Source organism: Hyalella azteca, unplaced genomic scaffold (genome assembly GCF_000764305.2).
Source record: "Hyalella azteca isolate HAZT.00-mixed unplaced genomic scaffold, Hazt_2.0.2 contig13234, whole genome shotgun sequence".
Classification (NCBI taxonomy): Eukaryota; Metazoa; Arthropoda; class Malacostraca; order Amphipoda; family Hyalellidae; genus Hyalella; species Hyalella azteca.
This window is the reverse complement of record NW_025943163.1, coordinates 1137753-1209210: the sequence shown is the minus strand read 5'-3', so window position 1 is coordinate 1209210 and position 71458 is coordinate 1137753. Positions and strand designations below refer to the sequence as shown.

Genomic DNA, 71458 nt, shown 5'->3' with positions numbered 1-71458 from the left:
GGTTAAAAGAGAATATTAACGACCTTACATAACTGTGTTTATAGTATACAGTCAAATAACTAAATATTTTTATTACAAGTAAGTTGAGCAGATATTGCTAAAACAAGTGAAATTATTTGTTGGACTGTAGTTCATGCTCGTGTATGCAGTTGAAAATACCGCAATAATAAGGCCAAATGTGATATGTTCTGGAACATAGGCTTAAGTCTGGCCGGAACAAAGGAGATTTACTTAACTTGAACAGAGTTCTTATACTAAATGAATTCTCTTCAGAGCCTTATGACGTCATGGTCGATTTAACACATATCCTCCTATGTGAGATCGAAGCTTTTTGAATTGGGCCCATGTAACTATGAAAGTTATGTTAGGTTTTACATTGACATTAAATTTGTAAACACTTCAGTTTTAGCTGAATCAGCTGAAACCCTGAGCTGATGAAACGAGGGAGAATTTTTCCGAATAGAATTGCGTTTTTTCGCCCTTGCGTGGCTCTTTCTGACACAGTTTGACAAGCAAAAGGTCGTGTCAGTGCTACGTGCAGAAAATGTGTTACTATTGAATATATGACATATTAACTTTTATGAGTGTAGCTTTAAGCCTTTGTTTACTGACAGGACCCCTCGCTTTCAGCTCAATAGTAACGAATAACATTGATGAAATTTAATGTATCCGTACACGAAGGGATTAAGCTGATGTGTTAGAATACTGTATGCCATGTATCCCCTAGAGAGCTGACCTTTAAGAACAACACCAAGGCCTGGTCTGATAGGGTTAGAATACGTTATGCCTAGTAGCCCCCAGTGCGCTGACCTTTAACCTCACCTTGTCCATGCTGACAGCATTGAGCCGCAGCACGCCTCACCTTGTCCATGCTGACAGCATTGAGCCGCATGATGGACCCGTGCGCCAGTCTCTCGAAGACGCCCCTCAGCGCGGCACGGCTGTACAGCGGCTGGGGTTTGAACACTTCCTCGATGAAGCGACGGTTCAACATGATGCTCAGGATATCATTACGCACTGAAAAAAAAACAGCCGTTATCTCACTCTCAACTGCAGTAAATTACAGAGATACGATGATTAATGTGACCGCATAGTTAATGGTTTAATTTTACCTGTACTGAATTAAGAACATTATATTGTGAAGGGCTCTAAAAGTCTTATTTCTCCCGAAAAAAAACTTCAGTTAAGAAAGCTGATTGAGTTAATTCGACTAAAGAGTTGTACCTTTGGCCGCGCGGTCGGGCGGCACCTCCTGGGCCCTGAGCCGCTGGTCGATGATGTATAACATCTCACCGCCCAGGTTCAGGAACTGCAAGGGAAGGCCGTGGTCCACCATTACCATCTGTCCTCCTACGCTTTCTATTTTCTGAAAATCGTCGAATTTTCTTAATTCCCATAGGCTTCCTCAATTTTTTAGTTCCTAATGTAACTCGACGCCACAAGTCTGAGAACTGTGGTACCAAAGCTCGCGTTATGAAATACAGTTGAATTTCGAAAAAATCAATAGTTTTCAACAACCGATATCGAAAAGAGCCAACCTTGTATGAGAGTTTAATGATTAAACTAATAATCACACACTACAATGTTGCAGTTAATAAAAACAAGCGTTTCCTTGGAGAATGCATAGAAATGGATCTAGCACTGCAGAGGGGATTTCAGCGAAGATTTCATACCCTCTCGTCGTCATGGCAACAGCGGGACAAACGTAGGAATAGCATTTGTGGAAAATTCATTGACAATAATAACGATAAAATAAATTTCATGTCTATTAATGTGTGATTTAGAAGTTAACGGATGGCACATATGAGCAGCTTGTAGCCTGTATAGATGTTGTTATGTAACTCGCGCTTACAACGTTTAAATTTTAAAATAAATATCGCACATTAATAAACTCTATAAAATCAAGAGAATTTGATGCCAAAACACATCTTCTTTAGCAGTGTAAATGATAGTGAAATGAAGTTTAATTTAATAACGTTGCGATTGCAGTATGGTATGAAAAATAATTGCTCCATCATATGCGCATCATATGCGCGTAATTTAATTGATAATATTAACTACTAAGTATGCTTAAAAAATCTTCCGGTGTAATAAATTGCTTGCTGATGCTCTTCTACCTCACTTTAAAAGTTTGAATATGTGGGTCAACAGTGAGAGTGAAGGTCAAAAATGACCATATTTAACTGTGACCGCAAATACTGGGTCACTGGCTAGAGCACATTTTTGTGAGCTGATGGGTTCGTTTCCGGTTGAATACGTTTAATGGATTAATGTGCTTAACAATTATAGTGAGCAGGGATCCACACCATCTACGATGTCGTTAGCCGCAAATGTTTTTGAATTAGATTTGGAAGAAAAGAAAGATTCAGATGACGAAATTCTTGACTATGAACAGGTAAGATACCTTCAACGGTTGAATTATAGAGTAGGAAACCTAGTACTAGTTTAGTCAGCTGTCAGAGTAGTAATAAAGTTCCTGCTGACGAGTGATAGCATATGTCGTGACATGAAAAACTTTTGTAACAGGTGTCTTTAATTAACTTTACCAAAACTTATACTATGGCTCCTAATTTTTCTATTTTGTGTTTCATGATTACAGAATAAGTTTAAATCACATAGTTGAGCTGCAAAATTTATGCTTGTTGAATTAGGTAGGTATAGTACTTTCTTTGAAATAGTCAAAAAATGACCATGATTAGATAGCAAGAATAAATATTTATTAAAAATATGCTATGTGCATTTTCAAAATTCTTGAAAAAAATTACAAATAGTAGTGAAATAGGCATACAGAAAGTTTAAAGCTTTTGCCTAATGCCATGGTCAGGAAGATGTGCCAGGTGCGCGGGAATTTATATTGTCATTTTAACGACCTGCGCGGTGCGCCGTCATAGTGACAAAGCAGAGAGTTTTTTAGACTCTCCCTCAAGTTCATTTTTGAATCCAATAAGCAGATCAGTAAAGTATCCTGGATACCAGCATTATGAAAACTGTGTCTAAATCAGAACTGTGTCGGACGGCTCCGCGGCCCGCGCCAAGTGCTGCGCGGCGCGGAATCGATGACTGTGATTTGCACGAACGTCTGCGCAAAAAAAAATATAATTAGATTGATTTACGTGAGAAATTTCCCCGTTTATATACATCTTCCTGAGTGTGGGCCTAATGAGCCTCAGAAATCAAATTAGGGAATTATTAGCTATATTTTGCATTGATTTTACATTTGTGTTACAGGACAGGAATGGCCCGGGACTGGATATTGATTCTTTGTCCAGGTGAATGATGAATATTCTTTGATATATATATAAATTTATTATTTAAATTGTAGAACAGCTGAAAGTTAGCTAGCTATTTTAGTCATAGCTAACTTTGTGTTTAGCAGGACCTAGTTAGCTTTAGTTGAAAAGATATGCCACATGTGAGGGAATGAATTTATTTCTTCTGATAATAGGATAAAACCTTGGGTTTAAATGCCATGTTGTTAATTTGTTATATCACCCTGTTAGTATTAAAACTTCTGAGTTCTGAAATTAATAGTACTTCAAGTTCAGATTTGTGCAAGCAATTAGTTTGTTAAAAATGTCCCATAATAATGGTTAATTTCTATAGTAGGATTTACCATATTTAACTAATGACAAGTAAAGATACTTTCTTCTTATTTTATTAGCCAGGCCAATGTGACAGTAGTTTCTCTAGATGACCAAGAAGTTAGACCTCAAGGATATGACAAATGCTCTACTCAAGACTTCCAGCTTCTCAATGTTTTGGGCAAAGGAGGTTATGGAAAAGTTTTTCAGGTATGCTACATGTGCACATACATTTCATAAATTTTTATTATGCAATCTCTTAATAAATTGAAGATCTGTGGTTAAAAATGTTAATTCTACCAATAATGTAGATCATGTCATGAATTTTGAAATTCATGTCTGTAGACATTTTTGTACCTAGCTTTAAAAATGTACCAGTATTCAATTTTCTTCAGTTTATGCTAATAATTTAATGTTATGTGTATAACATTTTATAAACATGTCAATGACTCTAATTTTAGTGCAAAATATAACTTAATTAGTTTCTTATACATTTTAATTTTTTGGGGATCTCAGGTTCGGAAGATCACAGGCAAAGATTATGGCAGTATTTATGCCATGAAGGTTGTCAAGAAGGCGGTGATTGTAAGGAACCAGAAGGACACGGACCACACCAAGGCAGAGCGGAACATTCTTGAAACTATTAAAGTGAGACTAATCAATAATCACTAATCCCTTTTGCTGACATGTATTCTTGAACATTTTTAGACTAAGTGATAAAAAATTGTTTGCTTCTTATATTTTTCCACTATCAAATATCAGTGGTGCAAAATTCTTGATAATGTAATACGTATTGTAACTTTGCACCTAATTCTGGCCAAGTTTAGCTTTTGTTCAAGTTCATTTCTAGGAATTAGCTGTAAGTGTATGTGCAAGAAATATTTATTCCCATTATATAAATCACAATTGACAAAGAAATGCTGGATCATTTGTACCTACACTAGGTGTTCAATAACCTCTAAAATTATGAAAAAATTAAAATGCATGAAAAATTTTAAAACCAACAATATTTTATGATGTATGTACTACTTTTTGAATATTTTATTTGTCCTCTTGTCCCATTATTTGCCTTTTAGTGACAAACGTATTTCCTATTGTTTTTTGTTCAGCATCCATTCCTGGTGGACCTTGTGTATGCCTTTCAAACCCAAGACAAACTCTACCTCATCTTAGAGTATCTCTCTGGTGGTGAGCTCTTCATGCATCTTGAGAGAGAAGGCATCTTCTTAGAGGACACTGCCAGGTGATGTAAAGTGCATGAAAAACACTAATAGTAATAGTCAGGTTCAAATCTTGTGTACTTTTAAAATTGTGTAATTTATTTTAATTTGAATTTTATTACAGTATTCTTTCTTAACAGGAGGTTTAAATTGTGCTGCTTTGTTTAGCATCTTTACTCAAACTATGATTGATGTTTTGTGTTGGCATACAAATCAATTTAATGTTGTTTGTGTGCAGCTTTTACTTGGCAGAGATCATTGTGGCTCTTGCTCACCTCCACAAAGGCCATGTACTCTACCGCGACCTCAAACCTGAAAACATTCTGCTTGATGCTGAAGGCCATGTCAAGCTTACTGATTTTGGATTGTGCAAGGAAAAGATTGGTTATGTGAGTTTTATTATATACTTTAAGTTATGGTGCTCATATTCTACTGGAGCCCTATGATTTTTATTAACTTTTCTGCAGGATACTCACACCTGGTTTTTATTCCATAGATTGATGTTGGACTCTTGTCTAAAACATTTTCTTCAAGAAATATTTCTAGCAAGGACCATGTTTGAAGGTTGGCTTTCAAGTTTAAATGATCTCCAATTTTTTACTTTCTATTCCATTTTTCAATTTAAAATGACATTTGAAAACAGTTCTCTTTTTGTCTTTAGTTTAGGACCATTTTGCTCAGTGAGTTTTTTTCAGTTCATATTTTATTTAAAATTTGTTCTATCACACAAACCAGAATAATCTTTTTAGTTGTGATAATCTGTTAATTGGCAAAGTATTCCCCAGGATGGCAGCAAGGCACACACGTTTTGCGGCACCATTGAGTACATGGCACCAGAAGTGATCTTGCGCCGGGGCCACGACCACGCGGCCGACTGGTGGAGTCTTGGTGCTCTCATGTACGACATGATGACCGGCTCGGTGGGTTCTGAGTTTGCTACATTTTTGGTGGGTTGTGAGCTTGGTACATTTTCGGTGGGTTATGAGTTAGGTACATTTTCGGTGGGTTGTGAGTTAGGTACATTTTCGGTGGGTTGTGAGTTAGGTACATTTTCGGTGGGTTGTGAGTTAGGTACATTTTCTGTGGGTTTTTTTCGGTGGGTTGTGAGTTAGGTACATTTTCTGAGGGTTGTGAGTTTGGTACATTTTCGGCGGGTTGTGAGTTAGGTACATTTTCTGTAGGTTGTGAGTTTGGTACATTTTCGGTGGGTTGTGAGTTTGGTGCTGCGTACATTTTCCCAATGTGGTGTTCATGCAGTACATTGCTCAGAGGAGGACATTTTATTTAAAAACATTTTTCGGATGCTGGTGTGGCCTTGCTTGATGACAGTCTTGGTACTGTATGACACACGAGTAATAAAGCTGTGACTTGCGATGTTAGTTTATAGGCCGCAGCATTGGGACTTATTAATGCAACCTAACCTACAAGTATTGTTTACAATGCTTACATAACCAAGGCTAGTCATTGTTCCTGTTAATCCGCCTTCAATTAGAGAAGAATGAGTTTGTGATATTTTTCTTTGCGTGGTAACGTTTATTATTTTTAAAGCTTTAACCTGAATTCTTCAAGATATTAAGCTGTTCATTATTATTCATGTCATGTAAGTTATAAATCATTTTCAATCCTAGATTTTGTGGCAGAATATGATTTCATTTGATAGTGTCTGCACATCCCTCATTTCTGTATGGAAAGTTGATAACGTTTTCTTGTACAGCCGCCTTACACTGGCGAGACCCGCAAGATAACATTTGAGCGCATCATGAAGGGAAAGCTGCACCTGCCACCTTACCTTTCCCCGGACGCCAGAGACCTCATCAAGAAGCTCCTCAAGGTACGAACAAAATACCACTTCTTACTTGAAGTGCCACCAAAATACTACTTTGTACTTGTAACACTACCAAGTGAAGCGCAACCATAATACCACTTAGAAAAACAACCTCATGAAGCGGGATTCTGGCGACCATCTGCTATTGTGCATCAACCGTGTTGAAGTCCCGTGCCTGTTATCTGAACATTGATAATATATCCAGATGCAAGGCTGGTGAAATGAAAGATTCATGATGCTAAGAATAGTTTAATAGTTTCACTAACATGTTCAATAGTGTTACCTATTCCACTTAAGTGAAGGTGAGTTTGTATACAGCGGAATGCCAGCGCCCGCCTTGGCTCTGGCCCCGATGACGCCAAGCCCATCATGGAGCATCCGTTCTTTAAGGACATCAACTGGGACGTGGTGCATCTCAGGAAGCTCGAGCCGCCCTTCAAGCCTCCCGTCGTCAGTTCCGGCTTGTTTTCCTTCTCTTTTTTAAATGAATAATCATATTTATTCACATTAATTTTAATTTTTTTTAAATCCAAAGTGTTTGTTCTGTTGATAGAAAATGAATGTGCTCATGAAATTTGAAAAGTGTCATATGTGTGTGCAATGGGAAAAATATTCGAGATGTAAGTGTAACCCGTTCTAGTCAAATAGCCTAGTTGAAACTATCATATAACGTGTAATTCTCGTTTTATTCTATGTCTATTTTTTATTTAAAAACATGTTGGTAGCGATTTATAAAATTTTCAGAAAGGTGTTGAGGATGTAAGCCAGTTTGACGTCAAGTTCACAAAACAAGTCCCAGTTGACTCACCGTGCGACACGATGCTCAGTGAATCGTACAACAAAATCTTTGAGGTAATTATAATTAATTACTTGTCCAACTTTCCTGCTGAAGGAAACATACATCATGCGTTTGTGAAAAGCTAGTCTTTCGGATCGAGGGAGGGTTATGCAAATCTTGGCATCCTAATTAATGACGCCTTCAAATAGTTCTAGTACATCATTAAAAAAATGCATTGTTAGCTCATCTGCTCATCGAGTGTCAAGATCAATATCATATCATATACGGTAATCAAATTTTCATTTTAAAAATTTTAAGCTTGATTTCAATTTTTCATAGGATGCACTAATTTACTTAGAATGTGCTTCATACGTGGTTTTCTTTAAGGGTTTCACATACGTGGCACCCTCGGTACTGGAGAGCATGTTCAAAGACAACAACTCCTTCGGGCCATCGCAGTCTCACAGGACGCGTAGCAAGATCTTCAGTCCCCCTGGCGGGCCATGCTTCTCGCCACCACTCTCACCAGACAAGACCTTCTCTGTGACGCCGTCAGCGTTCAACCCTGGTGCTGTACCCTTCATTCCTGGAGGCGCTACTCATCACGGTGTTCCGATTGTTAACAACTCCGTAGCCTTCAATCCTAATGCGGTGCCTTTCACGCCCGCGGTCGGCGGCTGCGCCGCTCCTAGTTCATGTAACGGAGGAGACTCCGAGACCATGGAGGTGTCAGAGCCTATTGCTGTGGTGGGTGGCTCTGGTCCTGTGCTTGTTCCCAGCCAAACACGACCATCAGATGTGCCTGCGCCTCGTGGCAATAACTGGCACTGGCCGCACTAATGCTGGCTTCTTTAGGATCGTCGTAGGAATTCTTGGTTTGGTGACTAGCTCGTATCCTCAGTAGAGGCTTCTCTTGTGATGACCTATTGCAGTGGCTCAAAGTGCTGTTCTTTATTAAAATGTTGACAGGAATTCATGGCAGAAAGGAATCATCCTTGTCCTGTTATTTAATGTAATTTTTAGTGACTCAAATTGAAAATTGAAGTCTCATTAAAAACTCGCATTGATAACATAAACATCTTAGTCAATAGTTCAATTGCACCCTGACACTTCATTGAAGTAAGGGTGCTCATGAGCGAGGCAGTTGCTTCTCTCATGTTTACATTGCAGACGCCATAGTATGATATTCATAGTAACGCCTAGTTTTAAATGACTGAAGCAAGTGTTGCAGGTGTGTCAAAGCCCTCACCGAGGGAGCTGTGTTCTGGTTCTTCCATGTGCCGAGCAGCTGAGAAGCTCATCAGTTGTACTCATGAAGTCATTGCCTTATCGCACAGTTGGAACCACAAAACTTTTTCACATTGTTTGTGTAATGAGTTAGTTAGGTATTCCTTTGGTACTTTTATAATTAACTTGGAAATTGTTGTATAGCTTATCTTAGCGTTTAATGGTAGACATCGATCGTGATTTTTAACTCCTACGGTGTTATTTCTCCGCCCGCTGTCCTATATGAGTGTGGTTAGTCTTAGGAATGAGCTAAGTTTTGAAGCTCCGACTAAACAATTCTTTCGTTTCTGTTGTAATATTTCCTTCTTTTTTTAAACTAGTGACCTATGCAATTGCAAGAGATTTTCTTTTCCATGAACTCGTGCTCCTGCCTATGTGCATCCTTCCTACGCCGTGGCATAGTTTCATGAAGCTTCAGGCTTTATGTTTTTCCTTTTGTTCCTCGTGGCACAGTTATGCCAGTTTTCTCCCTTGAACCTTGCGCGACGCTTCTGATTTTTTCCTACGTGTCTTGGCTGTCGCTCGACTAGTAGAATTTGCATTTTATGCTTCGTGTTTTCCCAATTATCTTTGTCTATTTTAAGGTGTGTTGGTCGTATCGTCTTGAACCTTGGAGAGATAGTGCCTTTTGATTACTCGAAAAACTGGCTGAACAGAGCGCCTGGCTTTAAAGAGATGGTAGTGAAATTCAATGGAATCGTCACCCGGTATTCCTCATGACTACCAATTGAAATTCAGCCAACAATAGGATTCATCCACGAAATTTCTTGATTGTAATAATAAAGAGAAAACCGCTTGGATGATGGAAAGAATTTTTTTCCACAACTTGAATTTTGCCTTGCTCTGTCTAAGAGGCTAGCTTTCGATCATAGATTACTGCTGATTTCCTCAATTATTACGTATATTCCGGCAAATTTTCAGGTGGCCGAATGAATTTTTTTTAGTTCCCATAAAATCGCTTAACCTTCCTAGTGCGGTGGTGCCTTTTGTCTGGTATTGATCTTATCTGTCTGGTATTGATGGTTGTCTGTTCAGTTAACCTCGCACAAATTTATTCAGATACTCTTGCGTTAACAGTGACGCACAAAGACTGTAGCTCAGAAATGGGAGAAAACTATTAAGTCCTAATTTACATTTTATCTGCAGTGGCGACTCATATTTGTACGAATCAAGGTCGAGTCTCTCAACATACTCGTGCGTATGATGCGTACTGCACGGATACGTGCAAGTGTATTGGTTGTTAGCTTCGTTTCGTACAGTATTGGCAATGATTAACTCATTTCTTATATTCATTTTCATAGTCAGCTTTGATCTGACTCCGGCAAGGAGAGAAATGAACGCAAAATTCTCAGTTTCATTGTATTATTACAGGACTCTTGTGTACATACTATACCTACTGCTGTTCAGTGAACTGCAATGTGCTGGTCCCGCTCAGCAGAGCAAATTAATATGATTACGTAGCTTTGATACTCCATGCCAAGCTAACTCTCCTGTTGGCTGATATTTTTTCCGTGCTATTAACGCAGAACGTTGTCATGGAAGCAGCACAATTAGAGCCGCTAGACTGTTTTGGGGGACATTAAAATCTGAGTCTTGAAGCATGCAACTGTTCAAAGCCATGAACATATCACATAGGCGTTTTAGATTTCGAGTTAATAAATACTATATGTTATTGTTTCAGCACTCTCGCACTTGTTCTAAAACTATTGTTAATGATTGAGTAAGGATTATTCATTTCTAGAGTCTTATACGAGTTCATTTGGTATTTCTTTGACCTAGACCGGGGACTGTGTGGTTTGGCATCAGTGTGTGAACGTAATTCTAAGCCTCCAGGGTTCTGCACATCTAATTTATACCGCACAGTTGCGTCACGACAACGAATTTACATCTCCCTTTAATTTGCTCTTCAAATATATAGAGATTCATTTATCTTTATTTTTGATGCATAAAAATGAAGATCCTAATGATGCTTCCTTGTGAAGGATTGTAGCCACATTACCAACGAGAAGTTGTCCTAACTCATCGGGTGGTAAACCCGCCAAATTTCCTCCTACTGGGATATTATTGACACCTAAGTCATGCTATAGCCTGAAAATCACGGAGCTAATTTGACTGAAATAAAGTTTATATCTGTTTTTTATTTCTGGATTGCTATTAAAGTTTAATGTGTGGGGGCACAAAAATTCATAATTCGAAGCAATCATTTAACATTGAAGTATTTGTATGTTGAATATAAATTGAGGGATGTTACTTTTTAACGTCCTGGATGTTATTTATTCTGGGTTCTTATTACAACATTAATTTAATAATTAGAAAGCATTGGGGTCGTGTATCTCCGAGACTCGTTTGTTACCAGTGGTGCCGCTGGCATGAGTTATTGATCGGAATCTATCGAATTGAATATTCCTTTCCGCAGTCGAATCTCGACACCTACTCAAGCACGGAAACTCCCTTCATGTGGTTTCCTGCATTCGTTGCGTCGCAGAGTCTGACACGATCTTCGTTTTGCCATCAGAGAGTCTAATGATTTAATGGAGTTTACTATACTTAGTGAATTTGCAACGTCATTTATTAACCCTTATTGCAAAAATTGCAGCTAACTAGAGTATGTATTATAACTGGAAAATAATAGCTCAGGTACAAATGTAGTCAAACTTTTATGATCTACTTCCAGTTTGATTGCGAGAGCAGTAAATAAGATTTTTTTTGTTGAATATCGTCAAATTGACGACCTCTCTTCAAATAACAAGGCACTGGAAACTGAGGAAGCAATATGCTTAGATTTCACACAAATGTTCCACTTTCTAGGCTCATAAATGAACACCAGATATAAATTGAGTCCATTAGTGAAGAACTTGGTGAGTGGTTTAAAGCTTATCGAAAGCCCCACAGGAGGGAACCCAATGCCTTTCCCTTTGTACTGCAAACAAATAAAGGTAACTTCATCCGTGAAACAATCACTCAAGACAAAAATCCTGAAGCAAAGACTAACAAAATAAGAATTTATTAATAAACTAAGAACTAGAGCCGATATTAACCAAGAATAATGCCAAACTGATGCCTAAAGAATAGGTCTTTTACGCAACGCCGCCCGCAAACTGGCGAGAAATTACACCAAGCATTACAGTTGAGATCCAGGCTCCCGAAGGCACAGTGTACCCAATGACAATTTTGAACAAAGGCAAATTGTGAGACAAAACAACACACGTGATGGCCTTTGGTGCACAAATAAGCTACAAACCTCAACAATAATATTAATGCTCAACACAAAGCAGCTTTGTAGGTTATTATCTTGAAATCACTACATAGCAAACGAGTGATAAATTTGCTTCGCTTTAATTTTAAGAATACATTATATTAATTATTCAAAGAGGGTCAAACATTCAAATGAAAAATGTAATTCTAATTAATTTGTAGTAAAGTTGGGTGATGCGAAACTCATGAACTTGATTATCAATCGAACTGGCATCTGATGCCAGTTCTTAAAAAAAAAAATCTTAATCCTCTTCGCAGTTTTAGGCCATAACAAGACAAAATTATATTCTATTAATTTAAGCCATTTATAAATCTTCAAAGAATTTAAATAATAGTTTAAATAAAATCTCCTTTCGCACTTATTTCAAGTGAGATGCACCATTTGAAAGTTTCATGGAGTTCAGCGCATAATCCTGTTTTGCATAAAGAAGTCATTTAAGCGACAACTTCACCTAAAACAAATTTCGAGTCCCGATTCAGCGAGGCTCTAATCAAGTAAGCAAAGTACTTATTCAATTTATTACATACTTGCCTGACATAAAAGATTATGATGCAAATGTTTGAGGACCGAGTGCCTGCAATATTTAAGATCAAAGCAAGAAACCCTGCAGTGCAAAATAATTCGTATTCATCGTACATCTGAAAAATTCGTAATGATTGAGTTCAAAACAGGAATTTTTGTGAGCCTAGCGTGATATGGCATAAATTTAACAAATGGATTGCAAATATAAAGAAAGTCCCATCAAATATCGCGGAGATGATGACACCCAACAGAAATATTAGAGTGTGCGTAAATTATGGGCTCGGGTATTTTTCATTAATTTGTTTTTAGTTAGCGCATATTTGATGCATTTCAAGTGACTAAAAACCATTTTCACTCTAACAAATATATGAAACTGAAATATTCAATTAAATAAAAATTCATCACACATATTACTTACTTGAAATTCATCACTCATATTAGGTACCTACTTTTTTGAAATTCATCACACCTACAGATTACCAACGACAGAAGTTTGCAGCAGAAGTTTGCTGTGTGCGCCAATCGCACCTAGAATTTTTCCATTAAATAAATGTTACACGCTTTGAAGAATGCTAAATAAAAAACTGTTGTTCATCAAACACGACGATAAATTTTTCCAGAAATATTTAACACATTCCTCATGTTCTGTTAGTTAGCTAAATTCACTCTATAATATATGTTGTGGTTTTCATGGATACAACATCGAATTGGGAGGAAACGTAAAAACACTAGAAAAATCCCCGAAAAAGTTTACGATGCAACCAAAATTGACGGTTTGATGTTTCTGAAAATTCTGTGTATTAAGCTATCGGTAATGTTCGGTTTACAAAGAAGAGAAGGAACAATATATTCAATCTTGTTTGTAAATTAAGCTATAAAAAACTAAAAAATTTCTTTTGGGCAGTATCGTAATTATATACAATTCTGCCTTTACCCTCTGCAATACAGGTTTGAGCCGCAAAACCTTTAACTGAACACAAAACGATGAGCATGGCTCATTACAGGGAGTGGACAAATATTTCATTGCAGGTGACTACAGATCATGCCACATGTTATTGACGCTCCATGATGAAGCTTCCAACTCCACAATGAAGCTTCCAACTCCACGATGAAGCATCCAACTCCACGATGAAGCATCCAACTTCACGATGAAGGCCTAGAGGAAGCCTCTACTACGACAGCTTGCTCGCCACAAAGAAGACGCTCTTGTACTCTGTCTTGAGCATTGAGTTCGGGTTTTGAGCGTATGAAGAAGACACGTTCGTACGCTCCTCCTGACCAAGAAAATTATTTATCTTATTATTAATTACAATGCACTATACGACTGCGTTCAAAAACTAACACTTGTTATCAACTAGACAAGATCTAATAAATTCACAACTTTAGGTGACTTCATAACAGCCAAGATACAATTTGTCACAACGTTATTAGTCAATCAAATCCAACGAAGGCATGGCATCAGTGGGCACGGTATGACATCGGTGGGCACGGCATGACATCAGTGCGCGAGGTATGACTTCAGTGCGCGAGGTATGACATCAGTGGGCACTTCATGTCACCAGTAGGCATGGCATGACATCAGCGGGCATGGTCTGACATCAGTGTGCACGTCATGTCACCAGATGTCACAAAACTCACCGTTATGACGAAGCCCACTTTCTTGATGATGGCGATGAGATGGTCGTAGGAAGGCTCGAGACTCTCCTCGCCTTCCTGGTCGGCGTAATGGTACAACAGCGGCCCCAAGTTGATCCATTGCCCTCCTGAACAATAAGAAACACACTGAATATCCTCACTGAAATAACCCTGTACAATAAGAACCACACTGAATACCTTCACTGATAACCCGGTACAATAAGAACCACACTCCTTCACTGGCATAACCCAGCACAATAAGAACCACACTGAATACCTTCACTGACATAACCCTGTACAATAAGAACAAAAAAAAATGAAAATTACGCGTTGATCGACATTCGCATGCCTTCTGAGAATCACTTTGAGAAGAATAGGCTTTAGAAAATATAGGCAAACTTGACCACAAATTCTTATATGATCAAATTATAACTTTAATTACAGTATTTAGTATTGTATTTTACAGTATAAAACTTTTAATTACAGTATTTAGCCAGCTCCTAATGCGACAATGAAAAATATCATAATGTAATAACAATCATAATCCTTATATTATTATTAGGTAATGAGATAATATAATTTCTACTTGATGTGATCAACTGACCAGGTTTGAGGATGTTGTAAATTGTCTGGACGAAGCTGACGATGTTGTTGGCGCAGTCAATGAAGAAGCAGGTTGCCACGCAGTCCCAAGCATCCGCCTCAGTGTATATCTGTCAACACTAACGCCATTACATTTCGCAATATTGCTCAAAAACTCAATTGCCCTAAACAAATTGCTGCTTTTCACTCCTACAGCACTATTACAGATGCTACGAAAAAAGATGGCCAATAACAAAAAAATATATTAAAATCTCAATTGACCTCAGTTCGGAAGAATTTTTAGTTAGTTAATTGCAGAATATATTCATTCTTATCAATCCCATTCAGACTCCTAAGAAATGTGTCTTATTATAACTATCTTACCGACAACCTATAACATTCAATTTAGAAAAATCAAGATGACAGCGTCAGCAAATGCAACGATCTCAAAAGAAAAATTCCGCTGCACATAACAAATAACACTTTCAGGACAACATTGACATTAAAACATGAGATTGAACATAAAATTTTGCCAAACATAACAAATGAAGACCTCAAGGAAGTCGCCGGCAGCCATGGTGAGCTGGGAAGAGGGTGGCAGGTCGGAGGGGTTCACGTCGGGGAATTTGACGGAGCGGAGCTGGTCATCAGGAGACAGGACATTGCAGACCGAGTGCACCCACGGATAGATGCACAAACTTTCAACGCCACTCGATCTGCGACAGTGGAAATTAGTTGCCAACAACATGTCTTATTATTGACTTTAGTTATGCGTACAATGAATTTAATTCCAAGAGAGGAATTTTTGATAAAATATATAGTTCCAATGAATTTAGCGACAAAATTCTTAAAAATTACTCAGGCAGCATGACAAGATAAAAGAACGTGAGTAGCAAACATGATAATAATTATAGCAATAACAATGACACAGGTGCCGAGAAATGAGAAAAAAGTTTGTATTATTTAAGAAACCGGACATCTAACACTAGAAGCACCTTGAATTTTCTTACGACATTGAACACCGCAATAGTTCAAAGCATGGACCCAGAAACATGATAAGGGTACGAAGTAGTAGGTACTGCAGTCGGCTGATCTTCCAGAGAATTAATTTATTCTAAATTATTTTATTCCAGACAAGAATACAACTAAGATTTATTCTTGATATACCAGTGCTTAGTGGCTACTTATACCCATGAAAAAGACCTGTTCAAGACGAAGTTTGAAGCAAAGAGCATGAAGAGGCTGAACTCATTGCCCTGACAGGCATATCCTCTGTTGGCAAGCTCATAGCTCAGGCGCCCCAAGCCTGCACCAGGCACTAGCACGTTGATGCAACTCCGATCTCTGCAAATTAAGCAAACAATAAATCAGTAAATTACATTTCGAGGTAGTACAATACTACATACAAAATGTTCATGGCATTCTTTCTCTCATTGCAAGTTTTATTGAAAATACATAGTGACAAATATCAGAAGTGGATTAAAAACATTAAACATTTTGGAAGAGTTTCAAAATAGAAGAGGAAATTTATTTTAATGTGCGTAGTTTTTTCAGTATCTACTCTAAGGAAAGAAGATCGCAAACAAGCATAACAATCTAATTAGCCATAGAGGTATTAACACGCCTCACATTTTATCTTTAGGGTATTTTTTATCAATTATTTCCAGTATGGGCCCATAACAAAGGTCGCGCTCAGCCGCCCCTTCTGCCGTCCAATCTCTGACGATCTGACGCAGGGTTGTGTAGACTTTCTCCAAGTCAGATCTCAAAATTGGTCGTTTCTTCACACTGGCCTGAGAGAAGAAGATGGTGAATGAATCATCACCTGTAGCATTGGTTCCAAAGACTCAATAGTAAAAGTGGTGTATTATTTACTAACATTATACTATTCTGGCATCACTAAATCCATGGTCTATTTTACAACACTTCTCTTTAACTTCACTTCTTGTTTGTCTGTCTGTTTGTCTGTCTGTCTGCTACAAATCTTGTAATCAAAATTTAATACACTTCTACTTATCCTATCGATCTGAAATTTTGTACACTTGTGTAAAGTTGGAGACAATGCATGAATCAAATGTCAAAATAAATAAATGAGAAATTCATTGTACATTTGTAAGATTGAAGACACTGGATTCTTTAGAAGTGTTGTCTTTAAAAAGTAATTTTTAAATGTATATTATTAACTATCAACTCCAATAAATCTTCCTGCAATAAAAATGAAATCCTAATAAAAGCCTCTAAAAAAAATTGGAATAAACATCTAACCAATAGGTACATATTCACAAAATCTCTACAATTATGATACTTCATAAGAACATGAATTAAATCAGCACATAATGAAAAAAAATTTGGAAATAACACTGCCAGAGACACTTGGGTACAAAAAGCACACTAATGAGTCACTCACCTTACCATCTTCCTCATGTTGCACATTCTCAAACATGTTCTCAACATCATTGATGATGAGTTGCACCACCTCAGCGTTGTGGGCAACACAAACCCTCATCTCGGCCAGGTGTTTAGTGTAGTCACTCAGGAGCAGCTGCTGTTCTGGAGACAAACTCTTCACCAGAGCAATTTTTGTCTTGATCCATTCATCTGTCAGGAACCTGAAATTATTGAAAAGCATTTAGAAATATTTCCCAAGCCATGTGATTATTTTTTTGTCTCCAATATCAAGAATTGAGTAAATGAAAATAGCATGCTTCTTCACCCTCTCACGGGCAAGCATTGAAATTTACAGAAATTAAAATTTTGGAAACCAGTTCAAGAAAGTAAGAAGTATTGCATGAAATACTTATTCATATGTATTTTCAAAAATTTTGCATATTGGAGGTTTGAATTGCACTTGAAGAATTTATTTATTGCTGTCATTACACGAATTACTTTCATTATAATTAAAACATAGTTTATGCAAATGAAACAATTGAAAAAATTAAAAAATGTAAATAATTCAATTTAATCAAGTTACCTTAAATAATTAAATATATATTGATACTTCTGCCTTTTAAAAAAGGTGGAAAGAGCGTAAATTTTATCATCCAAGTAAAAATTTTTGTTTAAAAGCTCATATTTTAATTTTTAAGCATGGCAGGCGGTGATGCTATGGATGGAACGATGGTCAGATAATTAGTGATTGACTGAGGCAAGATAAGGAAGCCTCAAACACAAACAGGAAGCCATGGTGGGTCTCTTTTTGAGGTGATTTCAAGTAATCATATTTGGTAACTTCACTGACAAACAAGAATACACAGCAAGTCATTGACAAACAAGAATAAATATACTCACTTTTGGAGACGAATAAATAAAAAATTCTTTGGCCATGATAACCATCATTCTATGAACTATGAACCATCCAAAATGCCTCTTGGCATCCTCAGCTTATTTGTGGAGGTACAATATATGCAAAGGAGCTGCTTTAAAAATGAAAAAATTAGGAAAGCCTATTCTTGTAGAGAACTAAGTCTTGAAGCTTATTAGGATAGAATTACTGAACCTCAAACACTCACTTATATGACTTGAAGACATTAACAATGCGCTGGAAATGCTCTCTCTCCTGGATTTCTTGTTCAGTCTCATGATTTGTGGTAGCCATGGTTTAATATACAGATGAAATACACACAAATTATTGATCTGATAAATACTAATAACTCAATGGAAATGGAAAAAATTTACGATGAGTAATTTGTATACTTTTTTGCTTAGGGCTTAGAGCAAAGCAGCATCTGTTGGGAAGATTTAAATGGCTGAAGGTTTAAATTGTATTGTTTTAAACAATTGTATTCAAAAAGTATGAATTAACATCAATAATGTAACAGCAGCAATATCTTACATAAAAACATTTTCCCTCACGTTTGATTGATGAGCAAATGTTTACTAGGCAGTCAAGCCTAGCAAACAAAAATTTACATAAAGAGAAAATTTTTTAAATTTAAATATTTTTAATCATAAAAATTTAGCAAAAAAACTAAAAAATACTTAGCATAGCATAGCATGAATCGACGCAGATGATTCAGCCAACGAGGGCCTGTCATCAAGTCTCATTGTATTGCAGGAGGTTGAGTCTCATCTCCTTGCCTCTCTTTTAATTAATATAATGTTATATTAATAAGATTAATATAATGAATGACTAAAAATGCTGATACTACAAGGATGCATAAAATATTGAATGATGCAAACATAACAAAAATCAAAACATCTGTCCTGCAGCAATGAAATGTGAAAAAAAAAATACTCATCTTCCTGAGTGTCAATGCAAGCTAAGCCATATTTGTAGCTTGGAAAATAAATATTAGTTGTGTATTCAGTCAGAAGCAAGAATGGAAAAATCCTCCTTTTTTGGGAAATATTGTAGCAATGAAATCACATTGTTGCTGGGAGGCATATACCATTATGTCTGCCAACCATCTGCTCTCCATCTGATATATGTGGATGATTGATTATTGTTATATTTACTTTGGTAATTATTAACTGTCATAGGTATTTGTCATATTCTTCCTGTTATTTTCAGCCAGTAAATTTGCAATATTTCTTAACTTGGGTAATATGACAGCAATATTGAGCATTATGAAAAGCTGCTTATTTTTGCACAAACATGAGAGATGAATGATTAACTTTTAAGTGGAAGTGCCACAAGTTGTGGGCGAGTTCAGTTAATTTTGATCCTTTTACCTGTGATATTTTTGCAAGTGTTCCATAATTTTACCGCTTGCTTATCAGATTTTTACAATTTGCGCTTTACTGTTTTTTTAGGGTTTGTTGCAATTTTTAATTTACCTTTCATTTGGATAGAAGTTGTTCTTGAATGCTTTTCTTATGTTATTTATCTTCGCAACTTTTACAGATTACTCAAAGGGTTTACTATGAATCTCTATCAGCTTTTTATTTGTAAATATTTTACTGAATTAAATCAGAGTGTTATGGTTTTTTTCTGGTTGTTATTCACTTTTTTTGCTTACTGCCCACAACATGCTTGCTATCAGTTAATCTACCCAACTTGGTGGAATTCTAGAGGGGGTTTTAAATGACCAAAAACACATGGGTGGATACATGTCCCTCTCCAGCAATGATTGGTTGAGATGTCATCCTCTCTAGACTGTGATTGGTTGTGGGATCAAGATGTCTTCCCATCCAGACTGTGATTGGTTATGCAATACCATTTCCAATATGCTATGTGATTTTGGTCATCTAAAACCCTTCAAGAATTCCACTATTGTTGGAAATTTTTGACGTTCTTAAGTTGTGACATTTTGGATTCTTTTTCTCCATGCCTATCGTTAGGCATAGGTTTGTAAATAGCATAGTGGGCATTGTAACATAATGGTGACAGCACCGATTTTCTTGCACAGTCTGTATTTACCGCCATACCATCTTAATTCTATTTTTTGTTAGTGATCACTCTCAGTTTTCGTTATGTTTATTTGAGTTTAAATGCATGTTTGCTCTTACTTTACTTATGTCAAAGTTGGAATAACTTTGTCAGAACTCTGTCAAAGTTGTGAGGGACACTGCTTGTGTGTGCCACTGTCAAAGTTGGAATAACTTTGTCAGAACTCTGGTTCTGTCTCTGTCAGATCTAGAGGATCTGATAATTGATTGAAGAAGAACCTGAGAGGTTTTGGTTTGTTTATAATTGTCCAAATAACATATTAAATATTCATTGGCCAGGGAAGCATAATGATAAGACGTGTATCTCAGCGTAAGTATTAAAGATAGGTTCACGGGATACACTAGATAGAAGTTACAGGATCAAAGCACTGTATGTGCAGTAATTTTGGAGATAGAGTATAACAACACTGCGTGTTGGCTGAGTGCCAGAGTCTAGAGTTAACTGCATGACTGCAGCTGAAGGCTGTCTGCCTAAGACTGAGCCTGCTTGTCTGCGACTGCTATTCTAAGACTGACTGGCAGTCGGCTCTCCGAGCTTATATACGCGGTGACCCGCAAGTAGTGACGTCACAGAAAGTGACGTAATTGTCACTAATGACATCACGACCTGACACTTAGGAGGCACACTGACTTAATCTTAGGGTATTGCCCTTTCCTGTGGTATAATCACCTTGACTGTAGGCATAAACAACTTACTAACAAGGCATATAAACCTAAATTAAATTCCTCGATATATATATTCCTACATTGATAAGAGTTCAGTTCAGTTCTCTCCACGCCATAAGGGGCACAAGGCTTGGACGTCACTCCTCCACTGGGTCCGGTTTGCAGCTGCCTGCCGTGCTATGTTCCACGAGTTCCAGCCTGCTCGGTTTCTCTCCTCTTACACCATTAGTTCTCACATTCCAGTGAACGATGGTGAAAATGTTTTTGGGTGTCACTAGAGATCTTGTCAGGCGTTGGGCTTCCCTAAGACTTTGACCCATCGCCGTCATAGGGCCAATATTGGCGACCTCTGTTTCACCCGGGTTTACTTGCAATATGCTGTCCGTTGTTTCTGTAACAAGATTGTTTCTGAGAGTAGGTTGTTAGCCTTCTGCCCAACCCCCAGGCCTGGAGGGCCAGTGGTTTTCTGTCAGGGTTTCTTTCCCTTAGACTGCTTTGGTCCACGTCACCTTACGGTGTTCCCTCCATCCGCCACCCGGAGGACACGCCTCGTACGCTGTGCAGTCCCAGCGCGAGGACATTGATAAGAAGAACAGAGTTCATAAGAAGAACATAGTTCTTCTTACAGTTAAATTGATTATTGCTTTGGAGTCTGCCTCTCCTACTTTCATAATTTCCTTTTACATGGCCTCTCAAAGTTACAGCTTAACTGCTTGGTGACTAAAGATTTTAAAGTGGGTACAAGGCAGTTAATATAGTGACAGTGCATCTTACATTTAGGCTCATAGAGCTTATAATTTTGATTACCAATTAATTTACAGCTATGTATTCCTTTTGCTCACTAGAATAACTGCATATCCGGTGGCACACATCATTCAATTTTTTGGGGGGACTTTCAGTGACACAGTTTACAATACAAAGAGCCTTCAGTTTGTCATGGGACATGGTGTATAAAATTTTGCTTCTGTGAATGGATCTATTGAAACTTGTTGCAACATTTGAATAAGGTTGCTGTAATGCAGAATTGTAAAATTTAAAAAGTACTTCTTGCATCTGAGAAAATTAAAAATGAACTGATTCCAAAAAAAATGTGGGTTGTTAGTAAAATTGTTACTCTGCTTAGTCCATGGTCAGGATTATGTGCCAGGTGCGCGGGAATTTATATTGTCATTTTAACGACCTGCGCAGTGCGCCGTACGGCCCGTACTATGCCGGTAAAAAGCGCCGTGCGCCTTACTTTTAGAAAGCTAAAATAGTTTAAATATGGATGCGCGGCAATGCAACTTACGTAATCACACTGACCATACACACAAACGTGTAACCGCATTGTGTTGTGGTTGGATATGAGTTAACCAGATTGCTAACGCGTCAACTCAGGACTCAGGTTCTAAGAGTCAGCACAGTAATGAATATCCATTACTACGAATACCAGTTTGTACGAATACTACAAAGAAATTCTTGATTCTCCAGAGGCCGAGGCCGCAGGTATCAAGAGCCTTGCAGTGACTGGGCCTTGTATATTACACAAAACAGAAATCGAATCAAGTGAAATAATGTTCATCGTGGATCAACATTTAATTGGCAATGTTCCTGTGAAGAAATTTTCCGCACTCGCCTGGTATGGTTGATGTCGGTATGGTTTTCAGCACTCACACTTCTGTTGACCCTGAAGAGCTTTTCTGTAAAATATTTGGAGATTTCAGATCACAGTTTGGTCAGAATGAACCTGACTTTGCTGAGAGTGATTTTGGCTACAAAGCATCTGAAGAGGTTGGCTTTCATCCTGTGTAACATATACCTGCCTGTTTATGTTTGGGGAAATTTACTGGTTTTATTTTATATGTCATAGATCCAGTCATTCATTCATAGATCACAATTCAATTGGACATGAATGAATGACTGGACTGGTTGCGGCAAGTAGGGTATGAACCTGTACATCAATAGTACAATCCTGCATGCCAATGTTGGGACTACATTACCGACATCCTCCCGGCCGGCGAAATCGACACGATCAATACCTAATAACAATGCGCATAAATGGACTATACAAATTAGGTCAATATGGCATAATTACAGAGCGTAATTATACTATGTGATACAAATATGAATATATATATTTGCAAGATAAGTAAATGGTCTGTCGTTTATTTTTGCTTCATTTGAGTAATTATGGTTTCCAAATCTGGCCTAGGTTATCTGGGTGCATTATGTTATGTCATGTGTACTTTGAATGTGCAAAAATTATAACTATCATATGAAAATTGTTATGTAGGTTATCATAGCACAAATCACAATAGAGTATCAAGATTGCAGTTCTGCTGCCACCCTTTATTGAATTATCCCGCCTTTTTTCTAAAATTCAATAATCTCTCTTCCAGCAAAGTTTGCAAAATTCATTAGCTGCATTGAAATGTCCGGGACCGGGACTCCGGGTTACTTCTGACTCTTCTGCTTGTCAGATACGGAACATACGGTAATCGTAAACTGCGGCTATTAACCATACAAAATGTCAAAATACGGTGTTCAGTGTTGCCATATGACTTGGGAGATAATTTCTTCCAAAATAAAGTTCTAGATTTCTCATTCACCAAATTTCCGTATCAAGAAAAATCATATGTTATTGAAGGATAATTAAAGGCATATTGTACTGAGTATTGCGTCTGTTCCTCCACAAACTGCTCTTGTGCGGTGTAGAATTGATGGCCGGGATTGAACGAAGTCAACGAACTGCAGAAGTCAAGATTAAAGAACCACACGGCCACACAGCAAATCATTCACCGTCCATAAGGCGCTCACGCCCTGCTAATAAGTGCTAATTGCATAAAAAAACACAGGCACTGGAAGAAATCTATCTTAATTATAAATTTTCATTTTTATTGCAATGATGAAGGTTAATTATAGAGGCGAACAACAAACATTAATAAAAATGAGAATAGCTTCAGAGGGACACCTCATACTCGAAGTCGAAGATTGTTCAGCGTTACTTGAAATCTACAGACGATGTTGCCATTCCATTCAGATGAAAACTGTGTCTAAATCAGAACTGTTGGACGGCTCCGCGGCCCATGCCGAGTGCTGCGCGGCGTGGAATCGATGACCGTGATTTGCGCGAATGCCTGCGCAAAGAAAATATGATTAGATTGTGTTGCACGAACTGCGCTGACCTAGGGCTTCAAAAAACTATGTATGCGCGGGAAATTTCCCCGTTTATATACATCTTCCTGAGTGTGGTGCTAAGTCTGCTACTGCTTGGATGGTAAGATTCCTAATGTGTAAAAAAATGGTCACTTTGGACTTTTGGAGATACAATATTCCAATGCTTCTTTCAATTTCCAAGACTAATTTCCAAGACTAATCAATTTCCAAGACTAATTTGACCATAACTAAACTTTCCGAGTCCGACAGAGTACAGACAACAGCAAATGCCTCCGCAGATTGGTAGCTAAGTTAAGAACGTAAGAGTTATGACTGAGAACCAAAGTTATTTTAGGGCCTATATTGACATAATAATATGAGCTATATCACAGGCAAAATTAACCACAGCATTTTTAAACAGTCTGTAGCACTAACAGCATGAGCGTTATTTTTGAGGTGTTGTTTATATCGGATTGAAGGTGAAGCAGAAGGAGGCAAGGAGCCGCCGGCGCCAGCTGGCTATTCCAAGTTTTGAGTTAGTGTGGCACATGCAACGAGGGAGGCATTTTAAATATGGTGATGCGGAATATATAGTATACAAATTCAATCTATACTATAAATGAAGCATAATGGAATTCAGTGAGCAGAACATTTTAAAATTTTATATGTGTTTCGTTTCATATCAACATGTAAATTTGGACACACGAATAAAACATCTCGACACTTTTGCGTCCCGTTTGTCCCTAAGCAAAAAACACTGATGACAAATGGAAAGGAAATTTTGCTTAGCCAAGAAAGTACTGCCATGGCATGGTTGAATAAATACAAAGTTGACCCACGCGCAGCTGCGCCTTACTGATGTCATTTGTTACTCCACCCGTGATGTCATCTTGGTCGTTGTGACGTCACCGTGCGATTCAAACTGATTTGTAACACCTGTTTTGCTTAAAATAAAACTAGTTGCAATAAATATTTTTTGGGACCATTTTAATGAGGTGAATTTTTTACATGGTTGAACTAATACGTTTTTCCTAGTGCAGCTGCACCTCGCGGATGTCATTTGTTATTCCAACTGTTACGTCACCTTGGCTCATGTGACGTCACCTAGTGACGTCAAACTCAATTTTGTTTAAAATGATACTAGTTGCATTCAGTAAATAATTTTTGGGGCAATTTTGATGAGGTCACTTTTTTAAAATGCTTTCGAAGATGACACAAAAATAAAGTCTTGATCTACACTATTTAAATTTTGTGCCCACAGCGACGTCACTCAAGAGATGCGCAGAACGGTGAAAAATCGTCATCGCCGTGGGTCGACCTTGCTGTTGCGCCATCACTACCGTCTACCATCAATGGAATTAGGGTCTTATATGACCCCAAAAACCGGAAGAAGAAACAAATAAGACTTTTGTTCGACGCTCAGGTAAAAAATGGTGGTCTTACAATGGAAGTTCATTTTGGATGTCATGTGCGACTTCTATCATTTTTGGATGAACGCTTAAAATTAAATTGAGCAAAGTTGAAACGAGAATAATCTGCAGTGGTAACAAAATGACCTTAACTTCTCGTATTTTCGCACGTCTTACGGTTGCATCAGGCCGGTTATTCAACACACAATTTAGAAGTAATTGTTTGCCAATATGTACGATAATCTATAAAAAATAATTTTTTCACCGTTAATATTCCAATCCATTGTATCCACGAATAAAATTGCAGCTAATCTGCTGAGTAGAGCTATTAAAAAAATTATCGGGAATTAATAATGACGTCAATCTGAATTCATTTTTATATAAGTGAGGCCTTGAAAGATGACAGAAATTTTTGACAAAATCGTAGAACAGAATTCGACGTAAATGCTAAAAACAACGCTACCTACGCGCGATTTATAAATAAACTGCACTCAATTTTGATTGTCCTTCGTTAACGCACCAGTCATAACTTCCACAGGACCACAATACATCTGCATTCCTATTGAACCGACGAATTTCTGCCATCGCATTCTTTAAAATCTTCTTGTGAGTTTCAAATTAATTCCTAATTTTTCAAAAATCTCATAGGTGCAAAATTGAAATGATAAATAATCTTGCGAATGAGATGCCGCATCAATGAAAAATCAAACGCCTGGTCCTGTGCCTCTAACAAAGCTTGTGCTATGTACGGACAGCACGGTAGCTCAGCTGTGCGACTCTTTTCGAATAATATATGTTATAAACTACTACACATGCCCGGGTAAAAGGGTAAATAGAAATAGTGATGGTGCGATAACGTACTTTTTGTTACGTCTCGGACAAATTTATGGCCGGAACCGCGGCCGGTCTCGCGGCCGCCGAACTCCAAAATAGAAAAAACCTAGCTAATCAACGAAAACCTCGCAGGTTAGGTCCAGTTCGGAACAGGTTCCATTAAAAACACAAAAAACCTGGAAAACCCCATAAAAAGACTAAGAAAAACCTTTTTGGCCTCACGACCGGCCGCGGGTCGGCCGGCAGGTCCGGCCGTAAATTTGTCCGAGACCTCTTTTTGTTGGGGTGCGGCGGCTCTCTTTCTCTCTACGGTAGCCTATCACAAAACATTAATTTTTACAGTATTAACAAATCACACGCTCGAGATGCTATTTATAACTGCTATAGCTAACTAACAGAGAGGTGTATGTTGTTTTTAAATATAACGTTGGAACATAACAAGTCAGGACACGTTCGCTGATAAATGGCGCAATCGTGCTGACTGACAGGCCACACTTAGGTGTGCTCAGTGCTCACTGCTCACTGTCACTAGTGATCACTACGACTGCTTGCAAGGTTGCCCCGACTCCCCGAGTTGTGTGGAAGTTACGATAAAGATAGTTCAAAACTGACTTCTTCTTCACCTTCAAGTTTCAACCCGCCGCCACCACCAAAGATAGTTCAAGTGCCGAAAGTTCGGTGACAACTCAACTGAAAGACAACCACCAATCTTTTGCTGGTGCTGAGTTTAAAAGTAAAATTTGATATTTGCAGTGTTGTGTTCAGGAGTTCTGACCTAAGCTATGCCTCCTGCTCCTGGACGTAAGGCAACATGTGTGAGTTGAAATAGAGTTAATAATTTTATTAATAGTAAGGGATAAAAAGCATGCAATCCTAAATCTCAATCGTGGCTTGGCTTGTGAAAATGTGAACTTTGCTACACCAGCACCGGCAGCAAGTCATTATCATATGCTATAATTTCTATCAGCATCAACCATCAAGTTGTGATCAACTTTCACTGTGATTAACAATCAACATATAAGCCTGCCTATTAACTTGAGATTTAAGCCTATAGGTATTTTACGGCAGTACGGTTTGATACTAATGATTTATTTACAAAGTAGGGTAAACGCAGGATATTCCGACATCGTAGGTAATTCCGTCACCTCTTCAGCTTTTCCTTTATATTAACTTATTATTAAGCTTTGTTTTAGTTCCATGCATTTGTTGATGGTTGAAATGATGACGTCATGCATTTGCGAGTCAAAATACTGCAGAAACACTAGGTCTTGGCCATCTAGTGGGAAAATATTGAGATCCAAAGAGAGACAATGCATGCCACGTGGTGAGATCATCGAAAAATGTGTCAAATTTGACAGTTGACATGGCTCTACCAAATAGTGAATAACTGTTTTTATAGGAAGAATATTATGGTTTAAGACTTTTAAATATCTCAACTTAATCATCTATTAATTTATTTACGACTTGAAATCAGCAAATACAAGTATACTTAAAAGATTCCTAATATATTCACAGACGTATTTAAAAGTCTCAAACCATAATATTCTTCCTATAAAAACAGTTATTCACTATTTGGTAGAGCCATGTCAACTGTCAAATTTGACACATTTTTCAATGATATCACCACGTGGCATGCATTGTCTCTCTTTGGATCTCAATATTTTCCCACTAGATGGCCAAGACCTAGTGTTTTTGCAGTATTTCGACACGCGAATGTATGACGTCACCATTTCAACCATCAATGAACGCATGGAACTAAAATCTAAAACAAAGCTTAATATAAAGGAAAAGCTGGAGAGGTGACGGAATTACCTACGATGTCGGAATATACCGCGTTTACCCTAAATTTGAAGCGCTGACGCAATACGACTCACCACGTGTCGAATATTGCCACACAAAGTGACGGAATATATGGATTTGGTAGGTTTCCATTCTAAAGGCTTTTTAATAAATATGGCAACATTTTGTGACGTTTCATTGTTGCTGACGCGTCGTGAAGTGTTTTGAGAGTCATGTGAAGGCAACAGAACTTACGTAACGCATACGTTTTTTTTTATAGTTTTTCATTTCTCAATGCGTCCTTAATGTGTCGGAATATACCGCGTTTACCTATCTTACCATTATATGAATGTCAAATTTCAATGTGAATCATGATAAAAAAAAGTGTCTTTGACTTTTTGGACATTATAATACTAGTATCTGCACAGTTGCATGAACATGAAATTTAGGGGGATAGTATTAACTTCTCAAAGCAATGGAAAGTTGCCATCAAATTTTATAGATTACATTAATCTACAATTCTACATATAACATCAAAATGTGTAATGTATTCATTTTCAACCATTTCTTACAAGCACCACTCACCAGAATTACTACCTATATATTATGGGATACTCACCAGTCACCAGGGATAGCATGAACTATGAATGTATGATACATACTTTTTATAAGGTAATTTTAACTAATAATTGGATTTAATGCTTCAGGAAGGCATTGTTGTGGTGCTGGATGTGGGTCCCCACACGAGACTTGGACTGCCTATTGAGAAGACATTCTATAACAAAGCAAAGCTTTGCCTCATCAACATCCTCCAGAGAAAGGTTAGTTGCTTGCCTTGCTTCTGATTCATTGATGGTTTGAAGTTTTTCCAAGCATTGATGTTGCTTGTGAATTCTATTGACTATAAATTAATACACAAGCTGAGAATATTTAGTTGTGTATATATGCCTTATGTTTTGTAGCTAGGTATAGTTTTCTGCAAGTTCACCTGCTTATCTATTGTTGTACATTTAAATTTCTTTCAACATCAAAGTGATCTTAAGTTGAAACTATTTTATACTTATTTTGTACAATAATTTTTCAAATTTTTCTAACCATATTTAGCAAGAACTCTGAGGCTCTGCTTGCAAGTGTGTGTCTGTCTGTATATATATTCTATTATTGCTGCAACTATAATTATTTTTTCAGCATCTGTATGTTTTATTTTGTATTATCTCATGTCTACAGTCATACAAAATTTTAGAATGAATCAAAATTTTTGTCAGATATTTGCTGACAAATGCCGTGACAAAGTTGGTATTTTGCTGCTTGGCACGGATGAGACGGACAACCCACTTGCCAAGCCTGGAGAGTATCAGCACATAACAGGTAAACTATTTTAAAACTAATTTCTATTAATTTACCTGTTGCAAATTTATTATTTCATTTTAATTTTCTCAAAGATATCTATTGATATAGGTAAATAATATTTATACTATTCTTAGTATAAATAATTGCTCACTAAAACATTGCAAGCTATGACTGAGAAGGATTTTTGTTGCAATAAATTTGTCAGTAACATTACTGAAATGTGTATTGAAGTTGGTAGGCTTCAAAATATTAGATACCATTTTGTAATGTTCTTTTTCCATTGGATTTATCTCAATTCCTGCTCACTTGAATATTTATTCATTTTTCTGTTAGCCAAACTCCATAGTTCTGGTTTACTCTTTAATTTTAGTAGAATTCGAATCATTGGCATTTACTGTATTTTATTTCCCTGTGAATGTGGATCTTTTATTTAATGTAATCCTGAGTTCCGTTGCTACTCGGTACCACCCGTGGTTGACAGGATTTTGGTAGAGCTTATTTCCCTAAAAATTCTCCTGAGGGTAATTTTCATTCAACTAAACTCGCTATCTTTAGTTGGTTGGTTTTTGGAAATTTTAAAGGATAAAATCCATTTAACCAAATTGTGTGTGCAGTGCTGCAGTCACCGCGCGAAGTTGACTGGGCTTGTGTGGAGGCCGCTCAGAAACTCCCTAGAGGGTCTCATGCCGCTGACTGGCTTGATGCATTGGTCATCGCCATAGACCTACTCCACGATCCTATGTAAAAATAACTGCAATCTCTGTTAGAAGACCATTTACTTCAAAAATGGAGATTTCATGCTTATAGCTTTCATTACTAATATTCCTAAAGTTATTACAAGTCGAAATGTATACTAATCTTATTAAATCGTGGTAAACTATTTCACAGTAAATAAATTACAGTAAATAATCAAGTAGCCTGGTACCTAAAATTTATGGGTAATAAAAGTATCTCAAGTTTACGCAAAAATTGCTAACATTTTTGAAGAATTCTTTTAGTCATTTCATGCAGCAAATGTGGGTCATAATTTGTTCTTAGTTTTATTTCATTAGAAGTTTATTCTGTTGGATTTCTTGCTTTACTCTCAACTTGACCCTATTCTTGGAACAACTGAACTTTTGCGCGCCTAACAAACCCCATCTTCATGGCTCAGGGGCGATATTTACAGTGCTACAAAAATCGTTCTCTTGACGGACTTTTGTGCGGACTTTAGTGCCGACCAGACGGACGTCATCATCTCGAGCATAAAGGCCATTGGGGCTGACTTCAGTGTGATGTAAGTCTTAATCATTTTCAACCTTTGTCCAATTAGTTATGAATTAGAATCTGTGATTCCGTGTCAATCAATGACAAAAGATCAGTTTGTTTATAAGTTTTCCCTGTTTGAGTAGCAGCTGTTAATGGAGTAAGTGAGTTCTGTTTTAATTACATTCTATTTTTTCGATGTTGATCGCGTCTGAACTTTAAAGAATATTTTCTAGTCCCAAATGCATTTGGATCCTTCCTATGAATTTGATTATTTGATTATTTATTTATACAAGCCCGGTGTTTCTTTGTTGATCATAACTTTGCTCCTCGTGATATACCCTGAGATGCATTGTTTTTACCACAGCGTCAGTGCAATGGCAGAAACAAGTTAATCTTCTCAAATGCTTCCAGAAATTATTTTTAATCTAACGGATCTGGATGTAAGTGCATTAGTTATTGTCTTACTAGACAAGTTAATTGATTAATTAATGGTTAATTAGTGATTGGGTTTTGTTATTGAGTTGCCGGTATGAATGTGACTTTACACTGACGTTGTTTCCCTCCAGCGGCCCGGACGTGTCTGGCGAGAACCCGACCCAACTGAGCTGGAGTGGCAAACCCAAGACCACGGTTCAGCGTGCGGGCGAAGCTCTGGCTGCCAAAATCGTTCAAGCTGTAATTCGGTTATCTAGAAAATGAGCACTTATTAAAAATTAAAGTAACCGTGATTCTGTGCACACATATGCTTGTATAGGCGTTCTTAGTTTTCGTGTCTTAAGTTTCAGCGAATCACTGTTATCTGTTGACTAAACTTGGTATGTGCTTAGCCTTGTTGTTGTCCGTATAAGGCTTGCGTGTGGGCGTGTCGATCGTAGTTAGAATGATACTTGTTCAGGTCGGGTAGCATGTACTGTTAAACTTTTTATCACAGGCTTGGTTTACATTTCATTTATTTAGTAGAAAGTCGTTGAAAAACACAATTTTGTTGCCAGAAATTCGTCAGGCAGAAGAAGTGCAGTATTAGACGTGGAAGTTAAAAATCGCTATTGTTTGATCAATTTTTAGCTTCAATGCAATTAATCATTTGTCAGTCTACTCCGTATGTGCTGTTCTTTGATGATTTTCATGGGCATGATGTATTTTAGGTTGATGGGATCATTTGCAGCTTTGACGAAGCCATCCCGCAGCTTCTACTCTTTCAAAAGAAGACGAGTGGCAGCAGCAACTGGAATGCCATGCTCTCCATCGGTGAAGATCTCAGGATCCCTATAACTGGCAGAATTAAGGTAGAGGGATTTAAATTTATTGATACCAAACTATCAAGTAAAGGCGGAAGAAGAGAGATCACATAACCTTTAACAGAGAGGGCGTTTGAATTGAAACAGCACAGGCAACATCAAACACACAATTATCCTCTTAAATATTTGCAAACCAGAACGTTTTATAAAGCACAAGCATGTTTGTCCGACTAGATTGAAAAACATCAATTTTAAATTGGGTCTAAATTCTAATGACAGATGCGCCGGGCGACGCCTAACACATGGAAGCGATGCCACGCGACGGACGACTCGGTCGTGACCATCAAGGAGAAGAGCTACCACCGCACCGACGACCAGCAGACCGCCGTGCCTGAGGACGAGGTTATCGACGGCTACAGATACGGCACCACACTGGTGCCCTTCACCGGTGCGCTCTTCTCTGCATTAAATAATCATTGAATAATATCTTGGAGAGAAGTCCTGTATTTCAGAAGTCTGGTAATACCTTGTAGAGAAGTCTTGTATTTAGAAGTGCTGTATTTGAGAAGTCTTGCAATATCTCGTAGAGAAGTCTTGTATTTAGAAGTGCTGTATTTCAGATGTCTTGCAATATCTCGTAGAAAAGCAGCTGTCTACATGCTGCTATTCTCACTCGATGTTGCAGTTCTGTAAGGACAGCCGCATGCGATGGTGTAGGATGACTTTAGAAGTTTTTTGTTGGTTGGAGGAACAATTTCTGAAATATTCTGTACGAGATGATGTGGAAGAAACAAATAACGTATTTACTGCTGTCATTTATGTATAGCAGGAACTCTTTCATCATCAAACAACACAGAAACATGAACAGGGGCTTTAAAATTTTCGTATTTTGATGATGTTGCTCCTCTCCCACTTAAACGACTGCCATTTTAGGCATACCAAGCAATGGCAAAGGATTAGTTTTATACTTTCTTAGTGAAGTTTTAATGGAAGTAATGTATTTTACGGAAAGTTGAGCAATTTTTATACATTCTTTTTTCTTCTCGGATTGATTTTGGCTGAACGGCTGTGATGATTGATATCTTTTTAGATCTTATAAATTTTAATGATTTATTAATTACTAGTAATGGCTAACTAGCTTTAATGGTTAACCAGCTTGAATGATTAACCAGCTTAAATGGTTAACCACCTTTAATGATTAATCAGTTTGAATGGTTAACCAGCTTTAATGATTAATCAATTTGAATGGTTAACCAGCTTTAATGATTAATCAGTTTGAATGGCTACTCGGTTGTGTTAAGCTATCATTTTGGACGAGTTATCAATTATGCAGCTCACACAAGGTGGTTAAGTAAGCCGTGTTGCAGATGAGGACCGTCAGATGAACTACAGCAGCGGCGCAGAGAGCGCCGAGCTCTCCGTGCTCGGCTTCACGCGCTCCGAGTTTTGCGGTCTGGCCGAGCGAGCTGGCGATCAAGTTCTTCTTGTTACCGCCAAGGAGGGCGATGAGGTCAGCTTAAAACTATTGTTATTATACTCTGAACTAGTAAAGTATATATACTTCACACCATATACTTCACTTCACACCATAAACTAATGAAAGAAAAAACTATTTGTTAAATGCCATTTCCTTTTATCAGCTTCACATCTGCTCAAAGCTTGTCTTTCGTCAAAACGCTTGAACTATTTTAATAATACCATAAAATATATAAAATATAATATAATACGTAGATATTTCACTTCATAACATGAACTAACAAAAGAAAATAAGTGATTTACGTCAAACGCTTGAAGTTGGGGGGAGATGTTCTTCACTTACTATTGTTCCATAAAAATATTTAGTGTCGAGTGTTTCTCCTCATCTGATGTAAGACTTTAGGCTTAAGTGCTATAAAATGTTTCTTTTTCACTAAAACCTTCAATTTGATCGCTCCAATGATCTCACGGGATGGTCTAATATCACGGGGTGGTCTAATATCACGGGATGTTCTAATATCACGAGATGGTCTATCATCACGGAATGGTCTAGCATCACGGGATGTTGTTGTTGTTCGTTGCGACCGTCACGCTCGCCTGGGGGGGGGAGGCTCTGGTGGTTGCTGGGGAGAGGCTCTGGTGGTGGGCGGGGGGGGCAGGCACCTGAAGAGAGGGGAGATGGGCGAAGGCAGGGAGGGTGGCCAAGAAAGCCACTGCCTCCACGGGGCTGTCCCACAGTGAGGAGACGCTGAGAGACGTGGGGAAGGCGGGGCAGGCGAAGAGGTGCTGGACGGACTGGAGAGGATCCCTGCACCCCGGGCAAGCGGAGTTAGGGGAGCGTCCGATCCTGCTGGAATAGGACGCCAGGGAGCTGCAGTATCCCGAGCGGAGCTGGGATAGCGCCGAGCGGTAGGGGCGAGGGAGTGAGGCCTCCACTGATGCAATCGGCGGTGGCGGGGCTGCAAGTACGGCGTTTATGGCGTCAGTCGCCGCAACGCGGGAGGTGATCTCCCTGCGGAGGGACCGCTTGGCCTCTCCGTAGGCACCGGCAGGCATAATGCCATTACCCAAGAATAGTCTGACCAGGTGACCGAACCTCGACTGGATGGAGGCTTTCATGGGGCGGTCCCCCGGGGGGGGGGCAGAAACGGTGTGGAATGAGGTATGGGAGGGCTGGAGAGCGCTGGCGAGGAAATGGGCACAAGCCAGATCCAGATGCGTGGCTAATGGGAGGACGCCGGTCTCCTGGTGAAGATGGGTGATTGGGGCCATTTTGAGGCAGCCGGTGGCTAGTCTCAATGCAGTGTTTTGTATTATCTACAGGCTGGCAACTGCTGTACGTGAGGCAACAGGGTACCAGATGGGGGCCGCGTAGTTGAGGATTGTGCGCGTGATGGGTCGGTAGGTGGCAATAATGTCCTCCTTGGAGAAGCCCCAGTTGGCACCAGCTAGGGCTTTTAGGACGCGAAGAGAACCCGTCGCTTTCGTGGCGATGGCTCTTGCATGAGGGGAGAATGTGAAGTGCGTATCCCAGGTGACGCCCAGGATTTTAGGGGTTTTGTCCAAGGGGATGACGCCGTTGGAGATAGTGGCAGCAGGGTGGGATCGAGATTGGTGGGTGTCTGGTGTGAAGAGCGTGACCGAGGATTTGCCAGGGGCCACGCCCAGTTTCTTGGCCGCCGACCAATCCGAGACGTTCCGAAGGAGCACAGCGAGCTCAGCCTCGGCAGCGTCGAGCCTCGGGGACGACACGAAGAGGTAAGATCGTCCGCATATGAGGCAATGTTGGGGGTCGGAACTGGGATGTCGGAGATGAAGTGGTTAAAGAGGGCCGGCGAGATGACCGAGCCCTGGGGCACTCCGAAGTGAACAGCCCTGAAAGGCGACTGCGTTCTGAGGTAGAGGCAGGACGCCAGCCTGCTTCTAAGGTAGCAGCACAGCTAACGGACCAGGTTATGATGTAGGTCCGAGGCCGCGATCATGCTCAGAAGGAGAGGGTGGCCGACGCTGTCGAAGGCCTTCGGGAGGTCGACTGCAGCGGCGATTGTGCGGGCTGGAGGGCGCGTTAAAACCCGTCGCGATCTGGTGCGCGAGCGGGAGGAGGGCGCAGGGCGGTGACAGTGGAATGTCCTGGCTTGAAACCATGTTGCGAGGGGACGGTGGTGAGAGATCCTAAAATCTATGGGAGCACCACGGGAGCACCAACATCACGGGATGGTCTAACATCACGGGATGGTCTAACCTCACGGGATGATCTAACATCACGGGATGGTCTAACATCTCGGGATGGTATAACATCACGGGATGATCTCTTATATCGTGGTGGTCACGGCGTCTAATACGACCCTCGCGTGCACAGGACGCAGCAGTGGCGCTGTCTGCGGTGGTGCAGGCGATGGCTGAGCTGGACGTGGTGGCGGTGGTGCGGCGCGTGTACAGGCGAGGCTGCAAACCCGTACTGGGGGCCCTCTACCCCAGCATCACTCAGGACTATGAGGCAAGACATGATTAAAATATGCTATTATTCCCATAATTAATTTCATTCATCGTCATTCAGCACTGCAAGGCAAGACGCCCTGAAAATCATTCCTTATTCCCATCCTTAACTTCATTTATATTCTAGTCTTCTCTTGTTCAACTTACGTCTTAGTATCCTTGCGATTTCTGGAGTTAGTTGTGGGCTAAATCTAATACTTAATTTTAAAATGTGTAATTAATTTGCGTGGACAGCCAAACGATAGAGATTTCGCTCTGAACTCGAGCAATTGAGTGCGTGTGATAACAGATTAGATGCTCGCACACTAACTCTTCGCAAATATTTAATCGGTGCTTCCGTCGCATTTAACGACAATGGTACATAATTGAGAGAATTTTAGCAAAATTAGGTGAAATGCAATGAAAGATCTTCAAAAAAGTGTCCAGTATTATTGAAACAAAACAAGGGGAAAAAGAATAGAGCAAAATATTAGTTATTTGAAAATTCATATTCTAAACTATCGAGTTGTAAGAACCCAAATTCACCACAATTTTAGAAAGCAAATCTAAATCTGGAATATCATATAATGGAATATTTCACGTCCTCTCTTGGTTAAAGAACGGATTTCCATCAGGTGCAGTGGAATATTTAAGTGCCCCTGTTAAAGTTGCACTTAGTGACTTGTGCATCTGGCAGTACTTCTTGAAGTAATCTCTTTGTTAATAGTATTATGGGATCCTTAAATTTGGAGAGATGTTGCGTTTTAAATGTTTTCTTTATATCATTTATCAACTTGGTATGAACTTCTAATATAACGTCAACGTAGTGCCTAGTGTGAATGACGGTATTGATCAAGTACTTTCTAATATTATTATGTTTGTACGATTCTCAAGCTTGAGAGATATTAAGTTTGAGATGTTTTACAACGCAGTGCCTAGTGTGGGTGGCGCTGCCGTACAGGGAGGACGTGCGAGCCCTCGCGTTCCCTCCCCTGCAGCGTCACGTCGCCAGCCTCACTCAGCAGCAAACGCACGCCATCGACGCCCTCATCGACGCCATGAACCTGAACATCACTGACTCGTGAGATGTTGTGGTGCATCAGTGAGATGTTGTGCTGCATCAGTGAGATGTTGTGGTGCATCAGTGAGATGTTGTGGTGCATCAGTGAGATGTGGTGCATCAGTGAGATGTTGTGGTGCATCAGTGACTTGTGAGATGTTTTTAAACACTGATATGCGGCTTTGAAGTGCTAATTAAAGATTAAAGTTTGTGTACAATCTAATGTGGTTTCGATTTATCAAATACATTATTTGTTCAATTGCAGTGAGTTAATACTAGATTAATTTGTCAGCTTAGTAGAGTCCGCATGTAGAATGTTGACTTAGGTTTTCAATGATTTGCAATTAATAAATTTCCTTTCAAGACTGTATTCTATATGAAAATGTCTAATATGCGTTTCTTATTCAACAATCGTCCATGAATAGGCTATATTCTTACTGACAGTGTAATTTAGTTTGAAGAAGTTTTACATAAAGCCTGGTCACCTCATCTTGTACACGCACTTCACTATTACGTGTTTGGGAGCTGTGCATTATTTACATGCACAGTACTATTACTATTACTATACTATTATGCACAGTACTATTACTATTACTATATTACTAATACTATTCACTATTACATGTTAGGGAGCTGTGCATTAGGTAAACTCACTTCACTATTACGTGTTTGGAGCTGTGCATTAGGTAAACGCACTTCACTATTACGTGTTTAGGAGCTACAGTTCCGTTGTTCACAGTGACGGTGACGCTGAAGAGCTCCTCGACCCTGAGACCGTCCTGAACCCCCACCTCCAGCACTACTACAACTGCCTCACCGACCGAGCCCTGACCCTTACCCGACCCCTGCCTCAACCCCACTCTCACGTCACAGTCAGTATGGCAAACCCTAGCATCTTCAATTTCGTTCTCCTTCACTAATGAAACGCAAGTTCCTTTTTCGGTTTTATGATTATAACATATCATAACATAGTGATTTCGGCGCTGAAGAGTACCTAGGCCTGATGTGGCCTGTCGCCGATTCTTGTACTTTTCGTGCCTTGTTCACAGAAGATCTAAAATCGTGTCATTTGACCGGATTTTTTCAAGGCTGACGATAGTTTCAAGTAGCTATTAGACTTCCACCGGGTTCGATATTGTGCTAGGCATTTCAATTCTGAACATATATTTTTCCATAGCATTATCTAGTCTGTTCTTGAACGCGTTAATTTTGTACTCATTCACTCCTGATTCTTATTCTATCGACAACGTTATTATAAGGAATATTGGAGATTGAAACTAATTTGTAACGTTATTTCTTACTTGCAATTTTCACCAGATTTTAAATTATTAATTGACTTATGAAAACTTTTCCAATTCTCTTATATTTATACATAAAGTATTACGGTTGAAATAAAAGACTTGCTTTTATTTAATTCGTTCCATGTTGCAAACTTCATAAATTAAGCGAAATATTAGCGAATTTAAACCCAAGTTATATTTTAATCAACTCGTCGATACATACCTATATTTTTAAACTTGATGACGAGAAGACAAAATCAAAATTATTATTCACAATTCTTTGCACTGCAGGCATTGTTGTCGGTGCCTGTAGAGCTGCGCGAGGCTCTGGACGGCGTCACAGAGCGGCTCGTGCAAGCTTTCCCAACCACCAAGATCGTGAAGCGCACCAAGAGGGAGCGACACGACTTATTTGGGGCGTGAGTTATTTATCTAGACATTAATGACCTGCTTGGTATTAATTATTTATTAAAAAAGGGTTTCCTTCGTTTCACTTCTTTTTAGGCAATGTGGCGGCTAATTCATTAAATATTAATCATTTTACAATTTGCCTGTCTAAACTATTCAGTTACGCTTGTCTCTTTAATATTCAAAGACGTGTACCAGTGTATAAGCTCATTTAGTCTAGCAATGTCCTTAATAAGACGATTCCACAGCGGCGATGATGCCAATGAAAGTAAACGAAGTCGGGGAGACGAGGACGAGAACGTGGAACCTGGAGGCCCCACAGCGCCGCCTCCCGTCACCCTGGGCCCTCGCGTGGACCGCGTGTCTACGGCCACGCCCCTGCAAGACTTCCAAGTCCTCCTCTCGCAGCAGCCATTCAACTTCTTCGCGTGTAAGACTGTTTTTTTATTTGCTTCTACAATCCTTTCTGTGTGCGTGTCTCACACAACTTCTTCGTGCGGAAAACCGGTTATTTGTTTGCTCGTAAAATCTTGTTTGTGCATTTGTCTCCTAAACATTTTTCTGGTGGTTTTGATGATTTCCCGTAGAAGTGCTTAGAATCTTGTGTAAAAAGTTATCAAGGTCAGATTTGATTTAAAAACTGATTGATTCTGCAATGAAGTTGAGAGCTTGTTTGTTTGCGCTGTTTGTGTGAATGGATAATTCTGAACTTGAATTTCCGTCAAAGCTTGACCTGCAAGGACGAAAAAGAATTTTTTGATCTTATAACATCTACCACTTGATAAGGAATCGTATGAAATTTATTTCAGTACCTGTTTGCCTGCTATTTAGAATAAATTAATGACGTTAAATTTTTTTTTAGCGCCTAGTTCGGCGGTATCGTCTTGTACTAGTGTTAATCTAATAAATAATAACAATCGTAATGAAAGATTTACTATTATTCAATTTATTTTTTGTCGAAAACTCCATAAATTTAGTGAAATGATTTGAGTGTCATTATTGTGTGTTTTTACAGTATGTGACGACCTCGGCGAGGTGCTGCTGCAGATAGTTGAGACGATCTCCCAGGGCTTGCTGTCCGAGTCGTCGCCTGCTGAGCGCGCTTCTATCGATAAAATTGTGGCTTGCATGCAAGGTTTGGTCATAACGAAAGTTTCTGCCAGTCATTTTTGTGCTTTTTTAGTGATGGAATAATTTCACATAAGTGAGATTATTTCTCTCCTCTTAAATTACCTCTGGTAGGTTTTCATTCCGAGATCCTGCTGCTTGGTACTCTAGTCCCAATTGCATTTTCGTAGTATTATTTTTGATGATGCAGTTTCTCCTGAAGGAATAATCTGCTTGAACTTATCTTACGATTAAAAGATATTTGGTTTCGGTAGTTCAAATCAATTCTTCATCCCGCAGCGTTGCGCAAAGAGTGCGTGATCATCTCGGCCGACACGTACAACTCGTTTATAAGGTCGATGCACGCACTCTGCCTGGGCCGCGGTGTTCTCAACAAAGTTTGGGGACGTGTAGCTGAACTTCAACTTGGGCTTATCACTTCAGCTGAGACGCCCAAAAGCTCAGTCGATCAAAAAGAAGCCGAAGACTTTTTGTCCGTGGATGTCCCTTCGGTTACAGCGCCGTCAGAAGCTCCTGCAGCACAGATGCAGGACTACGACGACTTGGTATGGAAACATCACTTTACTGTTATTCATGAGGTTGCTTTTTAATGCTTGTTATTTATTAGGCCTCTGTATGGCTCGTGTGCCATCAAACTTTTTCCGTTGTGACTAATTGCTGTACATGAATACTTATACGTTTTAACTTCTTGTCTTGCAACCTGATGCAAACTTAATTTGTTCTCGTGTGAGTGAAAAGGAGGAATAATTCACTCACGCTCTTTTTCCCCTCAACAGTTGGACGACCTGTGAGCATTTGGGCAGCCACAAGATCTCGTTCAAAGCCACCACAGGAGACCTCGTTTGGTGATCGAAATGACACGATGGCTGAGGTCAGCGTTGTTGTTGGATTAATTATTTTAGCACCTCATTATTTGACCGCGGCGTTTCACGAGCGGAAAATGATAGTGAAGATGAATCACTTTGTGAAGCGTGTTGTTTCGTATTCTAGTTTCATATACGGCCACTCTAGAGTTGGTTATTTTGTCATAGACGTTGCTGACACTTTATTCTCGTAATCTATGAAGCGTTACACCTTTCAGCAAGATAATTCACGAAAGAGTATCTAAACCAGAAGGAACTTGTATCCCGTAATTGCAGATTTTTTAAATACTATTAATTTGGGGAAAGCTCGCACAGTAAATAGGCAAGTCTCCACATGAGAGGTTTGGTGAGAATTAGCACAGTGACACTTCATGAATGGTTTATACTTTCACCTGCACATAATATACTGTACACATAGAATAAAAACTCGAACGAGACCACATGAAGCCTGGCCATTTCTGCTGGAGATACCAAGATTTGAGATACTATGAGCCCAACGAGATGTCAAGATTACTGCACATTAAATATTAAATTTACAACAATTATTTCAAAATTTTACTTACTCCGTGAATAAAAATGTCCAGTATTAACTGGAATAATGATTCACGAGTTCATTTTTTTCCGTTGAGATAATATGCTCGTGAAAAACTCGTCGAAATTTAAGCCTGAATATCTAATGAATAGCCAAGGCCCAAGGTAAGAAAATAATATCAACAGATGGAGTAATTATTACACGAATACTCGACAACTATGTTGAGTATTTGATAACGGCAGAGATTGAGAATTTCAGCTATGGATGATACTTGATACTGCGCAAGGAAAACACTGAAAATAAATAGTGCATAAAAAACTATTTTTGACCGGCACGGGACATCCTAACCAAAATTCAACTGCTTCTAATTAATCAATGCCCCGTTATCTAGCGAATGATGTATTGTTACAACATGAATGCGGCGACTCCTTTCATAGCTTAAGTGTTAGCGATAAAAAAAAGCACACGAACATATTTTCCATTAGCCACACATAATCTATGCTGATGGCGAAGTTCTTTAGCTTAAAATCATGTATAATTATTTGCAGATGCCTTACAAGCTTGAAGGAAGATATTTATAAACTTACTTTACAGGGCGACATACATGGAAGCTATAAATCCTTTGAATCTTTCTCGTGGCTTCGAGAAAATTAAGACGATTTATAAATACCTTAACATATGACAGTTGTGTACAACTTCGAGGTAAAATAGTATGATTACCACAGGTCTACATTAGCATGCCCTCGACCAACTTGTATCTTGAGTCATGCATAGGGTTTTGCTTGATCCATTTATTCGCTGTTTATATGTAATGCCTAACCTGATATGATTGATAAATAATTACCAATAATAATGATTTCCCGTTTTTTGTGTAATTAAATTGCTTTTTCGTTATAAAATAATGGAATCCAGATGTCTCATTCAGACGTATGAAAACATGTATGCATATTAAAATGACTACAGCCATTTCCATGTCCTTCGAAGACACGATGTGAACACAGTTATTCACAGGGGACATAATTGTCATTGTGAATATTCGAGTAATATTATTTTTATTATATGAATTTTCTTCTCACCTCAAATAAAAAAATGTCGCTAAAAATCAGCGCCAAAAAATAAATAAAAATGGCATCTAAATCAATTCATTACTAAACAATTGTAGAATAAATTGCAATAAAGAGATATCAAAGTTCTACATGAACGTCTTGGCCGGCGACTGGCGGAGGTTTTGAAGGCTGTGAAGTTTTTTTAGAAGACGTTTCCTTGTGTCGGGCGAGGACGCTCTTGATGTCCTGGTCGTACTGCGTCCACTCGTCGATGATGCGCTCAGCGGCCACCAGCTTGGCTTCCTTCGTTTGCGGGTTGTTACACTGACCAAACAAACACTCGTATATTTGGTGAAGAAATACTGAAATGTATATTTTATGTACCTACACTAAATAAACGGTAGACAAACATTAATATTCGTCATTGGATGAAGAAATAATACGGTAATGGTAAACGAACATCAATACTATAGTCAGAGGACAATGGAACCTGATATGTGCAGCATATACTACATATACGGTGAATGATTCTGTCATTCTATATGAATGCTTTTGAAATCGTACAGTCGTATACACTTCAATGAAAATTAAATATTATGAATCAGATGGTAGTTATATCAGCAGGAATGTCGTACCACATCGACATCGTTCACGTACCACATCGATGACCTTGGCGTATTTCTTGCTCTCGTCATCACACCAGGTCTCGCACCACAGCCACTCCATGGGCAGGGACTTGATACGCACTTGATGTATCATGTTGTTCGGGAGGTCCTGTTAGGTGCACGCATCAACCTCATTAACGTTTCGAATTATAAACACTTCTCCAATAATTAGATGGAGAGACAATTCAAATAGTTCACGAGAAAAATACTTGTTTCTGATATTTAATGAGAAAATAGTTCGAAGGAAGACTATACACGACACTGGAGCCAAGTCATCCTGGTAAGGCTTGCAAGACACAGGAGCTGCGATGAAACGCCAACCCTAAACGCAGCATCATGATTCAAGCGCCTCGCTCAATTTCTAGGGTGAACAATGGCTTGTGTCCGCGCTGCCTCGTATATTTTTGTCGTTACTGATGAGTGATGAGTGGCATTCGTGCGCCAAGTGAAAAATAAAACTAATGAAACTCTGATCATAATTTACTAGAAGTTTCGATTACTCGTAAATTTGCGATTCGAGCAATCACGTGATCGTAGTACTTAAACGTAATTGAGTTCTAATGAAAAATGTCTTCTAAAGCAAGTGTGCTTACCTGATCCAAATTAGACAGAGAATTAGGGTCTTGAGAGAGCCCTTGGTACTGCCCCCTGAGGCGGTCGCCCGCTGCTATGCGTCTGAATTTACGCAAGTCCACAACAAAGAGAGCTGAGATGTGGTACTTGCGCCCGCCCAAGTGGTTGCGCCAGTAGCCGTGCTTCCAGAACCTGGCAACCATCGAGACATCAATCAACTATCTAGTCCATATTCAATCTAGCCCTGTCAATGAGGGATCAAAGTCCAAAGCAAAGTCCATTCATAGAGAATTTATTCATTATTAGCCGATTCCCAATCAAGAAACTCTACATGATGCACAATACAAAACCATTTTGAATGATTTTACTTCCTAAATATAATTTCTGGTTCTACAAAAAAACTGTACACAAGCCTATTGCACAAAGTACTGAACGCGTTTACCGCCTTGAATATGCCTTTCTTCTCGATGAATAGTTGGAACTACAGCGCACGCACAGTCCAAGACGTAAAGCTGGTACTGACCTGAAGCCTTCCATTTCTTTCCTCGAGTCGCAGAAAGGAACGAAGCCATATGGGGCTCCTTCCAAATTGAGATCGTGAAGCTCTTTGATGTCAGCTCTCACGACCTTGAAAATAATTTAACAATCAAAAAACGTTCTCTTGTATGTCTCGCTAATTGCTCACCACGACCTAAGTCACACATATTCACAGTTAAAAATTACAATCAATATTCTATTCAATAGTATCCAATACTTTTCACAATAAGAAATGAGACAAACATCAAGGAGTGACGGGGCAACTAGTAATCTGGTTATGTATAGAAATAGTTCCTTAACACGTTGACTCCGAAGTGGTACATATGCGTACCACTTATTGTATTTCTCCAGGACGTAGTGATACATAATTCAGGGTTGCCAGATAAAGTAAAAAAAGGGCCAATTCTTAAAAAAAAGCCAGAAAAGGCCTGTAACTCAATATATACTACTAGTATATTTGTAGGTTCCGGTGTAAAAATTTCTTTTTTTTTTGCAATTTTTAAATATTATTTAGGAAGTACCCCTATCATAAATTTTAGCCGACCAACGCAATTAAAAAATAATAAATCGCGAAATTTGTCCGAAAAAAGACCGTCTGTCAACCCTGTTTAATAATAGTACAAAAATGAAATAATAGTAAAAGATGAAGCAATCGGGGTCAACGTGTTAAGTTACTGGAAATATAATTTACGGCTACCCACCTGATCCGCGTCAACGAAGATGATTTTCTTGACATGGAGCGGGAAGAGGACGTCCAGAAACAGGATCTTGTAGCCCCAAATGATCCTCTGCTTCTCTGTTTGTTGGTGCAGCCAGCGCGGCCACTTGTACTGCACCAGCTCGTACGCGAACCCGTACTCTTGGGCCAGAATAGGCAGCGAGTCCTGCACAATGTATGTCACATTGAGTCATATTCACTGAGCACTTAATTAATATAAAAAATATAACTCAGTACTCACTGCAGTGAGTGACAGAGCGCATTTTCTCGTCGACGAAAACATGAAGTCACGGACGGACGGGCGGACGGACAGACGGACATGGCAAGCACAATAGTGCATATTAATCATAAATGAGAAAATGCGCTAAAAAGGATTTCTCATATTAAAAAAAAATATATGGCCACGAAGATCGAAATCTAATCCCTACTAAAAAAACAAGCATTTCTTGACATTTCAGCAATAAACAGCATAAAATTGTTATACAGTCGCCATACGAACATGATAAGTGGATCACATCGTAAATACCCGAAACAAGGACATAGGTACTCGTTCTAACAAGAATTCTGCTTACTCTTCAGTAATTCGTGTTCAGCAAATAACTGCGAATTAAAAATTTTTGATATTATAAAACAGGCTCATTACTTGGAAAATTTTAGAATGGTGAAAGAAATCAAGCGTACTTTTAGCGATGGTGAAAGGAAGTTTTTCAGGAACCAGAACTTGACGGGCGAGTTGGTGTGCTTGCGGACGGACACCATCATGATCCTGAGGAAGCGTTCGTACAGATGACCGGACGCCACGCTGAAGATGTTTATGGTCTCACTGGAGTCGCCGGAGACACTCGCGTCACTGCTTTCTTCTCCCGAACTGAACGTGCTGTTATGGACAGACATTGTGACGAGCATGCAACCAATGTTGTTAAGAACGTGCAATAAATAATTATATGGCCGAGTGTAAATTTGGTGTGTGGAGCAAAGGCAGTTATGACCATACAATAAATCCTCTCGCCACTGGGTGCAAAAGTTAATATAAAATAAAACTCAGTGATAGAATTTGTCTATAAATAGAGCAGAAACTGGTCAATATGAATTTTACGGCAAAACACACAAATCACAAAATGTTGGTCAAGTTTTTATTTCAATACACATGAATGCTGTAGCGCTTGCACAAAAACGAAACAGAATATTCCATACACAAAGAGTGAAGAAATGTAACACAAAAAGTATAATAAGTATGTATGAAAGTAATAAAAATTAAGAACACAAAGCAGGAAACAAATCAAGGATTAATGCACAGTAGGAACTTAAGCTCATCCAACACAGGAGTAACAGCCCAGGAGTAAAAGAATACGATTAGAATAATGGGGCGTCAGCTAGAGTAATGCAATTTTGTAGACCTCAATGATATTGTAAATTAAATGTTTTATAGATTGCATTGCGAGTCGCCGTATCTAGTATGAACCCAACTACTGGAATATCCCGAAGAACTACAACTGAGTTGGGCGGGAGTTCGATAATAAACGAGGTGCGAAGTAACTAAGACGAGCAGCATTAGTTTTGTGGCGGTAATTCGTGATTATTTAAGTACCTGGGAGCGAGGAACACGTGTCGCAGCTCGCTCATGAGACTCGCCCACTCGCTCACCACAGCACCAACCAACGGCACCCTACAATATCATTAATGTCATCTACAACCTTGCTTTTTAAAGAGTTATTCCCTCAGCGGCCCAAGCATAACCGTCAGGTAATTGGTATCGATCTGTAATAATTTTGCAGTGTTTGGACGCAGTAAGTTTTGGTGGCTAGTGGCCAGAAAGCTAAGCAGGCTTTCCCCAGCTAAGCAGACTTTGAATGAATACAAAATTGAATGAGGAAGCTTTAGGACATACGTACATAAAAGTCATGAAGAGAGAGCAATATTAACTTGATTATCAGCTCTATAGACGAGTATGAGCGAAGACAAGAGTAAATCAAATTTTACCGATCACATGAAAAACAAAGTTTGTTAAGAACACGACGTTAATTGTGTTAAATTGATGAATTATTTGTAAATAAATTGCAACGATTAGTCCAATATCCTGATCTAAATAAATGAACGCTTATCAAAAACTATTGTTTCGTGTGGAATATTCTATAACATTTCGAGGATGAACAGCTACCAGTCCCTCTTGTGTCCGAAAATGAAAACGATTTATTGAAATAAGCGAGATTTATTCAATGATTTACTTCAATGATTTATTACTTACTTTAATGATTTATTGAAGTAAGCGAAATTTTAAATGATGTGTGTTGCACGTGATGAACTATTAGGAGAACACGCAAAAAAATATTGAGCTCGTTCGCCATGAGTGCATGATTAGAAGACAGCCATTAAATGAAGGCAAGCATGGTTTCATGTTCCTAAGCACCAAATAAGCCCAGAATATAAAATCAAATTAGCAATCATTACACCTATTAGCCATTAATACGCAATAAAATGTAAAATCATTGTATAAAATTGGCTTAAATTTCCTTTGCATTTTAGGTAAAAGTGATATGAAATACGAGTACACATAAATCGTATGGAAGAGGGCCAAGTATATATTTGACTCGCCAATATAAAATGAAAAAATTGCAGCTAACTTAGCAGAAGGGAAAAAGAAAAACCATGTTAATAATAAAAAATTTCTCTCATCAGGTAGGACAAGTGCAACCTATCAAAAAAAGTCCACCACATAAAGTTATTTTCAGTCAGGAGTATAAGATTACAAACAAACAAATAGCCGTAACAAATATTAATTAACGATCAACAATAATTTAATTCATGTATAATAATAACAAGAATAACTATCACCGTGTGTTTTACAAAGTGGCATATTAAAATACACCGGAGGACACACAGAAAACTTTGGAAGTCCACAGTAGGTCATTATGTTGGTCTAATTCAAGTAAGTCGAAGATTGTCGCAAATAAATATTAACAAAATATGTGAAAATCAAATGAAAACCACCGATAACCATGCTTCAGTTCATGCTAGACTGAGTTACTGGCCTCAACACAGTCCAGAAAAATTAATTCAGTCAAATTCAGACGTCCTCGTTCAAGTTCACTCTAATGCACTGAATTCGTCGTCCGTCCTCCTCATGTCGAAAATAATAAGCAATTAATAAATGAATAAGTAATATATGCGTAAGTAATACGAAAGAGCACAAATAAGTAGCTGACCTGGTGATGGTGTTCCATAAGCCTCCAGCCTCGTCGTCTTTATCGTCCTCGTTGAGGAGGTCCATGTCTTGTTTGCCAGGCAGCTTGGCGACGCGCACCTTGACCACGTGCGACCTGAAGGAGCTGACCAGCACCTGCACGGCGCTGCTGCCTGACGGCGTGTCCGTGCCTTCGTGGCTGCACAAACACAGGAGGTAACAATACCTTCATATTAAGCAGGGGCTGTACTGTGAAAACTCGCTCAGGTCGGAGAGTTTTGGCTGCCATAATATACGTATCGTCCTCAAAACTCGGCTGCAAGTAAACGTTGAGCCCGATTTTATGTCAGTGATTGGTGGGTTTAGCTTGCAAAACCGTCAGTGATTGGCTGACGGAGAATCACTGACACAATCATACAATTCATAATTATTTTTGCTGGTATGGCCCCAGTTATGGTGAATGTCCGCACACATTAAGAAGACAAGGTGAAAATAATTATGAAGAAAATAAAATTTATTAAAACGCTGCAATATGATGATCAATCAACCGACACCTTCGAAAATTGCACACTCAAATAACCACGCGAATACTTTTTCTTTGGCGCGGAAAGCGTATAAAATAAGAACTAATAAGAACGAAATATAAGAAGGCGGCTCACCTGGTAATGCCGTAAAGGTCTTTAGATCGACCTTCTCTCAGGTCCAGGTGCCAGGCGCCTGGGTTAGCTTTCAGTTGGAAATATCCCAAGTTCGCCATTACAATTGTGTCCACCTAAACAATCCGATACATGAATGTGAATTCTGAAACATGTGAAAACAATTCTAACCAAATATTTCCAGAATTGTAAACATTAGTTAGACAATGTAGCCGAACTTTAAGTTCGGCAGGTACAGGGTTGGCTGTGCACATCAGCATATCACAGATGAGAAATCATTTGTCATGTCATTATTGAAAATAAGAGATAAATTTAGAACCAATTATCGATTCTCAGAAGTAAATGAGAGCAGATTTAAGTCTTTAATTCTGCATTTCCTTAGCGCTTTCGCCTTAGTATCACCTCACCATGACAGGGTCATGTTGGGTGCCGAGAGTGAACTGCAGGCCACGTGGAGGGTTGCCGGTGCTCTGTTCAAAACAATGGCCTTCAACGAGTAGGTTTTCCAACTCGTACTCACTGAAAGAGCAGTGGGCATTCATTAAAGGTTTTTACTCAGGTGAATATTAGATGTTGACTTTATATACGATTCAAAAACGTCAAAATCAATCAGGGTAGATCAATCCCTGAACAAAAATTACAACAGTTTTATCATAAACATTAAAAATGATTTTTCATCAGGACTGAGCCAACATTCAATATAAAAAATGTAACGTCTCAGTGAAAAGTAGGTGTTACGATACGAACTAATTTTGAGAAAGATTCACTCCTCACTCACCTGACGACATTACTCTCCACAAGTTCTAGCTTGATGTTATCGAGATCGTATTTAGATCGCACCACCTCAACCAGCCAATTGTCCGGCACGTGGAAGTTCTGCGTCAGGATGGGCGTCTCGGGGAGCCACGAGAAGACGGCGCTAGGACCAGGCAGGCGCGCCCCAGTCTTGGCATGAAACTGCGGTGCTGCCTCCAGAACGACGCGGTAAAAGCTGTAAACAGTTTTGGTAAAGTGTTGAACTTGCCTCAAAAATCGACTTCCACGTTTGAAGTCTTCGGTTGCAGTTATTTGCCGGGTTCGAACTAGGCGGTAAAAGCTGCAAACAATCGCCAAATGCTATAAGACGATAAAAGAGTCTCGAAAATAGACTTTAGTTTGAAAAAGACCTATACAAGATTATAACTGAATTTGGCATAGAAAGAAGGAAAAAATCCTAGTTCGCATACATCCCCACAAAGTGGGGTTAGGGGGTAAATCTTTTTCTTCACCAGGAGATCAAAATCAATTGGCACAGTTCGAACTGTACACGTAATTAAAATCTATGAGGAGGCTTCAAACAGTTCGTGGAAAATAGACATAACTTAAAATTATATCGACAGATCAAGGTTAATGCACCAGAACAATCGTGTGCCAGCGTTTTGTAACGTGTTCTCACATGAACCCTTAAATTAATGTTATAAACGCAGGGCGCTGATTAAGAAGCAACAGCCCTTCAAACAACATGGCATCTGCCGAAATCGAGACCATGCGAAACGTCAAATTCACGTTGAAGTTTGGGTGGAATAACAGCCAAATCGTTAACTATCTTGAATAAGTTTATAGTGACTGTGCCTCAAAGTAATAAGCAGCCTACAAATGGATGAGTGTTTCCGGAAGCGAAAGAAATGAGACCAAAGATGACCCATTCAGAGGGTTCGTGATTTCATTGAAAAAGATGGGCGAATTACCACTGAATCTGTAGCAGACATCCTCAACATCTCCGTGATTCCGCACATACAATTCTTGTGACTAAGTAAGCACTCTGCTGGACGGGTTTGAAGGCTGTTGCGCTCAGATGAGAAGGAATCAATGGCAGATCTTTCTATGGAAATTTTAAACAAGTGGGATGAAAACCCTGACTTTTGAATTGACTTAAAGGCTAGTATCAGCGTTTACAGAAATGTATTGACCGAGATAGAATATTTGTTGAAAAATAAACCTTATGACTTTGAACGTGTTTCAAAATCGTTTTTCCATGAACTTTTTGAAGCCCCCTCGTACATACAATACTAGAGCCAATGTCATTCATTAGAAAGAATGGGTCGGATGGAAAAACATTTCAATAATTAGCAGGAAATAACTGCACTTTTAGTTACGTCAAATAAAAAAAGGTGTTACTAAAAATTCACGAACTTCACAGACCTTTTGAGAGGCATTTCGGAGTGTTTTTCGATGGCGTTCAGTACGACTGTGATTTTTGCATTCAGAACTTTATGTAGAACCTGCAAAATAAAATAAAGAAGTTATTGTAAATAACTAAAAGTTAATGGGATCAGACAAATAAATATGGAGGTTTGAAATGATTCTTGAATACCCACGTAACTCACTAATGAGAATTAGTACCAGATTTATTGTCAGGTGATAAGGCTCTAACATCAAACAATTATACAATCACATAGAAGGTATCATAATGAAAAATATTACCTATCAAAAGATGATAGTTATAATCCTTCCTATGATAACGCAGTAAATTTTAAAGGACAACGTAATCGTATTTATTTCCAAACTCTTATCAGGTTGCACGGACATGGCAAAAACAGAAGGAAAAACACGGAGTTTTTAAATCCAAACCTTTACAAATCAAGGTTTTCTATTCCTCAGGCAATTTAAAAATGAGAGATGCTACTCTGGCAAGACCCAAAACTCCAAAACATGTTCTGCCGAAAACAACAAAGTCCTTGGACACCCACCACCTGACATAAGCAGCACAGAAACCCAGCTCTCTAGACTGGAGAGTACACCTAGCCAGGCTGTGCTGCGGCCACCACCCCTCACTACAAACATACGCAAACAGAATAGGCCAAGCAGACACAGACACCTGCCCATCCTGCCAGGGAGCTCCTCACACGATCACTCACATTCTCCTGGAATGTCCGCTCTGGCAGGACCTCAGACAACACCACCACAAAACCTCGACCCTACAGCTCTGGAGCGACCCCCTGTCGGTTGTGTCGTACTTGCGCGAGGGAGGTCTCTTGTGAAAATGAGACCGGGGAACCACAACAACAACTCCAGAACACACCTGCAGCACAGGTCCCATCTTCTGGGCAGCTAGAGAGACAGGGTCGCACGCAGCCACCACATCAAAGCTGGGCAGTTCCGGCCGTCGGGGCTCTATGGTGAACGTCGAGTGTTCTGTCCCGCGGAGCTCTAGGCTCGTCCGGCTCTGCAATATGACCGCGTTGAACACTTAATTTATAAAAATATAAAATAAAAAAGGAACACTCAACTTACAAATATATAAGATATTAAGGGAAAAAATAAGTGTTCATTGAATAATTCTAATACTGAACATAAAGAATAAGCTTCGGTAAAGACTAAATGAAAAACCCTTAGCTCAATTAACTGAGACTTTAAACTGTAGATAATAATTCAGACCAGCATCAGTTGAATACAAATTCGAATTATTTACATATCCAAGAATTCATGCACATTTTTTTTGCAGTGATCAAAAATATTACTTATAAATTTACAATTTTCTTGTAATGAAATGCTGTCGTAGGTTTCAGTATGATGAAAATCCGAGTAAATAATCTTCGGGTCTGTAGGTAGAAGCTGCTGAATATCAGACAAGCAAACTAACTATATGTAAATTTTCAGCTCAATAAAAACAACTTAAAATATATATATATTCATTAATGTAGTTGAGTAGACGTGGAGGAAAAATAGGAACCTTGGTCTGAGGCTTGGTCTGGATGACGCCCGAAACTTTCATGATCAGAGAGCTGAGACCACTCGGGTCCGGAGTAGAATCTGTACAGAGGACAATTGTTCAGCGACACTTTTAAGTGTGGAAATTACAAAACTTTCTAATTATAGACATGACAACAAGATCTGTGAGTTTGAAAATGATGTGGTACGATACTTGTGGTTGGAAAAGGTGTCCAAACTGATGACCATAAATCAAGAAAGCGATGGTTGTTGTTCAATACAGGTATGACATATGAATCGAAGAAATATTAACATTGAAATCACAGTCATTTAGCCTAAAAAAAATTAGCCTAAGAAAATATTTATTATTATTAAAATATTATTATCTATTAAATAGTAATATCAAGATATTATTATTAGCCTAAAGAAAATCGATATTTTAAATTTGAAACAAAACCAGAAATCAAAAGATTTCGGAACAGTTAACACAGCAATGAGGTAATACAAATAAAATTCATTGAGTTTTACTAATTTTAGTCACTAAATCATGAGCATGACATGGAATGGACCAAGTTATTTTTTCTAAAGCTGTGATAAACGTTAATTTCTTAATTTCCACCAGAAGTTTAGAGCAGTTTGACCAACACAAACAGTTCAGCGTATGATTTCGGCAGTGAGTTGTGGTATCGTTCTCGGCTACCAAAGACAGTTCTTGTCAAAATCGGCAAGGTAGCAGGGCTTTGAAGTACAGCAAAATAGGAGCAGTGAGTTGCGTGTTCGAGAACACAAAAAGCTGTAAATATTCTGCGATGTCAAGAATCAGCAACAGGTCTAACGGCCTAATGAACGCTGAAACTGCTATTATAAGATCTATTATTTCAATAACAAGCAATACCTTTCATGATTTCCGTGATCTTGTCGGTGAGAGTGAACGCCGTGTGTTTTTCCAGGAGAGCAAAATCCTCGAGTACGAATATTTCGTCAGGATCGAGGGGGCCTAGGACGCGGCCGTTGGCGACTACCACGCGACTGCCGCCGGGCACGCCTACCACGCGCGAACTGAAGGAGGCGTGGAGCTTGAAAGCGTCACCTGAGAAGCTCTTCAGGCGCGCCTCAAATGCCTCATGGTCAAATCCCTGCACAAACATTTACGATCGAAAATTGAAGAGCGTTTGCATATCCCATGTGACCATGAGTTATGTCAGCAAATACATAGAAATGTGAATATTTTGCAAGTTTTTTATGTGAAGGAACGTTCTTTGGTAGGGTGTGAATACATAAATGAAATGGCACTGCATGCAACAGAGTTAATCATTTTGCAGAAATTGAGCATAAGTATTTATTTCAGATATTAAGTAATGAATGTTAAATAACAACTTTTTGCAGTTTTTAGTGGAAATCGTCGAAATATTGAGCTATTGCCTCTTATAGTAGGAGATAACTTACATTTAGTTTGATTTGGTCGAAGGCCTTCTCCCCGGCAGCAAGCCGAGCAACAAAATCAGAATCGAGTATTTTGACAAGAAGCTGTCGAGCCACAGGAGAAGGTAGAGTTGAGTGCGCCACTTCAATGATGTGACTGAGAGGAACGAGCGACGTGGAGGGAGCGGCGCTGGTGTTGCGGTGGTGGATCGCACAAAGCCGCACACTGTCGCTCTCACGCTAAGAAAACAGAATGAAATAAATTTAGAGAGAAGTCCATTTTAATTATTTTGGATGCAAATAAGTTGATCACTGCATAGAGATCGACATTATGGCTGGTTTGAAGGTAGTTTGGATTTTTCCATTTTCTCACGTGCCGTTATTTTTACTGGTCACTGTAATTATTTTAGAAATGGCTATTAATGTACGTAAGCTTTTGTTTTCTATTATAGCAAAAACAGAGGTTTTTGTTCTTAATAATACAAATTCGTACTAAAACTAACTGAAAATACTATCAATAGTAAATGAAAAGTTTAAAATCATATAACTTATTGAAAGCCTCAAGGGAAAAGCAACTCTTCAACAAATCTGAACATAAGCAAGAATAATATCTCACGAGCACAGTTCAGAAATTTGCGAAGCTCCAGCACGAAATTCCAACAGTAAAGTAATTAACCACCAACCGTGTATTTGACAGCTTCCAGAAGCAGATCACGCCCCTCGGGAGTGTCGTAGTCACCAATGACCCAAAGAGTTAGTGGCCTCACAGCTGGCTCTGTTTTGGTGCTGATGTAGTGACACGTGTTATCCAACACCCCAGTAACGTCACGCAGCGGCAGTGCGTCTAACGTTGACTTTAATTCAGCACCAGTTGAGGAGAGATGTGAAAGAGTCTCTGTTGTAGTTGAGGAGGTGTCGACACTGCGACTTGACTTGCTGTTTAGGATGCGCTCGTTCAGTCTGCAATCATACATACCAAATAAAATCTCAGTAGAAATACATCAGAGTTATATTCCATGTGCAAGTAATGTAACTGTAAAGCATCACTTGAGAAGCTCAGCGGGTGAGTCATTTTTGTTCAAGAAACACCACTTCTCATCAATAGATGATGAAGGTAATATTGCAGGGACGAATAAATTTTCATTGCATAAAAAATAATTCATCATGTCGAATATATTGAATGAAATATATTACGAATTCTACAAAAAGTAGAATAATTTAGTATAACAAGGCTTCGAGTGCCTGTTCACCTGGGCATGATATTTGGGGCGGCCATGAGCCAGTCTGTGACGTCCTGGCGGTCGTTGAGCTCACCGCGGTACACCGCGCGCTGTATCACCTGCACCAAACATGTTTGTACATTAAATTCATGCTATTTCAAATTAGGTTAGTTACTAACTTTATTATAGATTTATGAAATTTATATGTATTAGATGCAATTTCAAAGAAAGTCAATCCAGTTTTAAATGACGAAAGAAAAATGCTAGAGCTTCTTCGTTACGTCTCATTTTGAGTTGATGAAGCTAGTATAGTTCTTGAATAGTTAAGAGGTGTTTTGAGGAAAGATCAAAGTCAATTTTTGTTTTCTTAAAATAATATAACGTCAAGTGTATCGATATTATATAGATGTAAAATGCATGCAAGTTCTTGAAAGAGGACTAGGTAATTTCACGCTTTTGTTCAATAGCGTAATTCATTTTAAACAATCGGCAATCATTTCATTCAATTATATTAAAAGATAATATTCTCATGAAATAGCTTGGCGTTAGCGAAAATAAGCAGTATAGTCAGATGGGGTAAGACAGGACCAAAATCACTAACAGGCATGTAGCACCTATACCATGAATAACTAAAAAATCCCAAACTTATCACAAGGTGTGGTTATGCAATGGGCTTCAAAGCTACAACTCAGACTTTTTGCATACAACACAGTTTTCTGTACAGATTAAAAAAAGTGAGCTGTCCCATCTTAACCCAATGGGGTAAGATGGGACCAGGCTGGGGTAAGAAAGGACCAACAGGTAATTCTTATGTTACAAGGTTTTTAGTAAAAATATAAATCTGATGTTCAATATTATCCATCTAGAAACACATTATTTGATTAAACAACCACTTGTTACTATTTTGTGTTGCAGGAAGTCAACTCTAATATCAGTCACATTGGAGTTTTTGCAACGAGAAAACTTTGTTAAGCATAGAAATAGTAGGTTGGCTTTGATTCATTGTAGAGCACTGCTAAATGCTACATGTATATTCCATTAGTGTCATTGTCTGAAAATTTATCAAATTGGTAATAAAACCAATGGATAATAACTAAAGAGTCGGATGTCATGTGTTTTCTTGCTAACTGCATTTGGGGTGCACTTCTTCAAACATAGCCCATGCCCTCTCACAAAATTGTGATAATAATTATTTTTTATGTTTCACACAATGATTTTTCCCCCAACCACTCTTTCACATTGTTCTGCAGCTCACTAATGGGAAGAGACATCCCTATTTTCTCCATCCCCATGATGCATTTAACAATAGTATGCTAAATTTATCTAATTGAAAAAGCTAACAAGTTAGAATGGTTATTTTAAGCAAAAGATGAAAATTTTAACCAAAATACTCCATGTATACTTATGCACAATAATATATTCATTTAAAAGCTATTTTTGATAAACTATGGGGTAAAAGAGGACCATTTGTGGGGTAAGACAGGACCATTTATGGGGTAAGATAGGACCACTTGTGGGGTTAAACAGGATCATTTAGTGGTCCCGTCTTACCCCATGTCCGGTCCTTTTTTACCCCATTTTAGAATAGTTGTCAGGCAGTGATGGTTGCAGGTAGGAATGCCTAGTATATCTCTAAAGTTGCTTATTACTTGAGGTTACCTGCCTACATCCACAAACCTGGCCAAAAAATTTTTTGTCATTAGACAGAGCTTATTTCCTAAACAGGGTTAACTATTTTGTGACCCTTCTTTACATAGGTTTTCTTTGAAAATTAGCCAGAAATTCATTATTTGCAGAAGAGGGTTGAAACAAGCACTGAAATGACAGGCAATGATTGCTCTAACATATTATTCGGTCAAATTAAATTCAGTGCAATTAGAATGCATGCCATGGGCCGGTCCTTTCTTACCCCGTGAAGGCTGCGATCCTGTCTTACCCCATTTGACTATACAGTAATAGTTGTCAGGCAGTGATGATAGCAGGTAGGAATGCCTAGTATGTCAAAAAAGTTGCTTATTACTTGAGGAAACCTGCCTACATCCACAAACCTGGCCAAAAAATTTTGTAATCAGACACAGCTTATTTCCCAAGTAGGGTTAACTAATTTGTGACCCTTCTTTACATAGGTTTTCTTTGAAAATTAACCTAAAATTAATTATTTGCAGAAGAGGGTTGAAACAAACACTGAAATGACAGGCAATGATTGCTCTAACATATTATTTTGTCAAATTAAATTAAGTGCAATTAGAATGCATGCCATGGGCCGGTCCTTTCTTACCCCGTGAAGGCTGCGATCCTGTCTTACCCCATTTGACTATACATCAGAAGGTGGTACTAGCATACGGTTTTCTCATTATTATGAAAATCACTCTTACAGTTATTTGAAGGTATTGCACAAGACTTCACTCTTACAGTTATGTCAAGCATCGTGACGCACTACAATACCTGAGTATTGCGCATGACTTCCATGAGCATAACCTCCTCGAACTCGTCGCCTGAGAGATGCTTGCTGGGCAGAGGCACGCCATTCATCAGGGCCTGTGCAAAAGACGTTATAAAAAATATCACAACAGAAGGCAAATATGAAGCTCATTACGAACAAGGGCCTCAAATATTGTTTAAAGAACAAGAAAAACAGTATCTGCTGAAAAACTAGTTCTGCCTAAGGCATTCAAAAGAATCAAAATTATTTAAATAATGAAAGTAAATCAATTAAGATACCGGTAGTTCGATAAGGGGAATTATTCTAGCATTTCTCATTCTAACAAATCTCACGTTTCTGAAAGTGCATTTCCATCAAATTTATAAAATTTTGTACCATGAGAAAGATAAAAGCCTGTATACTACCTATCATTACTAAGGCGTTTGAAGTAAAAGTACCTGAGGGACGCTTTTGAATCCTCCTTTTTCAATGAATTCACGGGCAACTCTGCGACCGACGTCAAAGTCGGAGTCGTCGCCGAAGACGTCATCAATGTCCTCGCTCTTGTAGCGCTGCTTGAAGAAGCTTGTGATCGTGTCCACAGTCAGGTCAGATCCCACAGCCGAGTAAAGCTGCAAAAAAAATAAAAACAATAATAATATAAATATAGCAACAAGTAAAGACCACTGGCCTGCTGATGCTGTCCCCCGGCGTAACCACCAGACCTCTACTTCCTCGTAACCACCAGACCAGGAAGTATAATTAAGTAATAATACTAATACTGTAATAACGCAACAACTTCAACAACATTCATCCGTGTGTTGATTTTGGTTACCTCCCGCAGGTAAGAAGAATGAGAAAATAACTATAAATACAAGTATATATTGAGAAAAAAGCGAAATTAAATATCATTTTCGTATTTATTTGTACCTTGAACCTGATTAAGAATCAATGGTGGTCAACTGTCCCATATTCAATATCAAAGAAATCCGTTTACTTCCTCAAATTCATGCATTCTGCTTAAACATCTTTCAACACATTTATTTTGGCATTGAATAACAGAAAATTATTATGAAATACCAACAAGAAGAAAGGCATGTAATTCTTTCACGTCACACATGCATATGCATTATTTGAGGCACAACTTCACATGACATCAACTTTATTCAACCAACATCAGAAGAATTCCAAAACGGCACTCACGTCTTGCAGGAAATTAAATCCCTTCATGTTAGCCTCCTCGCCATCGTAGCTCTGCACAACATAATTGAAGGCACAGACGACGGCGACGCCAGCGTCCTGCAGTCCAGTGACTTTCTTGTCGGCCGAGACGCTGAACACGAGGCCGATCCTCAGCGGCGCGTTGTGGCTCAGGAAGCTGTTGACCTGCACGAACAGCTCTGACGTCGCTGCTGATAGCGGGTCAACCACCAGAACCTGGGGAAGGAGAGCATATATTGTAAAATATCAACAACAGCTAAAAATAGTCATATAATATTTTCAGAAAATGTTGATGAATAGGAAGAAAAAGATGTAAATCTGCAGATATTGTAATGCAGGTCAAAATTTTCAGCTTAAATTGCAAAAGATCAATTTAATTCAAGTTTACTTTTTATTACATAATAGGTTGCGTCAAAATCGTTGCTTGGTAGCTAAGAAGAAGTCAGCAAGAGAGACATAAAACTCAACAAGGGTCAGCAAATTTACAGACTAACCAAATTATGAAAATTCCTTCTGATGGATCGAAGCATGCCAGGATATGAAGGCCTCAGCAGCTCATTGACAGAAGATGGCCATTTTTTGGTGGTAGAGTCGGTCTCAATATTATTGAGCCAGATGATGGCCGTGTCTCGTATGTCCAAGCCGTACTCAGGTGCAGGTTGTGGCCCAGTCATACCACCTCGCGCGCTCTCAGCAGAGCCGCTCTCGAGACTCAACAGCTGCGTTAACGCTGGTCCAGATACACCTGATAGTAGAAAAATCGTCAGCCAGTGGAACATTTACTAACTGCATTGCCTGCTGCAAATTCTAAGAGACGATGTGAACCAATACGAGCCCAGTAGGTGGCACAATTCGGAAGATGATTGAAACACAAATAGCTAATTTGAACCCTCTAGATAATAAATACCCAACTTTAAACCTTTGAGATGCTAAGCATAACTCTCTAGATAATAAGACCAACAAGAAACAAATTTAGTACAATTAAATGTCAATGAGACATGATTATAGTGATTCCAGACAGTAAGACTGAACGATAACAAATTAACCACATTCACCAAGATTCGAGAGTCCCTCCATTGCCCGTTGCTCATTCTTGACGTGATCTAGCAGAGTAAAGATGTCCGTGTAGTCCATGTCAAAGTGCATGCCATTGATGAACACAGCAGCATCGCTGGGTCCGACATCGTGGTTGGATCGCAGGTAGTTTTGGTTTTTCAGAATCTCTCTTTTCATTTTATCATCAACCTACAAAGGGAAGGGTAAAAGTTAGTCCAGAAAATGCATGATATGAAATAATCTAATACGTATTTCTGTATATTTCTTAAATTGGTTACATTGCTTCAAGGTCAACAGTTGAAGTTGTGAACGGACTGTATTTAAAAGAACATACATATATAGGATCAGTGCAATCTAGCACATTCACACAGCTTTTCACGAATGTGTGATATAATTTGTCCTTCTAGAGATAAGAAAACAACTAATAAAAAAAATAACTCAGTACTCGCTGCAGTGAGTGACAGAGAGCGCATTTTCTCGTTGACAAAAACGTGAAGTCACGGATGGACAGACGGACGGACAAGCACAATAGTGCATTTTTTCCATAAATGAGAAAATGTGCTAGAAAGAAATATTTTCTTTCTAGCGAAAGAAAACAACATAACTTCTCAACATAAGGTTGAGATCAAATTTGATAACTGATAGTGAATTTTTATTGTAGCTATATAATTAAATTAATTAAGGATTATACACATTTCTTTACAAAGAAATTACCTTAATTTTGACGAGGGAACGGGCAAGTCTGGGGAAGTCCTGAGCGGTGTTAACCAAGGCATTGAGCTTCTCAAGAGGCTCTCCTGAAGACAACACACGCTGGGCAGCCTGCATGCTCAGGTGCTGCAGCTGCCAAACCTTCAGAGAGAATAATGTTCAAACTGATGGCACAACAGAAGTCAAAATCAAAAGGAGGAACAAAATCTGACTTGTAAAACAAGTTTCAACTCATTATAGTTGCATGATTGTAGTAATGAAACAAAAAATAAAAATCACAGGCATTCTTATAATAATAATTGTAATTTTTACAACATCATCTACACAAGAATTGTGGCTGATGTATTTATTATTTTGAAAGATGATCTCAGAAATATATACACACCTTCATAGGAGCCATGTCATGGGAGCTTGACACAAGGTGTTTCTTAAAGTCTGACAGCTCTGAAGACAGCTCTGGGTAACGTGTTCTGTCAAAATCAAACATTCTATAGTTTGGGTAAGAACACAGTAATATTGTTCAAACGCAATTATATATAGTTCAATTGGTACAATTGCATATAAGAGATATGGATTGTATTTTTTAGAGCTGTCACCAAGTTTCATGTCATGAGGGCAAACATGAGAATAAATTTTTAATTCTTAGTTACAAACAGAGCAATTAGACCAACAAAAAGATACAATAACAATGAAGCAGCATAGAGATCAACCTCAGGGTAGAGAAGAGAAAGCCTTCTGTGTGCTGCTCATCTTCTCCTTGTTGCTGATGTTCTGACTCTTCATCCTCTAATTTGGTGTCATCTTGGGCCTTGTACTCTGTACTCTTGATGGCCAACTCTACTCCATAGCCACTCAAACGCACACGTTGGCTACCTGGACTCTAAAATTTAATAAATATTTAAATACAATATAATTGACTCAATAATTTTGTTCAACTGGTTACTTGCTACAGAGGCTTGGGATGGCAAAAAGTGATTGAATGTCTGTTTCAAAATGAATGATGACATCGAATGAAATTGAACCTTCAGTTAGACTAGTATCAGGTCACAATAATTCAAACTCAATTTTTACAGTTGTACCCATCAATTGATGAACTTAATTATGTGCAAGGGCAATAAATTTACAAGTAAAGTTTTGTTAATTTTGTTTACAAATGTAGGTACTTGCACCTTTCTATTTCACCACTAAGTGCAAAAAGCTTCATGACAAAGTTATCTTAATAATACTTTAATATAAAAGCAGGAAGAATGTTATGTTAACTTGCGATCAAGTCAATTCAAGAAACAAAGAGCAAAAAACAGCATTACAGAGCATTAGATATGAAAACACAGTAGGAGCATTAGATTTGAAAAATTAGAATTTTCATGACATACCTGTACATATGGCCTCAGAATATAGTCAATTTCACCAGCATCAACCAGTTTCACCATTTCACTGTGGCATTCACTGAATGCCAGTGTACCAATCTCAGCATAGAGCACCACTTTCAACTGAAACAAAATGCAAGTCATGAACACATATAGACCTCAAAAATAAGTTGGAATAAAGTTTAGTAATAAATTGTGAATTTTGCAGACAGGCTAGGATATCTCAAGCTTGCAGTTTTTATGCAACAAAATATGCAACAAAAACAAAATATTTCAAAAATATAGTTTGAATGAGTATCAATAAATATTATTACTTTACAAAACAAACCTTATTGGATTCACCCCCAGGGTAGTGGTGATCAACATCATAAATAGCCATGTGACTGGCAATGCCAGTGACATCTCCCAAGGACTTCTTAAGACTCTTCACTCCACAAATTAAATGTCCATTGACATCAATAACAGCCTGGCAGTTCTGGGTGTCAGTTCTATTAAGGATGCCCCTATCAAGAGCAATCTGGCGGAACATTTCAATTTTGGGGGAGTGCACACGAAGTGCTAGACTGAGCTGCAATAGCTCCAGCTGATTAGTTGAGAGAATTTTACTGCTTGAGGAAAGCAGCTCATCAAATTGATTCTTCTCATTTTCTGAAATGAAGTCATGGTGTTAAATTATATCAAAATAACTTATTATATGAAGGTAGTTAAACTATAATCAAAATATTATACATATTAAATATACAAATATCAATTTTAATGAAGTAGGTATCTTAAAGGAAAACAGAAGCTTGACACCTAAAAACTTACTTTGAGCATAGTCATGCAGGTCCCATTTAGAAACATATTCAACAAAAGTCCAAAATATTGCAGGACTTTCATCTGCCATATACTCAGCAGCCTCAAGTAATAATGGAGTGTTGGCCCACTTTGCATTGAGATGAGTGGCAACTATCTTGTTCTGGTTGCCATTTTCTGATGCATATGCAACTCCAAATATTAGAAATATTCTCAATAAATGTATGAAAAACATTGTAATGTACTAAGAAACTGTCATCTACTCATGTGAATGGTGCAAAGAATTTAATATTTTGTAAATTAATAATCATCTGCACAAATAATTGATTTTATGTACAAGTTTAAATTTTATTAAAACATATAACAAAACATTATTAAACTAAATGACCATTCTATATATTATGTCCATACTCCATAGTTTAACTCTGACAAATAAAAGACTAAAAGTTCTCTGGATAATTAAATGAGTAGTAAAAGTATGACATGTAAAAATATATCTACCTCTAACAATTATGGCACAACTAGAAGTATTCCATTGTGAGTCACAGTGAAATGTGAATGCATTTTAGTTAATGAATTGTCATTTTAAATGAATTGCTGGCTACCCAAAAATCTGGAAAATCAGGAATGACATATGGGGCATGGGCCACCTATATATGCTGCTGCCAGTGCCCAGTGGCAGTGGGCATGTGACCATTACATAACAAATTATGCATCCTAATAAGAAAAAACTGAAGTTTATATTGATAGATTATATAATGCTCTATATGGTAGATAACAAGACAGGAGCTGGCCATACGTGTAACACCATGCTCCTGAACTGGCAATAATTGTCAATATCAGAGATATGAATTCAAACTTAGGCATAGTGGCAAACCAGTGATTTTTTTTTTTTAAGAATCAGTTCATTACAACACTTTTCTTTAACTTCACTTCTTGTTTGCCCGTTTGTCTGCCTGCTAAAAATCTTATAATCAATTTTTAACACACTTCTACTTCTCTGATCAAATTGAAATTTTACACACTTGCGTAAAGTTGGAGACAATGCATGGATCAATTGACAGAATGAATAATTTTAAAAATAATTTTTTTTTCAATATTAAAAAAATTAAAAAATTATTTTGTCTGCTATAAATCTTCTAATCAATATTTAACACACTTCTAGCTGTCCAATCTATCTGAAATTTTGCAGATAGATTGGATTGGAATTTTGCAGATAGGTTAAAAAATGAAAAATTTGTAATTAAGCTTGTTCCAAGCTGTGTCATATTCTGATACAGCTCACACAGGGCGTCAGAATTCCAACACAGGACGCCGGAATTACAATTTAATAGAGTTTGAAGTGCTGCCGTAATTAGTCTCAAAATATGCCAAATTTAGTCACACACAGCATCAGAATTCAGGGATTTTGTAGGTTTGAATTCTAAAGACTTTTAAATAAATATGGCAACAGTTTGTGACGTTTCATTGTTGCTGGCACATAGTGTGGTGTTTTGAGAGTGACGTAAAGCAAGCAGAACTTGAGTTGCGCAAACGGTGATATTTTTATAGCGATTCATTTCTTGCTACATCCATAATGTGTTGGAATATACCGCGTTTACCCTATCTTTAGAAAGTAATTTTTACACATATATATACTATTATTAATTTCCTCATTTATTCAAGATTTAAACCATTATTGTATGTATGATAATGCTGGTATCCATGATAGTTTGATGGTCTACTTATAGGACTCAAAATTGAACTTGAAGAAGATTCTAAAAAAATTCTCTGCTTTGCCACTATGGTCAGTAAGGTTACTAAGGTACCTACTAGGCTACTCAGGTGCAGAGGTGGGCAGTAGTGGTAGCAGCGCTACATTTAAGGCAATGTAGCGGTAAAGGTAGCGCCTGCTACATATTTAAGTAGCGATACAAGGTTTTGCTGCTACAGCGCTACCGCTACATTTATAGATAAAGCCTTTAGATTTTACTTAATAGTATTAAATATTATTTAAAAACCAGCACAATACAATCGGATACATACATAATATAAATTACTGAATAAAACTGTACGAAAGATATGTAATGTTGTCAACCTCAGCCTGTTACTAGTGTCAAGTTGTCAACATGTTAGTTGTTACTTCACTTGTTAAGTTGTTAGTTACCAGTTACCACTTACAGCCTTACAGGTATTTTTTCATGTTTCAGTTTGCTTACAGTTATTTTTATGTTTCACGGTCACCTTCTCTACTACTACTAGTAGGGAAATAAGGGCGGAAGGCTACTACATCATCATCTACATGGATGTCTACTTTAATCTAATTCTAATCTACCAATCTCAAAAATAATCCACCTAGGTATACCTATATACAAATAAAAGACTGATTTTTTATATGTAGGGTAAACACGGTATATTCCGACACATTAAGGACGCATCGAGAAATGAAAAACTATAAAAAAAACGTATGCGTTACGTAATAATCACGACGATTCACAGCGGATTATTCTCACACTAATCACGACGATTCACAGCGGATTATTCTCACACTAATCACGACGATTCACAGCGGATTAATCACAGTGAGTCGTGATTAGTCGCAATCACGACTCACTGAACCAAATTGACGTTTGACCAGCCAACGAAACGACTTCCACCTGTTCCAAGTCAAAGATTTGATGAAACTTCCTTAACTATTTAATCATAAATATTTTAGATGATATTGATATAATCATTTGCAATGATTCAGGAATGAAAAAAGCTCATGCTGAATTCTAAAAGTGATATGCACACAACTTCTTCTAATTTTTTGGTAAGGTATAACTATATGTTTGAAACTGGATGCATTCTCAAAGAAAATCTTTGAAACACTTTTCAAAAATTCCCAAACATTTTATAATTGCGATTTTAAAATTCTGCAGCCAATAAATACATCAGGCTGGGCAAAAACCATCTTAACATCCACACAATCATGTACATTGCCATACCTCAGATGTCAATAATTCGGGGCACTATAAGGAACATCAGAAGCTAGCAAAACTTTAATGTTGTTGGCGTCATAAGGAAAAACTCCATGTCTGCTGGGACTCCATGTCTGCTACATGGATGTAGACATCCATGTAGCAGATGTAAGGTAAAACATAAAAATAACTAACTTTTATTTACTCCTATCTAACCCGTACTACGTACTAGTTAGCAGGGGTGGAATACATCTACTTTTAACGGAAATTTCGCGGCCCGAGATCTCCCATTTATATGTAAGTTTGAAATCTTGCGGCTCGGAAGTCAGGTAAAATATATTGATTTAGAAATGTCACGGCTCCGAAATGGGTCACGTGACGTGTGATGGAAGGGCAAGCCAGCGGTTGGCAGTTGTCGGCNGTTGAATTGTCATTCATCAGAATTAGAGTGAGTGCATACAAGATAGTACGTTGCAACGCATTTCCAAAATTGATAGAACGTTGGTGTAATGTCTATGAGAGCCTGCATTCTTAAGGACACTCAATTTACATGATGTATTCATCTCTCATTATTTTCCAGATCCTCGAAGAACAGAAGCAGGCATGGATGAGGGCATGGAACTGGAAGTAGGCATGTCGAAGAGAGGCCTGTTCTCACCACACCAGTGTGCTACCATCTGACCGTGCCTGTTCACTACCATCTCACCGCACCTGTACGCTGTGATATCACCGCACCTGTTCGTTACAGCCTCACTACGCCTGTTTGCTACAGTGTTACGCACCCGTTTGCCAAGGTCTGTACCAATTGGGACTCCTAAGCTTTACCTATGTCACAATAATGAGGATCAATCAATTACTGATGGATTTACAGAAGGAAGTGCTAGGGCGCTAACAAACCAAGTCACTATGACGATAAAGAAGCTTTGTCTTGCATCAGGACAATGCCTCTCCTATGCTAATAATACCATTAATTCTTGTACACCATTTTGCCTCGAATAAATTGTCAAATATGCCTCTGAACTTCTTTTTTCACTCAGTAATTTATACATATGTATTGGGTAAGTCGGGGTTATCTCTCAAAACCAGGTTTCTTAAGTTCCCAGAAGTCTCCTGCCAGCTGGTAAGGATGATGCGATGCGCGATGCAGAAGTATGTACAAGTTTAACTTTTCAAACATGAGTGCAACTGTGAACCACCGATTTTGTGCACCAATTAGCCATGAATGGAACGCCTAGCACATTTATATGCATGAGCAAACATCAGCGGCGGATCAAGCCTGCCGTCAGTAACCTGCCCATGACAATAATAATATAATAATAGGAGTATTAGCGGTTTCAGAGTTTATTCCACCGTAGGCCTGTTGCCGATTCTTGACATCGCAAAACATTCACACTTTGTTGTGGTCTCAAACATGCAACTCACTGCTCCGATTCGGCTGTGCATAACCCCCCGGCCTCAAAGATTCGATCCAAAAACCATCGCAGAGAGCTGGGATCGAACCCGAACCTCTCTGCTCCAATCCTGGTACTCTAAACTTTAGCGATGCGACTGGGCCACCCTGCTCTAAACTAAACTGTGCTCAGCAAACAATGAACTGCGATCAATCAGCCCAGCTCGTCAGTGGAATTGCATGAAATCTGACATGCACCACCAAACAACGGATGGAATATGACTTTTGTTACATCATTATATTGAGTAATTTTTAGCTCACATCATCTGAGATTAGGTTTCACATAGTTTAGTTATGTTCCAAAATTAATCGTCTTTTGATGAATGGTCGTTCTTATCATAGGCTGATTCGATAAACAGGACGGGTCGGTGGCGGGCACCATATGCACTGCAAGGCTGTGGCACTAAATGTTCGAATGATGCAAAAATGTTTTTGCGTTTGCAGATGACGCTAGGCCATACTATAGCAGGTTGGTTTCCTGCAGGCAGATAGGTCTACTCAGTGTTGAAGGGCAGGCTACATACAGTATTGGAGGAAAGAACCAAGGTGGTATTATCGAAGCAGGGCAGTGTTGGTCTCCTACAAACGACCCTCTCAAACCGCGTTTCTCTTTCCCCTTTCAAGCTCTTCTGATGAAACGTTTTTTTTTATTTCTCTACGTGGACAAAAAGGAATCCCAGGTTAAGAAAGAACCATTTTTAACATGAATTTCGCATTATAGGTAGTTTATTTTCTCATTTATTCCTTGAAGTGTGACAAACAAATAGGTCTTCCATCATGCTCGTTTCCATTCCAATTAAAAATAAATTAATGCGCATTTTGAATGTATGTATGGCCTAAGCATTCGTGTGTATTTTTGAATGTATGGCCTAAGCATTCGTAAACATTTCGAGCTGTGTGAATTAACTCACATTTACATTCAATTGAAAAAAAAACAGAAATTTTTATAAGATGTTTAACGTCGCAAATGGGTTTTTGCCTAGAATCACACAACACATGTCTTAAATTGCTCATAAAAGAGTCATCATGTTAATGATTTTTAGTTCCTTAAATTATATTAGTCGTAGCTATAAGGTAGTAGCCTTCTCAAGTTATTCTGTTTGAGCTTATATTTCATTGCAGGTGAACCGTTTTTGTTCACTGGTTGGTCAAAACATCTTAACAAGTGTTTCCCGAACTTTGTATGTTCAACTCTTTTTTTCTTTATCATAGAATTTATCATTATCAAATATTTAAGTCCGCGCCTCCGCGGTTTAGTACCACGCTCTCGTCACAATCGTATATGTTAAACTGTGACAGCAGCAAGAGGGTTATGTCAAAGATGAAGATCTTGAACTCGCCTCTCAGACTCTTGTAAAACCGTGTTATATTTTTGCAATATCGTAAGGTAGACATTAGCATGAGCTAAACTACATGTGAATTAGGGAATAATGTTTAACTGCTGTTTCTAGGGCAAAATTTGAGCCTATTCGTGAATCGTGATTGCGCGCGTGCCATTGCCGCCAAGAGTTCGCGGTTCAAGAATGGCTTTCTACGGCTTGAGAAATAGGCTTACGGCTTGAAAATTGGTTAGTTCGCGGCTCAAAAAATCTAGTCGCGGCTCACAGAGTAGATCTTTTCCTCCCCTGCTGTGATACAGATAGCTACAAATACAATCAATCAATGAAGTACAAAAACAATGCAATTAATACAAGTTATACAACACACATAAATACAATAATGATTGAATCAATAATAATGACAAAACCGAGCCAGTTTTTGCTACCTGTACTGATCTAATTTCTAGCTGGCTCGCAAACCTACTCCTACCTACTGCCTCTTCCCGTGACGAGAAGAGGAGGGGGGAGGGGCGAGAGAGCCAGCCGGGTTCTTGAAATTGAACACTTAGCTAATATACTCGTGGTATAAAGAAAAGTGCAATACAAAATCAAGTTAGTGATTAGTGAATGTATAACTGTAATAGTTTACAATAATATGTTTAAACGCAAAAGAGATCGTTACGTTGATCACGATTCACAGAGCACAATATGAAGATGTTTGCCGTATGAACGCCGCGGACTCTCTCCTCATGTATAGCAAAAAAAAAGCTCTGATTTGATTACCTCGACCTCAGGACGGAGCTTCCAGCTCAGCAAAACACCTTTAGATGGGATAAGTAGTGCAGCAGATGTGGATGGTGCCGGGATCTTGATCTGTGACCCATCGGTGTAGATCACTGCCCTGGATGTAATGGACCATCATGATTCCTGCCTTCCGGAACGTAGCCATCGACACTTCTTCTGGACCATGGTTGAACTATATAAGGTTGACCCACGAGAAGGTCCGTCTTTCAGTTCAGCTTTCTTGTTACGTCACGTAGATCAAGAAAAATAAATAAACCCGTCATTCCTATGACGGATTAGTTAACTGGTTTGATCGCATTTCGGTGATTGATTAATGCCCGTGACGTCACTGAGATCAGTGACACCACAGGCGATCAACGAACTATATCTGCAAAAATGGGCTTCTGATAGGTCAACCATATACTAGTTCAACCATGTTCTGAACAATCATATCTACCGGTAGGCCGTGCGTCGAACCAGCCCTCGGTCGAACGGCCACTCGTTGAAGGACAATGAATTTTGGAACAGAACTATGCTATTTGAAACCTTACAGCGTATGCGGTGAACGTAAAATTACGTAATTTAAAACTAACCGCCACGTGTTGTCGAGTCACGACTGTCATGCTACAACCTAGGCTGTATATGATATCTGCACTTAATTCTTAGTATCTATTAGGCCTTGAGTGTTTATTTAACCAGCCATTAATATAGATTGCTTCCTATCAAATGCAGTCATCAAACGAACAATTGTGGACTCGAATCCATTTTTGAAAATAATGAGAATTGTTACGTTCATTGGTCGTATAACTCATGGTTAAACTGTACCTATAAGGTTGACGCACGAGAAGTTCCGTCTTTCAGTTCAGCTTTCTTGTTACGTCACTGAGATCGAGAAACGTAAACAATCCCGTCATTCCCATGACGGATTGGTTGACTATTGTGATCGCATTTCGGTAATTGGTTAATGCCCGTGACGTCACTAAGATCAGTGACGTCACCGGCGAACAATAAGCTACATCCGCAAAAAATAAGTTTCTCACGGGTAATAAGCTAGATAAAGCCATGGAAAAATATATGTTCAGATATGAAATGCATAGCACCATATCGAATCCGGTGGAAGTCTAGTAGCTACTTGAAACTATCGTCAGTCATGAAAAGATCCGGTCAAATGAAACGATATTAAATCATCTGTGAACAAGGCACGAAAAGGAAAAGAATTGGCGACAGGCCACATCAGGCCTTCACTTCAGCGCCGAGATCAATATGTTATGTTATGTTAACCTTATACTAGTTCAATCATGGTATAACTTCAGAGTCCCAGCTAAGGAGAAAGTTCTGCCTTTCAGTTCAGCTTTCTTGTTGCGTCACTGAGATCGAGAAACGTCAACATAACATAACATAACATAGTGATCTCGGCGCTGAAGTGTAGGCCTGATGTGGCCTGTCGCCGATTCTCTTCCTTTTGTGCCTTGTTCACAGAAAATCTAAAATCGTGTCATTTGACCGGACCTTTTCATGACTGACGATAGTTTGAAATAGCTACTCGACTTCCACCGGGTTCGATATGGTGCTAGGCATTTCAAGTCTGAACATATATTTTTCCATAGCTTTATCTAGTCAGTTCTTTAACGCGTTCATACTTGGAGCGCCAACGATGTCATCGGGGAGGCTGTTCCGTATGTTGGTGATTCGAAGCGAGAAGAAATATTGGCGCGTGGAGAAGTTGCAGCGCAGTTTTTTTTAGTTTATAGCCGTGGCCCCTGGTGTTGGTTCTTGTTTCAAATTCTAGTAATCCTTCGGGGACCTTGTATAAACCATGAGTATACTTGTATACTTCAATGAGATCCCCACGCAGACGTCGATAAGTGCGGCTTGGAAACTTCATAATCTTTAATCTTTCTTCATAGGACTTGCCCTTCAAGCCTGGAATTGTCATTGTTGCACGTCTTTGAACATTCTCTATTAAATTTGTATCTTTTTCAAATCTCGGTAACCACACAACGTTTCCTGACTCTAGATTCGGGCGCACGACAGCAACAAACAACTGCTTCATCGCTTCTGCATCTAGGAACTCGTATGAGCGTCTGATTAGTCCAAGAATGTCTTTTGTTGGACGTGTTAACTTGCGTTTCAACATGATTAGAAAATTTCAGCTCCTTATTAACATAAACTCCGAGATCTTTTTCCACACTAGTCTTTTCAATCATTACTCTCTCGTTGCAACCATGTCTTCTCATACTGTAATCTTGCTGTTCATTGTTCTTCCAGAGGTGAAGTACTTTACACTTGTCAGCATTAAACCGCAGCTGCCTCGTATCAGCCCAGTTAACTAAACTGTCAAGATCATCTTGCAATTGCGCTTTATTTGACGCATCCTTCACTGTATTAAACTTTTGTGTCTTCGGCATACATGGAGCACACGCTGGACACTGCTTCTGGCAGATCGTTTATAAAAGCAAAGAACAAAATAGGCCCATGAACGCTTCATTGTGGCACGCCACTGCGTACTGTTACCCAGTCTGACACGGTGCCGGTAATACTGACACGTTGTCGTCTACCTACTAGAAAATCTCTGATCCATTGGAGTACGTTTTCTTTCAATTCCAAAAGACTTCATTTTACGCAACAGCCGCTCATGCGGAACTCTGTTAAATGCTTTGGCAAAATCGAGGTACATTTAATGCATCCACTGGCTCCCTTTCGTCCAGCCGGCGAGTCCAATCGTTCAACGT

General features: G+C 38.7%; 5 protein-coding genes across 6 annotated transcripts in view; 2 read left to right on the top strand and 3 right to left on the bottom strand.

Moving 5' to 3' along the window:
- Window positions 1–1663, bottom strand: part of LOC108682121 (protein OSCP1) — a 4528-nt gene extending 2865 nt beyond the window's left edge. The window contains exons 1-3 of the mRNA XM_018171235.2: window positions 1225–1663; window positions 863–1017; window positions 737–766 (exon numbers count right to left, since the gene is read on the bottom strand). Coding sequence (XP_018026724.2) covers window positions 737–766; window positions 863–1017; window positions 1225–1342 — 303 coding nt within the window. The 5' untranslated portion in view covers window positions 1343–1663. The remainder of the gene's footprint in view (window positions 1–736; window positions 767–862; window positions 1018–1224) is intronic.
- Window positions 1664–2154: 491 nt separating this feature from the next.
- Window positions 2155–11253, top strand: LOC108682123 (ribosomal protein S6 kinase beta-2). The gene is made up of 11 exons (XM_018171237.2): window positions 2155–2395; window positions 3229–3269; window positions 3662–3791; window positions 4098–4229; window positions 4691–4824; window positions 5040–5190; window positions 5587–5721; window positions 6516–6632; window positions 6945–7076; window positions 7371–7478; window positions 7792–11253. Exons 1-11 carry the CDS (start codon window positions 2315–2317, stop codon window positions 8242–8244), a joined length of 1614 nt encoding a protein of 537 aa, XP_018026726.1. The 5' UTR covers window positions 2155–2314; the 3' UTR covers window positions 8245–11253.
- Window positions 11254–13052: 1799 nt separating this feature from the next.
- On the bottom strand, window positions 13053–18422 carry LOC108682124 (carnosine N-methyltransferase). The gene is made up of 8 exons (XM_018171239.2): window positions 18196–18422; window positions 17094–17295; window positions 16316–16479; window positions 15890–16030; window positions 15240–15402; window positions 14709–14817; window positions 14108–14232; window positions 13053–13743 (listed from the first exon to the last, which is right to left on the bottom strand). The coding sequence occupies exons 1-8, from the start codon at window positions 18279–18281 to the stop codon at window positions 13642–13644; spliced, it is 1092 nt and encodes a 363-aa protein (XP_018026728.1). The 5' UTR covers window positions 18282–18422; the 3' UTR covers window positions 13053–13641.
- A 7968-nt stretch (window positions 18423–26390) lies between these two features.
- LOC108682126 (X-ray repair cross-complementing protein 5) lies at window positions 26391–42013 on the top strand. The gene is made up of 17 exons (XM_018171242.2): window positions 26391–26933; window positions 28605–28718; window positions 29163–29265; window positions 29862–29988; window positions 30401–30523; window positions 31062–31170; window positions 31641–31781; window positions 32013–32181; window positions 33101–33243; window positions 35569–35706; window positions 36617–36765; window positions 37484–37616; window positions 38316–38443; window positions 38681–38862; window positions 39448–39567; window positions 39840–40105; window positions 40337–42013. Exons 1-17 carry the CDS (start codon window positions 26901–26903, stop codon window positions 40349–40351), a joined length of 2193 nt encoding a protein of 730 aa, XP_018026731.1. The 5' UTR covers window positions 26391–26900; the 3' UTR covers window positions 40352–42013.
- Window positions 40786–62548, bottom strand: LOC108682125 (UDP-glucose:glycoprotein glucosyltransferase 1). Of its 2 annotated transcripts, XM_018171240.1 has the most exons (29): window positions 62248–62548; window positions 61769–62088; window positions 61447–61563; window positions 60784–60953; window positions 60459–60543; window positions 60077–60214; window positions 59362–59551; window positions 58801–59051; window positions 58289–58522; window positions 57544–57717; window positions 57109–57201; window positions 54694–54782; window positions 54127–54403; window positions 53468–53683; window positions 52917–53157; window positions 52044–52123; window positions 51393–51536; window positions 50513–50592; window positions 49110–49322; window positions 48739–48850; window positions 48335–48447; window positions 47698–47874; window positions 46083–46160; window positions 45176–45371; window positions 44478–44660; window positions 43763–43866; window positions 43260–43431; window positions 42659–42775; window positions 40786–42325 (listed from the first exon to the last, which is right to left on the bottom strand). In XM_018171240.1, the coding sequence occupies exons 1-29, from the start codon at window positions 62468–62470 to the stop codon at window positions 42140–42142; spliced, it is 4773 nt and encodes a 1590-aa protein (XP_018026729.1). In that variant the 5' UTR covers window positions 62471–62548; the 3' UTR covers window positions 40786–42139. The 2 variants fall into 2 exon arrangements, with proteins under 2 accessions (XP_018026729.1, XP_018026730.1); XM_018171241.1 differs by lacking the exon at window positions 46083–46160.
- Window positions 62549–71458: the final 8910 nt, after the last annotated feature.

Excerpts from the sequence above, each read along its gene's own strand:
- LOC108682126 (XM_018171242.2), top strand. The coding sequence starts at position 26,901 with ATGCCTCCTGCTCCTGGACGTAAGGCAACATGT. Across the intron at positions 28,719-29,162 it reads TCAACATCCTCCAGAGAAAG|ATATTTGCTGACAAATGCCG; the intron begins GTTAGTTGCTTG and ends AATTTTTGTCAG. Across the intron at positions 33,244-35,568 it reads CCGCCAAGGAGGGCGATGAG|GACGCAGCAGTGGCGCTGTC; the intron begins GTCAGCTTAAAA and ends TCGCGTGCACAG.
- LOC108682124 (XM_018171239.2), bottom strand. The coding sequence starts at position 18,281 with ATGGCTACCACAAATCATGAGACTGAACAAGAAATCCAGGAGAGAGAG. Across the intron at positions 15,403-15,889 it reads TCAAACTTCGTCTTGAACAG|ATCGAGTGGCGTTGAAAGTT; the intron begins GTCTTTTTCATG and ends CCACTGTCGCAG. Across the intron at positions 14,818-15,239 it reads CTGCCGGCGACTTCCTTGAG|ATATACACTGAGGCGGATGC; the intron begins GTCTTCATTTGT and ends TAGTGTTGACAG.
- LOC108682123 (XM_018171237.2), top strand. The coding sequence starts at position 2,315 with ATGTCGTTAGCCGCAAATGTTTTTGAATTAGATTTGGAAGAAAAGAAA. Across the intron at positions 3,270-3,661 it reads GATATTGATTCTTTGTCCAG|CCAGGCCAATGTGACAGTAG; the intron begins GTGAATGATGAA and ends TTATTTTATTAG. Across the intron at positions 6,633-6,944 it reads TCATCAAGAAGCTCCTCAAG|CGGAATGCCAGCGCCCGCCT; the intron begins GTACGAACAAAA and ends GTTTGTATACAG.
- LOC108682125 (XM_018171240.1), bottom strand. The coding sequence starts at position 62,470 with ATGTTTTTCATACATTTATTGAGAATATTTCTAATATTTGGAGTTGCA. Across the intron at positions 59,552-60,076 it reads GTTCCCTCGTCAAAATTAAG|GTTGATGATAAAATGAAAAG; the intron begins GTAATTTCTTTG and ends TTCCCTTTGTAG. Across the intron at positions 53,158-53,467 it reads TCGACCAAATCAAACTAAAT|GGATTTGACCATGAGGCATT; the intron begins GTAAGTTATCTC and ends ATGTTTGTGCAG.